This window comes from Apteryx mantelli, chromosome 1, assembly GCF_036417845.1.
Source record: "Apteryx mantelli isolate bAptMan1 chromosome 1, bAptMan1.hap1, whole genome shotgun sequence".
Taxonomy (NCBI): domain Eukaryota; kingdom Metazoa; phylum Chordata; class Aves; order Apterygiformes; family Apterygidae; genus Apteryx; species Apteryx mantelli.
The window spans coordinates 1,439,795-1,505,837 of NC_089978.1; the positions used below are offsets into that span (position 1 = coordinate 1,439,795).

The window sequence follows — 66,043 nt, forward strand, 5'->3', positions numbered from 1 at the left end:
AAGGCAATAGCATTGCTCCTGACCTGTCCAGACACCGAGATGGGAAACTGAGCCACTGTTTCATACCAGGATGTGCTCCTGGCTGAGACCGTCCCAAAAGCTGGCAGCGTAGGAAGAGGGGGAGGACAGAACAGTCCTGCAGAACATCACAGTGAGGAAGAGGCTTTCAGGCAGCCCAAGGCAGAGATGCCTGTCCAGGAACAAGAATGATGAGACCTACCTGGGAAGCTGTTGCCTGTGTCCTGGGAAGCAGCGGCTCCTGAGGGCAAATGGGAGAGCCTGCAAACACCTTGCTGGGTGCCATCAGCCAGGGGAGGGGGTGAAAGAAAGGGAGAAGGGAATCTCAGTCCATGGAGAGGGAGAGACACTTGAGATGGGGCAAACTTGTGTTTCATCCTAAAGCAGAACCAAATCAGACTTGACCCAAGGCAGCCCAGAGCTACTGCTCTCACGAATAAGCCCAAACAGGAGCGACCGCGGCTGGCGCAGCCCCAGATGGCACATCTGGCTCCCTGGGTCTGTAGTGACACAGCTCCCCAGAGCTATGAGAGACCCTGGCATCTTGCCTCTATGGAAACCTATGGGCATGAGATCATGGTCCAGCCCTCTCAGCCCCCAGCCGAGATGCACACTCACCACCACTGTGCAGGAGCAGGGCTCAGACCTGAGAGTCTCTGCCTGCTGGCTTTCCATGCCCACACAGGTGCCTCCCAGACTCACTCCGCCTCTGTGCTTATATGGGATCTTGGCAACGCTCTCCTGGGGTCCCCAAACAGTGGCGAAAAGCATCTGCCACCAAACACTTCTGCATTTTAACCCTGTGAGTGCTCAAAAGCAGCTGTGCCTCCATGGGCAGGGGAGGCCACTGCATGCTGCAGCAGAGCCTGTCCCACACATCTGCAACGCTCCTCCGGTGCACAGCAGTGAGGCCCCAGCTCCACAGCCTGACTCCCAAGCCCCGCAATGGCACCTTCTCCACTGTGGTGACCGCACACCTACCCCGGGCAGGTCTCGCTCCCCACAATTCCCCTCTTGAAGACCTCTGACTGGAAATGTTGGCGGCAGCAGGGAATTCTTCTAGGATGGGGATGGGGCTTCTTGGACAGCCTCTGCACTGCCCGTTGCCATTTAGGGAAGAAACCCTTAGGGGCATTGCAGGTGGGTCTCTGGAAAGGTCAGCCCAGAATGCACAACAGCACACAGCAGGAGGAACTGGTAAGGAAGGAGGAAAGAGCAAAATCATTTTGCCAACGTATGAATCTGGCATTAGAAATGCTATATGCATTTCTCATTCTCTCAGCTCAAGAAGAGATGTGGTAGGAAAGAAAGTAATAGAAAGAAAGACAGAAAATGATCCAAGTCATGGAACAGTTTCCATGCATAGAGAGAGTAAACAGATGAGAATTCATTGTCTTGCAAAAGGAACGGCTCAGGAGAGAAATAGCTGTGAGAAACAAATGCACAAGAAACTGTGGAACTCATTGCCATGGAATGCTGCAAATGCCAGGAGCATAAACAGGTTTAAAAAAGGATTAGAAAAGCTCACTGTGAGTGGAGCTGTTGGTGGCTATTAAACAAGATGGCCTGGATACCATCTGCCATTCAGTAGGTCCCTAAATGGGTTACAGGTTTGTTGATTTTATGGCTATCTTAATGTAAGCAGTTGTTGGGAAACTGTCTCTGCGCTGGTTGGCCAAAATTTTGGACCGGAAAAAAGCACCAAAGCACCGGGTGTTCTATGTGCTGTTCAGGCTCATTTTCTGGAGACCTTTATCTCACTTATCCTGAGTTAGGATATCTCATAGCGTAGCCCAGCCAGCAGTCTCTCCCGTTTTCTGAATGAAGATTTCTGTCAAGGGTGATTCATACACTGCAGATGCTGGACTTAGCGAAGCAGAGCACTTCAGCCCCTCTAAAGCTGGAATGATCCTGAGATGGCCCAATGAAAGAAAAATCAGGAAAATTAAACAGGTAGCAAGGGGGTTGGCATAAAAGTTATGGTGCCTATTAGCAGGCTTCATCTGCTGTGCCTTGGAAACGTGGGTTTCTGTTAGCAGGAGAGTGGAGCCAAAAGCAGCACCCCAGCAGGAGATTGGCATGAGTTAGGTGTCAAGCTGATGCTGGTGTCATTGCGTTACCCACTAGGTGCAGGCAAATCTAGCTTCCCAAATTCTCTTGAAAAATCTAAACCACATCACTGTTAGAAACAGGCTTTTAAAGCACTACAGTATCTTGCCTATGACACTGCTCACACCATACAGCTCAACAGACAGGGCTAATGGCTAACTGCTAAATTGGGAAGAGCACAAAACGTTTCAGTGAAAAAACAACCCCCAAATCTCAATGAAATTTTATTCAGAAATAGAGATATACTCAAATGTGATGATTCTGATGACTACATCTCCCTTTGGGAACTCACCATTTCAAGTAATCTGTAGTTGATGCCCCCAGCTAGACTTCTCCCATAATATAAAAACTCCTGTTAAAATCCCATCAAATATTTGGGTGTTCATCTTCATGGCTTTGAACCATGCTTATTTCCTGGTTCATAAAAATACAATAATATTTTGTTGCAGCGGAGGAAGGGGGATGGACTAGTGTGACTGTGCACCGCCCCACGTGCCATACCCTTCCCCAACAGCTCCGATCTCAGCCCTTCCTCCTTCATCTTGGCCAGCATCCCTGGGCTGGAGGCTGCCCACTTCTGGATGGGGGTCCCTCTGTGCTCTGTGCTCGCTGGCATCATGGAAGGAGAGGCTCAAGGCGTTCAGCACCCGTGTCGCCCATATCTGCGTGGTCCTGGCCTTCTAGGTGCTGCTGATTGGTCTCTCCGTGGTGCACAGGTTTGGGAGAGGCCTGGCTCTGCTGGCCTGTGTTGCCATGGGGAACATCTACATCCTGGTGCCCGCTGTGCTCAACCCCGTCATCTACAGGCTGAGGACCAAAGAGATACAGAGGAGGACCCTGAGTTTAATTCAGATTTCCAATGGTAGAAGTGCTTATTGAACTTCACCCACGTACTGACTTCTCTTGACTCAGATTGGGAGCTTAAGTGTTAGCACTGTATTAAAAGGCCACATGCATCAGACAGCTGGGTAGCTTTATGGATACTGTCAGAATCCTGTAAGAGTTAACATGTAGCTGTGGACTCGTTCGTTTCTATGCAGTGCATCTCAGGTAGTCGCAGGGACAAACAGATTGCGCAAAATACTTTCGTCTAATACGAATTTTTTCAGTGTGTCTTCTTTTTTGCATGTATTCACTGATTATAATTTAGAAAGTGATTTTGGAAGGAACCTTTTCAGAAGGGTGCACAAATTCTAGGTAAACATCACTGAATATTCATGGAAAGCCTATCTGTGGAAGCAGAAATTTGCAGCAGAAATCTGATGTTGTGTTTCCTAAATTAGGAACCAGTTAAGGAACAAGAGGGAGGAATTGCGAACTTCAGGAAATCCATCCTCTGACAGTGTAGAGAGAAGCAGAAGACATCTGTGGAATGATCCTGTTCTTCCTTAAGCATTCTCGTAGCTTGTCCTTTGCTCGCTGCATTGACTTCCCCTCTTATTCAGCATCATGACACACACCTGGGCCATCGCTTGCATTCTTCTTAGGCATTTCTGTGTGGCTACTACTGCCATTTGCAAGTAAGGCAGCACCGTGTGTGCCTCTTCCCACCGCGAGGAGGGGACATCCCCTTTTACAGCTGGTGTCACGCAAAGAAGAGAGGCTGACCTCAAGCGATGCTCACGTGGAGAGCTGCCAGCTGTTCTCAGCACGCACTCGATTTGGCCTTAGCGTCTGCCTCAGCCAGCGTTGAGAGCTTTGCTGAACACTGAGCCCAAGGCTGCTCTTCTTCCCCATTACTCCCAGCCCTCCAATCCCTCGCTCCAGGCTCCATCCACAGCTCAACAGGATGTTTGGGATGCATGTGCATGAGGGCTCTTGGTGCAGCTGGCAAGGGGATGCTGCAGCTGCAGATTAACTAGTGAAACAGGCCAGACTTTGTTCCTGTGCCACATCAATTTGTTAGACACTGTGAAGAGGAGTCTCCTTTTCAAGAGCCCAGATTTGTATGCATGTAAACTATGCAGAAGAAAACATTTCTGGCCTCAGCCAGAAGCTGCACAAGGCTTTGGGCATGCCGAGGTGCTCATTGCTATGTCCGTGCTGGAGAGCACGCAGGGGAAATAGCGCATGCCCTCCTCTGCTGGGGTGAAATGAAGCAGGCCACAGTGGCAGTGAAATGAAGCAGGCCACTATGGCAGTGGGGTCCACGGAGCAGAAGAGGAGGTGCATCCACACATGAGACCCCTTCAGCCTCAACCCCTGCTAGAGGAAAGGCTGTGCAGCTCAACGGGAAGGAGGCAATCTCTGCAGAGATCCTGCAGCCACAGAGATCCTGCAGCCACATAAACTTTTTTAGCAGATACGTACAATTATCTCACAGTCATGGGGTCATTAACTTGGAAAGTTTTGGGACAAGAGACAGGAGGCATGTAAAGTGGAGTGTGTGCTTGCTGCACAGTTGTGTGTCCCGGCTTAATTTTTGTGGCCCCTCAGGGGCTGCACATGGAGTTCACTGTGCAGAGATCTGTATGTGCTGGTGCGGATGGGCTGTGCGTGGCCCAGAAGAGTGCTTCATGAGCTGTGTGGTTGCTGCAAGGACAGTTTTCGCTAACCATTTCCAACAGCACAAGGCGCTCTATCTTCTTTCTCTCTGCTCCAGGATCTGCAGTCAGAGGCTTGCTGACAGCGCTGTCAGTGATAAAATGGTTGAGGCAGACGCGAGCACTGCACCCAAGTCCAGTTTCTGCTGATCACCACAGCACAGCTGGATCGTCTGCTCCCTGTGCTGCATCAGCCAAAGATGTGCCAGACTTCCCACTCTGCCGGTCCCAGAGTGGAGCAAGTAACTCACAACACGGTAGGGACCTTGTCCTTCCAAATATAGGCAGAATGTCCATAGTGTAGCAGGGATAACGGGGCCTGTTCAGGAGGGAAGTGTCTGGAGAAGCTTCCTGGGAGCCCTACATCATCCTGGGGGTCTAAGTGATAAGAAGGCGCAGCTGAACTTGGACCGGCAGCAGGTGACACCTGGAACTTAGAGCCTCTTGCGAGAAAATGCAGTGAGCACCCGCTCACGGATCTCCTTGGTTTTGACACCATACACTATAGGATTCATCATGGGAGGGAAGAGAAGGTACAAATTGGCCATCAAGATGTGCACATGAGGGGCAATGTGGTAACCGAACCTGTGGATTACCGACGACAAAACCACAGGGATGTAGAAGAACAGGATGGCGCAGATGTGGGCAAGGCAGGTACCAAGTGCCTTCAGTCTCTCCTCCTTGGTTGCCAGGCTCAACACAGTTCTCAGGATCATGAGGTAGGAGTGCCCAATGCACAGCATATCCAGCCCCACAATGAAGAAAAGCACGGAGATGCCGTAGATATTATTGAATCTGGTGTCAGCACAGGCCAGCTTCACCACCGCCATATGTTCGCAGTAGCAATGGGAGATGACATGGGAGCGGCAATACGGCAGGCGGCGGAGGAGGAAGGGCAGGGGCAATACAAGCCCTGATGCCCTGACCAGAGCCAGCAGCCCGATCTTGGCTATCAGGGAGTTGGTCAGGATGGAGCTGTATCGCAGGGGGTTGCACACAGCAACATACCTGTCAAAAGCCATGGCCAGCAGCACTGCCGACTCCATGATGGCAAAAGAGTGAAGGAAAAACATCTGCACAAGGCAGGCCTTGAAGGTGATCTCCCGCGCATTGAACCAGAAGATGCTCAGCATTTTGGGCACGGTGGTCAGGGACAGCACCAAGTCAGTGAGAGCCAGCATGGAAAGGAAATAGAACATGGGCTTGTGGAGAGATGGCTCTGTCTTTATCACATACAAGAGGGTGCTGTTCCCAAGAAGGGCTATGGCAAACACTGTGCTGAACGGGATGGAAATCCAGCGGTGCATAGCTTCCAGGCCAGGGATGCCAGTCAGGAAAAACACAAGTGCGGTGGTGTTGCTGGAAGCAGAGAAGTTGACATGGAGAAGCATCCTTTGTAAGCTTCACCTTGAAGTCTTTCTTTTCAGTAAAACATAATAGGATGAATCATTAGACTTTGCAAAACATACACAGTTTGTGCCACTTTCACTGTCAATCCCTCATAATGTGTGAAGTTGTTTTGTTACTCTGCCTGTAATTAAATCATGACAAGGCCAATCTGTGGAGTTTATCAAAAACAAAGTGAAGTGATATAAAATATAAAGTATGATCACCATTGCTGAGGTGTGAAATTCCTCAGTGCTTTCTAATTTGGGGGAAAAAAAATATTAGAATGATAAATTCTAATAACTGCAACGTGAAATCTCCAACCTTCAGACACAACTGGGCTATACAGCTGCAACTAAGATGCAACGAAGCATCAGAAAAATATTTCCCAGAGATGCCAGAAATGTTCCTTTAGTTTCACTCCTCTCATTAGAAGCTGGGCATGGTTCTAGACAAGACGGACTTGTTCAAGCCCATGTTTCTGAGGCTGACCCAGGAATTATCGACTGGATTCTCTAGCATGGCTAAGGCAGTAAGCGAGATGCCATGATGAGAAAAGAGCCTTCTATCCTTCAAGTCTGTGGATGTGTTACCGAGTCGGGATTTATGTCCATCGCTCTGCATGTGGCTCTCACAGCCTGGTCTGCATCGCATGCCCTTCCCTTCAGGAGACCTGTCAGTTTTAACTGGTCCTGCCTTGCAGCACAGGGCTTTGCATTGCCTTAGAGCTCATGCCCATGCCCACTGCTGTGGCAACTGAGCGTGTGTGTGAAGCAATGAACTAGGCAGCCCATTCCTGGCTGCAGCTCTGTCCATTTTAAGGAGCTCCACCTGGAGGTTTCTTTTCTGAGTATCAGCTGAGCCTGTACCTTGGCATGTGCTGCCCAAGATTATCGCCTGGTGCAGTGAGAGCCATGTTGTGCCCTCACGGCATCTCGGCAAGGAGCTGGAGGCAAGGGCTGGATCTTCTTTGTGGGAGGCCCACGCAGCCCTGACAGCCTCCTCCCGAGACATCTCCAACACTGGTCTTCCAGGACCCCTGCACCACACCTGGGCAGACTCTGCCAGCTACATACGGAGGTGCAGCCACAGCTGGAGACCAGTTCCCAGCCTAGGCAGGCTTCTGGTTTGACCCCGCACAAGCTTTTTATATCCTAGAAAGATAAGCTGCCTCTGAGTCCTACCCACAGCCAGCAACCAGCAGGCAAGGCTAAACGTTGCTCCTTTTATCCTGGCTTGAGCTTATAAGCTTCTGGGGGAAGAAGGGCACTTAACAAGAGCCTAGTGAAAACTGGGTCACTTGTTTAGCTGTCTAAGTGCAGACCCCTTTCTGTCAGTCTACATATACTATACAGTCCCTCGAGACTGACGTGCTAGAACCCAACACAGCTTCCCAGACTAAACTAAAAGTAAAGCCATACCTCGGAAGAATTCAAGTGTGATTTTTTTCATCCCACTACAGATGTGGACCTACCTCAGGGCTTGGTTCAAACTCTCTCTTTCCTCTGCTCTCGCTCGCTCCGGTGCCTGCCCCAAACAGCACAGCAATGCTCATGTGAACAGATTCCCGGAGAGGACTCACCAGCTTTCCGAACGAGCTGTCAGTATGTGACAGCTCTTCTCCTCCAAGGCCCTCAGTCCCTCCAGCCTGCTGAGCAGACTCCAAAGGGTGACCTGCAGCTGCAGAGTTTATAGCTCAGCTGTCTCCAGGGGGAAGATTCTCACAAACCAGCAGGGAATCTCCACGTAATTCTCACCCTCCCGTGTTCAGCTCCAGAAGACCAACATTAACTCTTGCCTTTCCGAAAAATGCTAACAGTACCTTGCAGCAGAAAATGGAGGTAGCACAGTGATTTACGTTCCCTCTAAGCTGTTTCCCTTGGCCAAGGAATGACTGATGCCTAATGCAGATTCCCAGATGACTTTCCCTGTCTCCTTTCACAAACCTCAAGCAGTTCATTACTGCCACCATGTCTGGGAGACCCCCGCAACCACCCCAGGTGCCCAGTACTCCCCAGAATTTCTTCTCTAGCTCTACAAGAGGTCTCCTCCTGGCTGGGTGGGCCACCGCCTGCCTCGCTAAGTGCTCTACAGTCACAGCACTGCAACCGCAGTGCAGAGACCCCGGGAATGGGAATGGGAAAGGCTGCAAGAATTGGGAAGTGGTGTGCAGTGGGCAAGATGCTTTGCTGTTTCATCTCTGCATTGTCCACAGTGAGCCTCCCCCCCCATCCAAGCCTTCCCTGGGAGGCTTCTCTGAAGAGGTCCCTTTCACATGAACGCTCTGTGCCCACCTCCACACGCTCCCCGGCTGCAGGGCCAGGCTCTGGCCTCTCGCCCCTTGCGGCAAAGTGTCCCCAGTGCAGCTAGCTTGTTGACCAGGTGAGACTTTGGAGTAGGAGAGAAGCTGCTGCTTGGCTGCAGGGACCTTGAGGCATGACCCCATGCACCATTTGTGAGACCAAGTGGGGCAGAACAGAGAGATGGATGCCACCACCTCAACATCGCTGTTCTCTGCTGCTCAAAAAGTCGCAGATGTCACGTATCCAGGCAGCCCCTTGTGCCGCAATAGAAACGTGTTAAAAATGGGCTGGATGTAGAAATCCGCTAATGAACCGTATTTTGGGAAACATGAACACAGAGAGCCTAGCTGGTGGAAATGCAATGCTGAAAGCATAGCGGGTCCGTGTGGAGGGCTGCCAGGAGCAGCACGTAAAAGGAGGGTGGACAAAGAATGTTACCAATTAACATAAGCTTTTATTTATTGATTCGAGTATTGAGGGAAAAAAAAGGGGGCAAAAAAATCCTCAGGGAAACACCTTTCTTCCCCCTTCCCCAGGGTCAAATTCAGTCCAACACCTCTCTCCCCATTCTTTCTAGTCTCATCTCCCCATGTTTTCACTGCACGTTTCCTTCCCAATCCCTACGGACAGGTGGTGGGTGCCACAGGAGGTTGGGGTCAAGGCATAAGGGTTTCTGTGTGCTGCTCCTTGCTTCTTACTCATTTTCCTCAGCTGCCCCGGCTTTCAGACTGCTCCTTCACCCCCACGTGGGTCACCTGCAGAAGCGATGAGGTGCAAGAGAAACAAAAAGAGCCCAGTAGGGGAAAAAGCCTTCACCCGCTCTCAACTTAAAATATTTCATTGATTTAAACTTGGCATCAGAAGTTAGGGGGCTATGAGGCTCCATAAACTTCTGGCTTTCTCCTCCTCTCCTCAGCTCCCAGGCTCTGCAGATTTCTACTAGTTTGCATTACTCTCTTTTGAAGGACCAATAGCCCAAGGACTGGCACACCCTCATGTCATTGCTCTTTGGGTCGGGTTTGTAGCTGCCCGATGGAACCAGCCAAAGAATTGTCAGCAGGTCTCACCCCAGGTAGGGGGATTATCTGAACGGCTTCCTGCCCTCCTGCTCTGCCATTCCTCTCCCCAAACTCCCTAATGATCATCTGTGCTTCCTGCGTGACCTCCACCCTCAGGCATTTCAAGGACAGAGAATAGCTAAGTAAGATCCAGAAGATTGCCACTAATTTGCAAAGCATTCACGAAAATTCACAAATGCTTTGAGATCCTCAGGTGAAAAAGGGGATTTATATACAGTCCTGTGAATCTATGCTGCTATTTCTTGCCCCAGAAAATGTACGATGATGCTGGCTTCAAACTCAGAGAGAGCTTTGTACGGACAGGATTAAGCCTTCTAGAGCACACGTGCGCCACTGCGTGCTCACCAGGAGAACTGGCAGCCGTGCCCAGTGGGGTATTTGTCCACGCTGAAAGAAATCTTCCCCCTTTGTGGACCCGCTCTCTCAAAGACCTAGGTGACACTGCTTAATGCTGAGACACGCACAACCCAAGCAGCAGGAAGAGGAGCGCTTTTGTTTACACACCGTTGCTATTCATGGCTATTCCCTGGGCCAGGCAGTAGTTTCTCCTCTGTGATGATGATTATCTCTGAAGCCTCAGCTGTGATCGATTAGGGTGAACAGGTTCCTTTTGGTGGGAGCAGGATCATGCTCCCTGACTTCCCTCATGGCTAAAAGCAGATGAGCATCTGGGTATTTGTGCTAGATGGTTCATGACAGACTACACTGATCAGGACCGCCAGGTGGCTCTTAGTGTGGCCAGATCCACATGTGATGGCAAAAGGGTTGGCTTCACACTTTTTGGTTCTTTATGGGTTCGGGCTGTGTGGCTGATAGGTTTAGCATGTCTAAGAATCATGAAGAATTCTAAATGCATCAAACGTGGTAAATTTAATGATCATTGCAGAGAAGCAGAGGAGCAGAGATGATAAAAAACGGTGAGGAAAGAGTTAAAACCTCAGCCTCAGGTGCCAGTAGCTTCCCTAGTGAGGGAAGCTTGTCCCAGCCTGCTCGCAATCAAACATTTCAACTCCTTTTGCACTGTGTTCACTACCGAGCATCTCTCATTCTCTGAGGGTAGTTCATGCTGTTTCACAGGTTTTTTTAATTACAGTAAGTTTGCAACAAAAGCTAATGGGCTACAGCACGTTAAGCAAGGGTGATGTTGACTACCACAGCTGAGCAAAACTCGTAACTGTACAAGTTACGGAACTACTTCATTGCACAAAATAACACCGCTGCGCCAAGGAAGTATGATGAAAGTGCTCAGAAGTGTATGAAGGGGTCTGGAAGTGTTGCTCCACTTGAGCAGCAACAAGGCAAAAGTGCTGCTCCCAGCCTCATCTGTGTTGCATGCCTAACTCAAAAGCGGCCAAGATCCCAACAGTCTTCCTGGCACGGCATTTCTATGTAGCTGAAGGTGAAGAGATGAAGAAACAGCACCCCTGTGTACGATGCTCTGTGCAGAGGTGGGCCGTGGCACTAGAGGCACGTCCTGGGGTGTGCGTTCGGGATCCTGGGGCGCTATGTTAGGTGCCGTGGTGGCAAAGCATGTGAAGAGGAGGAAGCATGAAATGTCGAGGAAAGGGGATGTAAAGTGGATGAAACTGGAAGTGCAGTGGGGACAGCTTCTTTGCACAACCCCAGTGGGGTTGGTCAGAGAGACTGAGCTAAAGGCAGCTGTTGGCCTCCTTGGTACTTCTTGTGCTTACGTGTACCCAAGAAATCAGACCCCACAAAGGCAACAGCACTGGAATCACACATAAAAAGAGCAAAGTAAGGCATCAGGTCCCGGGAAAAACTGAGTCCAATGTCTCTCGTACAGCAGTTTTTAATAACCTTCATTGATAGCTTTATTATGCAAGATGAGCTACAAGCAGCAGTGCCCAGAAGAGTACGCTAAGTTTGTAGACTAATTACTAGTGACAGAGAGGAGGGAGGGAGCGTGTGTTTTTTCCGAGCACAGGACTGTAGGATCTCAGATGAGCTTGCCCTTTCCAGATCAATAATTCTGGCAGGAGACTCAGCTGCTGCCGGACTGGCTTGTACCAGCTGTGGCTCTGCCTCCAGAATTTATAGCCAAGGGAGCTTACTACATTGCAGAGTCCTCGCTCTGCAATAAACGGCAACAGTATCTCGACAGCATTCTCATAACGCTGGCTTTCAGTAGTTGATCTTAGATTGCAAACAGCAATCCCTAGCAACAGATGTTGCAGTGCCTCTTGGTTTGGGTCCTGTGGAGGGCTCAAAGCAGTTTGGAGGAGAGACTAAATTCTTTTGGGGTCTAGAAGTCAAGTGTCCGGAAAGCCAAGGTGATGAAGTCTAGCCTTTTGGCCTGTTGGGGAAAACAGAAGGTACGAATACCTGAGAGACTTGCATCTAATGCCCATACTGCCAAGCGGCTGATTTAACCCTTCTGTGCCTCTGTTTTCCCCGTAAAAGAGAGGTGATTCCCAGCACTTCCCTCTTTCAGCAAGGGTTTGAGGTTAAGGAGTAAAAAGCACTGTGGGGAGGGGTGTAGTGCTGGAAAGGGACCAGCGCTGCAGCCTTATTCCGGTTTGCAACACACTGCCCTCTTTCCTTCTGGGGTGACGCTGCCTTTCCTTCCTAAGGCAGGAGACAGGGACCCTACAGGCGGGATGCCCATTCAGATAGGGCCTCCCTCAAAGTTGTTTGCACTCAGCTCCAGCTCCAGCTGTCCAGAGCTGACAGTGCCAGCCTGAAGAAGAGCGTGTAGCTGGGCAATGCACTGATTCAGTGTGCTCATTACACGGGCACCAGGTCTCATAGCAAAATTGCTTGGAGGGAACAAATGTTGACAGTGAAAATAAATATCTGCTGCAATTTCCCAAGGGCGGGACTCACATGGGACATGCTAGCTACAGAACAGGATGTGGTTTACAAACTGCATAAGTGTGTGGGTGGTTAGAGTCCCACTGAGCTGCCAGCCCCAACGTGTTCTGGATCTTCCCGTTAGGGGCAAAGAAATGGACTCCGACTCTGTTTCTAAATTGCAAATGATGGACTGGACAGGTGGGGACAACAGCCAGGGGCCAGTCCGGAATGAGAGGAGAGGCCAGACAACTCCCAAATATTCAGGCTAAGAACATGTGTGTTTGGATGCTGTGGATGATGGGGCTGAGTGAACCTGGACAAGGGGCGGGATGATATGATCGCAGGTCTGCGTGCTTGAGAAAACAGGAGGGGGTTTTCTGCATGCGGCAGGTCCATGGCCATGCCTTGCTGTGGTTTGGATGTGGCAGCACAGTGCTCCACTAGCTGAGATGCAGAGGAATAAATGTACCCACAGATCTCCTGGCACCAAAACTTACTGGGGGGTCAGCAGAGCATACCAGCGTATGGTAGTTACAGAGATGTGCCATAGGCTCTCCAGGTCTTCCTTTGTAAAACATATGGCCTACAGGTGCGCACCTTGAGATGCACAAAGCCATGTCCACAGGGTGGGAGAAGATCTTCATCAGAGTACATCAGGTAGCTGAGAGCAGGATGCACAAAGCAGCTTTCCACTTGAAAATGTCAGGTCTGGATCCTGCCTCAGGAATGGACTTTCCTAGTGGCCCTGTGCAATCCAGTGAGTTCATAGTAGAAGGGAATACAACAGCATTTGCACAATTTATGTATCTGCAGGGATCTTCAGCATGGTTACAGGCGTGAGTAGACATCCAGCCCACTCAGCATGCAATGACAGCCCTCTTTGGTCAGGGCCAAGGCCAGGAATGGCCTCAGTGCAAGAGCAATAAGCACACTGATATGCACAAGACAACAGGTCTCCAAGTGGGTGAGAAGCACAGGGGATTTCCCTTGGGAAGACAGTCTTGCCTTGGACATACCAAGACTTCCTGAGCTGCCACAGAGACATATCGACAACTCAAAGGAATGCCAAAGGAGCCTAAACAGTACAGAGTCTTTCTTAAGAGCACACTCCCTCCCTACAGTGTAAGGCTGCGTCCCTCCTGTGCCACCTGACCTGGCAGCCTAGAGACAGTCCCTCCATGCAGAAGGGGATGGGGCCATTTCCTGTGTCTGGCAAGGAGGCCTCAAAGGCATCCGCCACCCGGAGGTCTCTGCAGGATGGAGGGCTGGGTGCATTTTTGTCTGACTAGGCTTGTTCAGGTGTAAAGATATGGGCCCCTGGAGGGAGGAGCAGGCAGGAAGAAAGGACACGCGAGAGCATGGCACTAGGGCTAACAAGGCGACGCGCTGCTTGGAGTCCAGACGGACCTGAAGGACGGAGGGTAGAAAGGCCTGTCCAGAGCAGGAGTTCAGCTGTAGCTCCTAGGGGCTGCTTGGAAGTCGAAACTCTGGCAGAGTGAAGCTTTCCAAATTTCAGGGCTGAGGCACTCATCCTGCCTCGGCTCTGTGCCTCCCCTTTCTCACAAAACCCCTGCTGCTCTAGGAGCAGCTTTCCCCATACATCATAAACGACTAGGTCTTCATTTCCCCCCCATCCCACAATTTCCTCATTGCTGAAACCCTATGCTCAGCAGATCCTGCACTTGTGCTCTCCTACCCGCAATTTGGAGGGATCAACAAGCACTGAGCTTGCAGGCAGAAGAGAAAGGCCAAAGCAGAAGTGGATCTCAGCTGGACAGAGCATGGATGGAAGCTCTCTCGACCACCTCCCTCGGTACCATGTTTACATGGCCCTACGCAGCTCAAACGTGCAGTAAAATTAGTGTATCTGCTTCCCTTATACGGGGTGGGATGACTTCATATGGCTGGTAAGAGAAGGAAGCAGACCTCGACATTGTGGCATGATGATGGAGAGCTAATGACAGCTGCTGAGGTCGCCTTGAAAATTTCCATCTCCTCACAAAACAGACAACGCAGTCTCTGTGTCCTCCATGTGTTGTCTCCCTGGGGACTCCCAGAAGACAAATTAAATACTCCAACACTGCTGCACTTTGTGATACACAGGGATGCACTGCTGCAGCCTTCCAGGTGGCAGCCCTGCAGACAAGGCAGACACCTGTGCCAGCTTTCTCAGCTGCCTGGGATCAGAAGTCTTTCCTCTGGCTGTAAAGCCCTTCTGTGCTGTTTTCCCATCTCCCAGGCCAAGTCGTGGCCAGTGATCAGGCTTCCTCAGTACTGCCACAATGCTGATAATACTATGGAAACAATCTCCTGCTTGTGCCAGGCTTGTGGAGCAGAGCTTCTGGAAGCAGAAATACTCTTCACTTCAGTGTAGGCACCTGGGGACTCAGCTCCGGGTTCAGACCCTTACCTGTAGGTGCCTGCAGGTAGGTGTCCAGTGTGCTTGTGTGCATGAGTGGTAAGTGTCTAAGCAATGAGTGCAGTCAGTGGGGAACTAGCCCATATGGTCAGCGGCTCTTGCAGAGCAGCTCAGCTCACCCTAGGGCAGACCCCTACACCTGGGGAGCTGAGGTCCGCACTAAGCTCCGCTGGCAATGCTCCCTCTCTCCTCTGGCTGCAACCGGAGCTCGGACCCTTAGGGTGTAATTTCACTGCCCCTTATTTGGATGTCTAGAGCCATTGGGGATGCCCTCGGGCATCCATATGGCAGAGGCAGACTGTGAGCCTGGGTCTGCAGGGGACCTGCAGCCTGCTGGAGAGCGAGTAGGGGCCAAGAGGGACACACCGGGCATCTCCGAAGGCTCTAGGTACATGTGTTCAGGCAGCTGCACCATACCCCACGTTTGTGTGGAGACACCTTCACGTAGACACTCAGAGGTAGGTGAGTTGAAGTGCAGCTTGCAGCATCGCAGGGTTCACAGCTGTGTTTTGCAAGAGGGTCTGGTCTGCAAGGCTGGTCCCTGCCCCTGCCAGTGTGGGGTCTGCTCTGGAAGGTGTATCCGTGAAAGCAGCCACTGGTCAGCCTCACTGCCCTGTGCAAATTTGGAGTCACAGCTGACTCCTGCAGCTGCTGGTTACCAGGATGTGGAATGCAATAATTAAAAACGAGTTTTAGTTTTGCTCCAGTCTCCAGAATGTCCTGATTCATAGTCTTTTAGGCCCGAAGGTGAGCATTTCCATTCTGACTGGCCTTTCATCCAGCAGCTCCCGCAGGAACCCCACAGCCAGGGTGAAGGTGTAGTTCAGATGGGGGTATCCTACGAAAGTCCTCTCTCTATTTGAAAACTTCAAGTGCTGCTTTTCCTTAGTTAGTTGTCTCCCAAGATCTACTTTGTTAACTCTTCTGAATTTGTCTAGCTTCCGCTTCTCATCAGTATGATGCTGACCACGCCTAATGCTAATTTTTAGCCAAATGATCCTGGGGCTGGGCTGCGCCCAGAGGAATTTTACTCTGCCTTGTCACTAGCATTTTCACATGAGTATTTTCACTCATGGGCCACCCCACAGCTTGCTGCTTGCTCACAAGTTATTGGTGGGTGATCATGCAAGCCATTTCTCTTAACGCAGAGGGGTGTGGTGCTGTCAGCACTTGCCTGCTCTTTGCAGCTTTGTGGGGAGAAGCAGCAGAAGCAGTAGCAACGTTTAGTCACAAATGAATGTGTAGCTCCTGCGCACAGTACTCACTCTTCTCCTTCTTGTCCCTCCAGGGTTTTTCTCTGGCATTTTTGCGTTACCTTTGAGCTTCTGCAGCCACAATAAAATCTCAGAAAGGAATCTTTCCCTCTTGCTACTGCCTACTTTTGCAGGCTTTTCTCATGGGCGAATGACAGAATGAAGACAGCGTAGCAAAAGACGCTTTCACGGCCACGTTGATGTCCCAGGCCATGTTCTGAGAACACCTTTTGCCTTACAAGTTTGGAAGAACTTCCTATGTTGAGCCTATGTCTTTCATTGCAAGGAAGCCAAGACAGCTAAGACAAAAGCTCTGTCTGTGGGAAGTTTGACTGCAAACCACTGACCATTCACCCTCCTTTTACAGCTTATCCCAAGGTGTTAAGTGAGTGGTGGCAAGTAACTGATCAAGAAACAAGCGTTTCACAAGCAGTGTGCTGTCCAAGTACGTTGGTTATGCCAGGTGGCACACTCGGAAACATGACCTTCCTCTTTGCCTTGGAGTAACTCGCAAACCATAAAAGTACCATTGCTTCTGCATTTCTGATGCATTCCCCCCACCCAGCCATGTTATGCTGTAGAGCTCCCATCTCACACGTCATGATAACGTGGATTCCTGCTTTGGCTCATGGGTTGCTTCGCTGTCCCCACCTTATCATTCTTAGTTCTGCAAATCTGAAGGCTCCTGAACTGCTACATTTCCCCTTTTTCTAAGCACAAAGGCAAGATTCTCCTGCATGGCTTCAGACCGCTTCCACTGCCCCAACAGCAGCTCTTCCTCTTTCATCCTGGTGGGTGTTCCTGGCCTGGAAGCTTTCCACACCTGGCTGGGCATCCTTTTCTGTTCATGGTATATCGTGACCTTGGTAGGAAATGGTGTGGTTTTGCTTGCCATTGGGCTGGATAACTCCCTGCGTAGCCCCATGCATTGCTTCCTGGGCATGCTAGCAGTCATCGATTTGGTGATGGTGACGTCCACTGTCCCCAAGATGCTGAGCATATTCTGGCTGAACTCTACCGAGACTGGTTACGTGGCCTGTTTTGTTCAGATGTTCCTTGTTCACTCCACAACAGCGGAGGAGTCGGGAGTGCTCCTGGCCATGGCCTTTGACCGCTACGTTGCAATCTGTCACCCTCTCAAGTACGAAACTGTCTTGAATCGCCAGACAATGGTCCAAATAGGCCTGGCCATTTTGGGGAGAGCTCTCCTCTTCATGGCTCCCTTGACATGGATGGTGACACATTTGTCTTACTGCCGTTCCTGTGTGGTTCCCCATTCGTACTGCGAGCATGTGGCCGTGGCAAAGCTGGCATGTGGAGACCACAGGCCCAGCAGCCTTTATAGCATGGCTGGATCTTCTCTTGTAGTAGGGATGGACATGGCTTTCATTGCTGTGTCTTATGGGATGATCATTAAAGCTGCCGTGGAAAAGAAATCATGCAGGAAGGCCTTCAGCACCTGTGGGTGTCATATCTGCGTGATGCTGCTGTATTACATCCCTGGAATGGTCTCCATATATATACAGGCTTTTGACAGCAGTGTAGCTGCATGGGCACAGGTTCTCCTGGCCGATCTCTACCTGACCCTCCCCACCATGCTGAACCCCATCATTTACAGCATGAGAACCAAGCAGATCCGTCAGGCAGTGCTGAAAGTGGTGTTTTCCAGGAAGGTTCACGCCTGACAGAAGAATCCACTGCTTTCCAGGCGTATTTCCCAAGAAGAAGACACCGGTTTCATCCCCACTGAATGTACTCTGTGTACAGAGACCTGGGAGGGCAGAGGACTCGTTAGCTTTAATGACCACATCAGACCCTACTCTGTGACAAGAGGCATCTGGGATAGGGCAAATATCAGGGTCACGTTTCCCACTCTTTTTTCCAGGTGATACAGAAAAGTGAGCCACCACAGTTGAGTTTTGAGATGTTCCCAGTGCCATGAATGTTCCTGTGATAATTGAAAGCAGCAGTTTAGGGCTTCGTGTATTTTTATGTCAATACACACACTCTCTTTTGACTGGGCAATGTTCTTCTATGTTGTCTTTTTTATTTCCTGCTAGAAGCTATTTCAGCTTTTCCAGGTTTGTGGGTGATGATGGTAACTGAACATTCGATAAGTAATTTGGTCACCTAATAATGCATACAGGTGAGTCGCTCCAAGCAGAAAAATGGTCTCTCACCAGCTGTTTTGCAGAGTACTGGGAAGAGCTGGGCAGAGAAATGCCCACAGTCTGGAGGAAGAGCCATAAGCAGATGACGATGATGGGGAGAACACGTCCTGAACTCTTTAAAGGACTCTGTCAATCCAACAGATTGCACAAGCTGGGTGAGGAAAGCAAAGTGGGGAGGTGCATGATCCGGGTCTCCACACCACGTAGTGGCGAAAGTAAACACTGAGTGGTTTGGGAGTATTTACTACTCGCGTGTCTTCTTGTAATGACCACACTTTCCCAAACAGCTAAATCTAGCATGTCTTAGAGGCCTGCAAGACAGCATGCCGTAGGTATGAGTGTCCTGAGCGGGGCAAGGTCTTGCTGCCAGTAGATCAGCTGCTTCGCAGACTTCTCTGAGCCCTCTCTGAGCCAGCCAGCTGCTTCTAAGCAGGATTCACAGGCCCAGTCCGCACGTCACAGCATCCTGAGCAAGGTGGCACCCCTGGGTGCAAGAATCTTCCTCTCCTGCAATCCAGGATTCACCCGGAAAGGGCTCAGACAGGTCAGATCCCCCAGCAATGAGAGGTTTTATCTGGAAAGTGCAGGCACGAGCAACAAGTCTGCTGCTCTATAGCTCTGGGTCAGCGTATGAAAAGTGCATCTCTGGCCTTGCGTGATGAGATACTCTGCAGGCAGTATTCTGAACTGAGAGGAGCCAGGACCCTCCTTAGGTCTGAGGGCTGAGGAGGAGCAGCGGGATGAAGGTGGGGGACTGGCTCCATTAATGCAAGGATTCAGAAGGAAAGCATGCAGAGTTGCACGGCATGTTTTGTCTGACGGCAAGGAGCTGGGACACCTCTCATCCCCCACGGACACATTGAGGGCAGAGGTCCGCATGGTCACCACCATCTCCCTTACAACGAGCCCTGGGAGGGAGACTGGCAGATGCGGCATAATTCCTCTGACTATATCAGATATCAGCTTTAGGTTGGGATGAATACTGCCCTAAAAGCATAGTTTCTATCCAAAGATATTTGGGAAATCGGGAAGACTAGCTCCAGACGCAGACGGATACCATGTCTACAAATGTCACCTGCACTGGTTCAGATGAATCCCACCCAAAATGTTCTGTTTAGTCCCTGAAATTTTACATTATTTTTAAAATGAGCCTCAGTGAAATGCACTCCAATTCAAATCTAAAAGCAGTCCAAAGATCTCATTCCCCACATGTCAGAAATATCTTTTCCTGTCTTTGTGGTGTTTTTCTGGTGCACTCTTTCCTGGCAACTTGAGGAAACAGTTGTGCAAATGGTTCTGCTATCCTGCATTTGTATTTTTCAGAGCACCAGTCTGAAACTTTTCCCCTGGCTCTCAGAGAGTGCTGCCTGTGGTTTGGGGTAGGGGGAGGATGGGGAGGTAGCACAGCTCACAACACGGCACAGCCCTAGGAAGAGTCGGGAGAGACCTCCAGCTACTCCTCCAGCAGCAGCTGGAGGTGAAATTGCATTTGCATTTGCTCCAGATGGAAACGTGAAGAAGGCCTTTCTTCTGCAGACAATTTGCTCACTCAATTCCTTTCTCACTTGCTCACCTCCAAGCACAGGCCACTTGAGAAAGAAATGAGATGAGCGAGAAGTGACTTGGGGCTAAAGCCAGCCCCTTTGCTGAGATTATTGTAGGTGATGGCTGGAGAAGGCTTGTAGTCATGGGAATCGCTATCAGCAGGAAACTGCCGGCAGGGCTGACTGCGTGATTTATGTCCAGACCTGCAGCCTGGCCCTCGCACAGGGAGGCATTTCTCCTCGGCGTGAGCATCCCTGAGGGCGGCAGATGTCTACGAGCTGAGCAAGGTGGGCGGCTGTGAAGGAGGACTGACATCAGCCAGGCTTCTGTCGCCCACAGGGTGCGGCAAGCTGCTCCCAGTGCCCGGGGACTGGAGGCTGATGCGAGTTTAGCATTTGCTCTGTGTACGCGCACAGTTTGAGTCGGTTAGGAAAAAGACGACTGTGCTCTTGCCGGAAACCTCTTTCAAAGGTCAGTTCTCTGAAATTTATGCAGCAAAATTTTCTTATTAAAAGAAACTACAAACAAAAGGCTGTATAATTCTGACTTTTTTAAGTATTTTTAGGTAAAAATAGGCCTTGAGTTAAAAAAAAGTAAACAACTATATATCAGATTTCTAATCTAAACGCAGAAGTTGTTGAATGGTAAAGAGACAGTTTGTTTGTTGTTGTACAAACCAATTAATAGTTGGCTAAAACAAGTAAACCAAGTTAAATTTTCAATCAATGCTTGTGTGCCTTGATATGAATAAAAAGCAAGGGCACCTGGGCATCCTCACGGACAAGCAGAACATGATGAAATAGGCAGGATTATTTCACATGACCCGAAGTGTGCTCAGGACTGGGTGAAGATGGTGGAAGGGACAGGCAGCCCCTTGACAGACGATGACGACTCAGTTCCAGGTCATTACCAGCTCAGATCCGAAGGGCCCAGAAGGACTGAAGGGTTCTCCAACAAAAATCAGAAAGGAGGGCAGCTTGACTTTGCAGCCAGGAATTGGGCACAAAGCATTATTGCAGAAAGGCTCCTTGCGTCTGCGGTGCAATTTGTCCAAGGTTTTTCTGCTTCCACGTTTCATGGTGGCGTGTGGAGGATGGACAAAGATTTGACTGATTCTTCACTGCCTGTTCTGATATAGGAGCTATGGGGCAGCAGAGGAAACTAGCAAGCATCACGCTCAGAACAGAGGCAAGTGGTTATTTCATGAAAGGTGTCGTCAATTTGTGGAACTCCTTGCTACAGGACCCTGTGGATGCTGAAGTTTTACACAGAAGAGGCCCAATGGTCTTCTGAAAGAGAAAGTCCTGAGAGGAGGTTAATAAAAGCAGAGAAACTACATCCTGCTCAGGAAGTCCCTGAGCTTCACATTGCTGGAAGCAGAACAGGGAGTTACGGGGAGTATCATGAGATGTTTGATCAGTTGTCATATTCTTCCTGCTTTTGATGTTGGGCATAAAACAGGAGGCAAGAGGAACCTTTGCCGTGATCCAGTGTACATATGCCAGCCCTCAGGAACCCCAGACCCTGGAGGCGAGAGAGAAAGTCTGGAGAAAGGAAGACGTACGCTTGGTTGAGGAGGATGGGGTTAGAGACCATTTAAGCATACTTGACACCCACAGATCCATGGGCCACTAAGGGATGCACCCACGAGGGCTGAGGGAGCTGGTGCATGTTATTGCTAGGCCACTCTGCCTCATCTTGGAAAGGTCATGGAGAAGAGGAGAGGTGCCTGAAGACAGGAAGAAAGCCAATGTCACCCCAGTCTTCCAAAAGGGCAAGAAGGAGGACCCAGGAAACTACAGGCCAGTCAGCCTCACCTCCATCCTTGCGAAGGTGATGCAGCACCTCATCCTGGAGGCCATCTCTAAGCATGGGGAGGAAAAGAAGGTGATCAGGAATAGTCAGCATGACTTCACCAAGGGGAAATCATGCTGAACCAATCTGATTGATAGCCTTCTGGGATGGAATGCCTGGCTGGGTAGATGAGGGTAGAGCAGTGGATGTTGTGTGCCTTGACTTCAGCAAGGCTTTCGACACTGTCTCCCATAACATCCCTACAGACAAGCTCAGGAAGTGTGGGCTAGGTGAGTGGAGAGTGAGGTGGATTGAGAACTGGCTGAATGGCAGAGCTCAGAGGGTTGTGATCAGCAGTGCAGAGTCTAGTTGGGGGCCTGCAGCTAGCAGTGGCCCCCAGGGGTCAGTCCTGGGTCCAGTCCTGTCCAGCTTCTCCATCAATGACCTGGAGAAAGGGACAGAGTGCACCCTCAGCAAGTTTGCTGATGATACAAAACTGGGAGGAGTGGCTGATACCCCAGAGGGCTGTGCTGCCATTCAGAGAGACGTGGAGAGGCTGGAGAGGTGGGCGGAGAGGAACCTGCTGAAGTTCAACAAAGGCAAGTGCAGGGTCCTGCACCTGGGGAGGAATAACCCCGTGCAGCAGTACAGGTTGGAGGTTGACCTGCTGGGAAGCAGCTCTGCTGAGAAGGACCTGGGAGTGCTGGTGGACACCAAGTTAACCTTGAGGCAGCAATGTGGCCTTGTGGCCAAGAAGGCCAGTGGTATCCTGGGGTGCATGAGGAAGAGTGTTGCCAGCAGGTGGAGGGAGGTGATCCTGCCCCTCTCCTCAGCCCTGCTGAGGCCACATCTGGAGTACTGTGTGCAGTTCTGGGCTCCCCAGTGCAAGAGGGATGTGGCACTACTGGAGCAAGTGCAGCAAAGGGCTACAAAGATGATTAGGGGACTGGAGCATCTCTCTTATGAAGAAAGGCTGCGAGAGCTGGGCCTGTTTAGCCTGCAGAAGAGAAGGCTGAGAGGAGATCTTATCAATGTGTATAAGTATCTGAAAGGAGGGTGTCGAGAGGATGGAGCCAGACTCTTTTCAGTGGTGCCCAGTGACAGGATGCGAGGCAACAGGCACAAACTGAAACACAGGCGGTCCCATCTGAATATGAGAAAAAGCTTCTTCACTGTGAGGGTGCCAGAGCACTGGAACAGGTTGCCCAGAGAGGCTGTGGATTCTCCTTCTCTGGAGATATTCGAAACCTGCCTGGACGCGCTCCTCTGCAACGTGCTCTAAGTGACCCTGGTTGAGCAGGGGGGTTGGACTTAGATGATCTGCAGAGGTCCCTTCCAACCTCAGCCATTCTGTAATTCTGTCACCAGGATCCCGGGCCCTGTTTTGCTTTGGCTATGTAAAAGCCTCCAGGGCACAGCTTGAGAATGGCCCAAATGTCTCAGATGCGGGAGAAAACATTTTGTATGCTCTGCCTGGGCAACATGGGAACTGAGTTCACAACACCCAGACCCTAAGGTATGGGGTGTCTGGAAACCCCAAGCTGCCCCTTAGATGCGACTCAGCAGTGCTTCGCCAGCTCCTGCTTTCTGAAGGCGTCTGCTCCCTCAAGGATGTTCCTGCACATGCTCCACTCCCCATCTCCCTGCTCTGTATGGGATATGCAGGCAGGCTCTGGATCTCTTTGCACTCTTTGTACCGGAACGTGCAAAGACACTGAGACAGCTGCACGTGTAGAGAAACACGGCCTGCCTTAGAGGCCGGTCTCGCACGTCTTCTCCAAGAAGTCTTGGCCTTCTCAAAGGAGAGCATGGATGACCGTGCCTGCAGATGGCCTCATGCAGGACATTGCTGCTTGGCAGTGCAAGGTGACGGACTGATCATATCCATTTCACTGCAAAGCCAGTGATCTTCTCTCTCAAGTTGCTCCTTGATGCTGCTAGAAGGAAATGGGTCCACATTCTAAGCCCTGCCCTGTTCAATTGTATTCCCCCATAAACCCCAAATTCTAAGCAGCCACAGTCCCAACAACCAGACAGATAAAAGCCCAAGGGCAGGAAGAAAGTGGAACAGAAATCTTAGGCATGGAGGCAGGATACCCAACTTGTGCTACACAGCCCTGAGCAGTGCAGAGCTTTCTGAGCTGGCTCCTGCAAGAGCACCTGCTCCGTGGCAGGACAGACGCACCCTGGCAGCCAGGCTAGCAAGCCCAGCAAGCACATGCTCACAGCAGTGTGCTGTGCAGCGTGTGTTTACCAGTGCATGTCTGTGCTGCTGCAGGGACATCTGCCTGGTGCACCATTGCTGGCCATAACGTGGTACAGGCAAGACCCTACAGTCAAGGGCAAAGGTGGGGAGCACCACAGCTGCTTTTTGTTCCTTTGTATGCTTGGTGTACGGGCAGGGTCTGGCCATGAGAGCCTCAGGCGCAGCTGGAGTCAAGACAAGAGGTAATCTTACAAGCCCTGCCAAAACACTTGTCAAGCCCACCATCAGACCGTGCCTCCCGGGTTAAAGTGAGTGCCAAGCCCAGGCATGGAGGATGGAGCCTGTTTCCCTGGGGCTGGCACTAAGAGTCTGACCTGTGATTTACGGTGCTGCTTCAGTTCCCAAGGCACCCGCTGATCCCTGCAGAGCTGCACTATAAATCCTTTCCTGGTGGGGCGCTGCCAGTTGCTTTCTCCAAGAAGGCTGCTCTGCTTGCTCCCTGTGCCGTGCGGACACCTCTTCCTGCGGATGGATGCAGAGCACAGGTAAACTGCGTAATCGTGCCTGATTTCTAGCTGCATTTCAACCTCTGACCATCACGGTACGGTCATTTGAAGTGGTGTCTTCAGTAGGATCAGGTATTTCTCTGCAGTGTTTAATGAAAGTTAGGCGTAGCTTCCACAGTCACTTGCCTTGCCTTTGGCACCCCAGACATAACCACAGAGAGGCAGGGGAAGGCACGTAAGTGCGTTCCTGAAGCTAAGTCATTCGCTGATGAAAAAGGAGTTGGAGCAGAAGAGCAGAGGATCAGCACTGAGGACAACGAGACATACCCTAAAATTGCACCCTGGGGCTTGTGGACAACAGCTCTTGCCTGCAGAGACAGGGCAACAGAGGCAGGGTGCTGTGTTACGCGTTCTTTAGGTTGGCCACAGCTACGAGAACACACGATTGGATGACAGATAAAGTTTGGTGTCAACAAGTGCAAGGTGTGAGCTGTGGAAAGAAATCTTTGTGTCTATTTATATGCAGCACTAAGGGACTCTGGTGAGTCCAGAAGGCAACGGTGTGCCAAGAAGCATAGGTGGGAAAGCAACTAGAGGAAAACTTGCATGAGAAAAAAGTGGATTTTGAGCAGCAAGAGAAATTGCATGAGTGAGGGAAAGAGCATGTGCTGTCTCAGCAAGGGGACATTGCTGGCGCTCGAATGGGTGAGGGCAGCCCAGGCAGCAGCAAAGTCAAGTGGGAAATGTCATGCTTTCCAGAGCTCTGAATGAGGAGGTCTGGAAATGCCTGTCCTCAGAGTAGCGGGGGCTAAAATGCATTCTGGTTCTGATTTGGAGCTCAGCTAGTGGCTGAAGGGGGCTGGGTGCTAGCAGAAGACTCTCTGCAAGCTGTGAGAGCCAGGAGTGAGTCTCAGCTCACACAGATTTCCGTGTGCATGCTGGGCGCATCCTAAGCGCAGGCTGGAATGACACCAAGGGCACCGTCTTCCCTCCCCACCTCGGCCCCACACCCAGCCTTCAGATGAAGCCTCTGGGCAATGGAGAATACCTCACTCTCTTCAGAAGTCACCCCACTACTTTTTTTAACACGATTTCTCTCATTTATCCTCACCCGAAGGATGAGGCTTTGTTACAGCTGTGGCTGCCTACTCAGCCATCACTTGCTGCCTGTGTAATATGCGCAGACTGCAGAGGAGTCACCACTTGACCTATTCCCAGGTAAAATAGTCAGTTATTTTAGTCTTTCAACACAAACTGTATTCCAGCCCCCAAATTCTTTTGACCCCCCTCTCTAAGTGTTCTCCAACTTCCTACCGATTTCTAGGAAGTACAACCACTTGCATCTTACAGTGGTGAATTTCCCAGTTTCTCAGGGCCAAAGCGGTGTGTTTGCTGTTGCCCCCCCCCCACGCCCCCCATACCTGCACAATCTTTTGTCCTCCCTTTTTACCCTTCCACCAAAGTTTGTGCCATCTGTGGATTTTGTCAGCACTGATTTTATAATTTTCTTCCACAATGCTAACGGAAACCTTAGAAAGGATCAGAGTAAATTTGTCCCCTGGCAGAGAAAGCTGGAATCTTCTCCTCCCACACCTTTTCTCCTAACTAATCACTCCATTGTTTTCCCTGCAGGTTGGCAAGCAGTGACACAGGATAAGGAAAGGCCTCTCCAGCAATGGCCACTAATGGCAGCTCCAAGCCTTTGATGTTCCTACTGACTGGCTTCCCTGGCCTGGAAAATATTCACCCTTGGATTGCCATTTCTATAAGCCTGATGTATCTCGTTGCTATTTGTGGTAACTGCACTATCTTGGCCATCATCCAGGCAGAGGCGAGCCTGCACAAGCCCATGTACCTGTTCCTGGCTATGCTGGCTGTGACAGACCTGTGTCTGGTTGCCACCACCCTGCCAACCATGCTCCGCCTCTTCTGGTTCAACTCCCGAGCGGTCAGCTTTGATGCCTGTGCCACTCAGATGTTCTTCATTCACTCCCTGTCCTGTGTGGAGTCCGGTATCCTGGTGGCGATGGCTTTCGACCGCTTTGTTGCCATCTCCAACCCACTCCGATACTCCCTGATCCTGACTAATTCCAGGATAGCCAAGACAGGGTTGGCGATGGTTTTCAGGGGTGCCTTCTTTGTGCTCCCAACCCCGATTCTCCTCCGGCTGCTGCGGTACTGCAGAGTCAACACTCTCTCCCACTCGTTCTGTGTGCACCAGGACATGATGAAGCTTGCCTGCTCGGACAGGAGAGTCAACATCATCTACGGCCTCTTTGCAGTCCTGGCCACATTTGGCATTGACTCCCTGCTCATTCTCCTTTCCTATGTCATCATCGTGAAGACAGTCTTCAACATTGCCTCTGGGGAGGAGCGCCTCCGGGCTCTGGACACCTGCGTCTCCCACCTCTGTGCTGTCCTCATCTTCTACATCCCCCTCATAGGGCTGACCATTGTGCACCGGTTTGGCGAGCATGCTTCCCCGCTGGTGCACATCCTCATGGGCTTCATCTATGTCCTCATCCCCCCCATGCTGAATCCCATTGTGTACAGCATCAAAATAACCCAGATCCGGCAAAGGATCCTCAAGAGGCTGCAGAGCAGCCCGGCACTGTGCGCACGTTGACCTTCTGACCAAGGAAGAGCAGAAAGAAGGGGCCCTGCTCCGGGCCAAGCAGTGGGTGCAATTTGTGTTGTGACTTAACGAGCCATGAACGCTGGCAGCCGGCTTCTAGCCATCCTCGCTAGCTCTGTGACCCACGTGCCTGTGGGACTGCTGGCCTCCACCATACCCTGTGCACCATCTCCTCCAGAGATGTACCAGCAGAAAAATGTACAAGGGACATGCACGGCTATATAGCAGACTCATATTGCTATGGGCTTAGGACAAATGTTCTCCTGGGCGAACTGCCAGGCTGAGGAAGTGTGGTTGGTATACTTGTGTTATAAAGTCTCGTTCAGTGGGGACTTTCCTCTGCTCTGACAGCCTCGGTCTCCCCAGCTGCACTTTCAGCTCTGGATATTGGTACGAATAGGTATGGTATGGGTGCCTACATCTAAGAATAAAACAGCACAAAAAGCATCTCCCGTGTGGCTCTGGCTTTTTGCTTCTGTCCTCACCATCATCCACAGCATTCATTCTTTGCTCCAGATTATTAAGCAGAAAGGTTCATATCAAAATAAGAGAAGCTGAGCAGAAAGAGTTTCTCTTAAATTTCAGCTGCGCTGCGGGAGGAAGGTGCAATTGCTGACTGCACCTAGGGAAAGGTTGCCTGTGTGAGCAATGTGACCCCTCTACCAAAGCCTGAGCTGCAGCTCTGTGCACTGCTCCCCCTTCCCGTCCAGCCCCTCACACACTGCCTGAAGTCTTCTTCTGTGGCAGCATTAGGGTTTTGCTCCAGGAAGGACTGTTCAGCTGGGCTGCGGATGGATTTGGACCCTGTGTGAGGTTGGCAGGGGTGCAAAGCCCAGAGGGTGTGGTGGTGTCGTGTGTGTTGCTGAAGGCCTCTCTCTCTGGGCTCCACAGAGCCCCGGTAGTTCTTTCTAAGTCTGCATGGTACAAGCGGGTGCAGATGCTGGAGTGGGCAACTTGCCTCCAGGTGGAGACTTTGAGGCAGCTGTGGCTGCCGCAAGAGGCAGTGAGCACGTGGTAGCCACCCGATCATTGACATCTGAGCCTGTTTGCCCCTGAGATAGACACGTGGTTAATCGCTGGGAGCTGGAGCAAGGATAAAAGCTAGGTGTCCAGGAATGGCTTCACTCAACAGCACCAGTGGGGACTCTACATTGCCCAAGACCCCTTGGCCCATCTGCAGGTGTTCACCTTGGTGCATTCAGCAAAGGGACCAGTTGCACCATTAGCAAAAGTCACTTCAAGTAAACAAAGCATCTCAGCGTCCGCATTTGCAATGCCCTTCCGTGGCTGGGTTAGCTCCTTTCCCTTCTCCTGCAAGCAGTGCCGAAGCAGGGGGAGGTTGAGAACCCCTCTGCAGGCCAGCTGCCCTGCTTGCCTCGGGCACCCACTCGGACATTTGCCACAGCTCAGTGTACGGCAGAGCACAAGGCACAGCCCCTTTGCAGGATGTCAGCGTGACCCACAGGTACACTGACCTGCACCAACCCGTGCTGCTGCTCCATGCTGCATGCACATGCTGAGCACATCCACTCCTTGACAGCTGGATTCACCAGTGCCATGGGTTGCTCCTCCATGAATGCTTCCCGTACCACATCAGGTGACATTTGCAGGCATAAAGCTTGAAGTGCGTGAGAAAATGCAGGTGTGTTTAACTGCAGCCGGTGCAGGTCCTTCCCTAGCTCCCCATGTGCTCCTGCAAGCAAACAGCAGTCAACACCAAAGGGAAGTCGCCCAGGTCCAGCGTCTCATCTGTGTGGATTGATTCTCTGACCTCTAATCAACCACAGCTTGTTAGCTCTTCCCTCAGTAAAGGAAAACAAATAGGGAGTTTCCCTTTCCCTCGCTGCTGCTTGCTATGAAACTTGTAGAAACAGAACGTCTTAAAAGCTCTGTCCTGCAGCCAAACTCAGCTGAATTTGGCCACGAGTTCAAAAGTCATGCGAAGCAAGGAAGGACAGGCAGACAGACACAGCCATAATGACATGAGTGCAGCCACTTAGAGCAACTCCTTATCACTCTCGTGCTGATGAGCAGAAAGGAGCAGACATTTATATTATTCCCAAATGAATATTTGGGATTTGAATATTGGCTTGGTCCCAAACCGGGAAATGCTGGAGTTGTTCAATGCTCCAGCAGCCGGCACATTCCCTGCAGCCAGTGCATGATTTCGCCAAATAACTGTGGTAACTGATAGCTCCCTTCAGTCACTTTCCCCCCCCGCGTTGACAATTAGACATACATACTCAGACTTCTCTTTCAGTCACCTTGTATTTGTCTTACTTGCAGAGCAAACCAGATAGGAGGGCTCCTAAACGGTCAGAATAAAGAAAGCCCGTAAAAGAATCACAAAGCATTAATTTTCTCTTAAGCTCCAAAGTAGCAATTTCCCAATTTCTAGGGCAGCTGCGTGATTTTAAATACCCACTTCATAATTTCTTACTTTTAGGACCACTGAAACTGCACAGCCCCTTCTTTTGACTAATTCTTTAAGGAATATCAGCCGACTACGCCTGCCAATTAACAAAGTGACAAAGGAGTGACAAGCAGAACCAGACACCAGCTTCACGTGCTATCAAGCAGAGATCCCTGCAATGGGTGTCTCCTTAAAGTCTTTCACTAACAACCCCAAGTGTCATCCTTTCTCCTGGCCCTCTCTGCCGCCTGAGAGGCAAACGCTGCGGGAACACCATTTCTTTGCTGGTGGAGCTTAGTGCATCTGGCCAATGTTGGCACCGTGATGCTAAGCACCCGGCACACACATCTCAGGGGCAACTCCCGCAAGGTCATCGAGAGCAGGGTGGGCACTGCCGGTGTGTCTGTTACAGTGGGAGCAGGAGGGCGAGCTCAGACCTCTTGGAGAAGCTCTGAAGGGAATACCTGCTTGACTACTGGTGCAGTAAGATGCATGACATTTCATCCCTTCTTTGCGCAGACTTACAGACAGAATTGCTGTGTGCTGGATAGACAGACGCACCACTGCACTCTAGAGGGGACTATTTACGCTCCCACAGAAAACAAAGCTTTAAGAGACTTTGAGAGGTCACACAATCCTTGTTTTCACAATACCATGTATGTGATTGCTAACGTTGCAATAACCCATGACAGCAGTTGGGACAGGCAGAGACATGTGCTTCGTAGCAGTAAAAGATTTGGACATCTTCCTTACCACTGTCTTATGGCTAATTTACAGGAGGCAGAGCCAGACTGCAACCCTGGACAACATCCAAGGAGGAGAAAACTGTGCTCACATCTCATCCCCGACTCCACAGCTCAGAGGCAAGCCTCACCGACACGCACAAAGCGGACGCAAACTAGAGGTGTCTGGCCCAGTACCCTGAGCCCAGATCTTCTCTAAATCAAACAAGCCCGCTCATTCCTTCCCTGCTAGAAGGAGCTGGATCAAGAAGCATCTGTGCACAGGCCAGGCTTCTGTGCCAGGCAGGAGGAGAGCCTGCATGCAAGCACACGTGCTCTTTCTCCTCTCTGCAACACCTTCTTGCAGGACTATCTGCTGAAGCATCAGGCCAGAGTTTGCCCTCGGTGAAGCAGTGAAGCAAGGATAAGTGCTTACGTGAGCATGCAGAGGGGCCAGTGCCTCCCAGGGAGGTCACGGCACGGCCAGAAATAGGCCAACCACCCTGAGTCTCTTGACTGCTTTAGCACAGAGATCACCAGTCTACGGGTCTGCACACCAAGCACAGCGGTGCTGTGATTCAGCTCCATCACACACTAGACATCACCCAACACTCAGAGCTTTCAGCTGCCCACCACGTGTGCTGCAGCAGAGCCCAGAAGTCTCACAGGGCTCCTTCCCCCTTGTGGGAACACTGTACATTTCTATGTTTTGGGATCATCAGAGTACCACCCCAGCGATGCTAGACTACGGCATGAAGCACATCCACGTGCCTCCAAGCATGAAATGGTCCATAACCTTCCGCCACAAACTTCTGTTCCAGTGCACACCTCAAAATTGCTCGGTGCATTGCAATGTGCATTGTATCGCGTGCAAAAATAAATCCGAGAGGAATGACCACAGCTCAGAGGGGAAGGAGGCTTCAACTGCCTCTACTGACTGTGGCTCTGGCAATTGGAGGTGGATCTGGGGCCCACAGGAAATTCTGCTTGAACACAGGAAAACACTTCTTTCCTGCGAGGCTGACTGAACACTGGAACAGGTTGCCCAGAGAGGCCAGCGTGTCTCCATCCTTGGAGATATGCAAAACACAACTGGACATGGTCCTGGGCGTCCTGCTCAAGCTGAGCCTGCTTTGAGCAGGGTGTTGCACCAGGTGATCTCCAGAGGTACCTCCCGACCTCAACCGCTCTGTGCTTTTGTGGCCCTGTGTGTACAGCCCTGAGACCAAAACAGGGGGATTTGTGCTTTGTGGAAAGGGCTGGTTGCTTTTTGTGGTTTTGGCAGGCAGGATGTTATCATTTGGGTTCAGATTGTGAAGACAGGGCTGCTGCTTGTGATCCGGGGGAGTTTATAAGCTTCAGCTGCTGTGAAAGCTTGTCTCTGCAGATTTCCCCAGTGTTGTAAGCTATAAATCCTGGTGCTAGCAGAGAAGAGAACAGTTGGGGCAATAAAAACAAGAGGCAGGGGGACCTTGCAGCTCCCACCTCGGGTACCTCCCACCTCCTGGGGATCTCTGCGTGTGGGACCCTCTGATCTCCCTCCCTGGCCCTGGCCATGGTTCTGGCCATGGCCCTGTGCTGGGGACTGCGCATACCTCTTCCTTCATTAGGTTTTCCTGGTGTCTTCCTGGTACCCCAAGGCTTGGCAGGCTGAGCACTGGCAGAGGCTGGCATCTATCTAAGGAGAGGCAGCCTGTTGCCCATGCCTTGCAGAAGGGGAAACACTCAGATGCATCTGCTGTGCTCCAGCAGCTGTGCCAGCCCACATGCTGTCACCAGCACAGTGAATTTGGGAGGAGGCTGCTCCGACAGTGCTTCTTGCATTGAAAGGTATGGGACACAGAAACTGTTGGATCCTGCTGGATGAGGGGAAGGGGCTCCATGGGTAAGATAGGCTGTGTGACTGCCTGCATGGTGTTCCTGACTCTGAGTTGGGGAGGAGGGCCAGGATCCCTGGCCCTGTTTTGCTTTGGCTCTGCAAAAGCCTCCAGGGCACAGCTTGAGAATGGCCCAAATGTCTCAGATGTGGGAGAAACCATTTTGTATGATCTGCCTGGGCAACATGGGAACTGAGCTCACAACACCCAGACCCTAAGGTATGGGGTGTCTGGAAACCCCAAGCTGCCCCTTAGATGCGACTCAGCAGTGCTTCGCCAGCTCCTGCTTTCTGAAGGCGTCTGCTCCCTCAAGGATGTTCCTGCACATGCTCCACTCCCCATCTCCCTGCTCTGTATGGGACACCAGGCAGGCTCTGGATCTCTTTGCGCTCTTCGTACAGGAATGTGGCCATGGAGGCAGGATACGCAAGTTGTGCTGCACAGCCCTGAGCAGTGCAGAGCTTTCTGAGCTGGCTCCTGCAAGAGCACCTGCTCCGTGGCAGGACAGACGCACCCTGGCAGCCAGGCCCAGCAAGGACACGCTCACAGCAGTGTGCTGTACAGCGCGTGTTTACCAGTGCATGTCTGTGCTGCTGCAGGGACATCTGCCTGGTGCACCATTGCTGGCCATAACGTGGTACAGGCAAGACCCTACAGTCAAGGGCAAAGGTGGGGAGCACCACAGCTGCTTTTTGTTCCTTTGTATGCTTGGTGTACGGGCAGGGTCTGGCCATGAGAGCCTCAGGCGCAGCTGGAGTCAAGACAAGAGGTAATCTTACAAGCCCTGCCAAAACACTTGTCAAGCCCACCATCAGACCGTGCCTCCCGGGTTAAAGTGAGTGCCAAGCCCAGGCATGGAGGATGGAGCCTGTTTCCCTGGGGCTGGCACTAAGAGTCTGACCTGTGATTTACGGTGCTGCTTCAGTTCCCAAGGCGCCCGCTGATCCCTGCAGAGCTGCACTATAAATCCTTTCCTGGTGGGGCGCTGCCAATTGCTTTCTCCAAGAAGGCTGCTCTGCTTGCTCCCTGTGCCGTGCGGACACCTCTTCCTGCGAATGGATGCAGAGCACAGGTAAACTGCGTAATCGTGCCTGATTTCTAGCTGCATTTCAACCTCTGACTATCACGGTACGGTCATTTGAAGTGGTGTCTTCAGTAGGATCAGGTATTTCTCTGCAGTGTTTAATGAAAGTTAGGCGTAGCTTCCACAGTCACTTGCCTTGCCTTTGGCACCCCAGACATAACCACAGAGAGGCAGGGGAAGGCACGTAAGTGCGTTCCTGAAGCTAAGTCATTCGCTGATGAAAAAGGAGTTGGGGCAGAAGAGCAGAGGATCAGCACTGAGGACAACGAGACATACCCTAAAATTGCACCCTGGGGCTTGTGGACAACAGCTCTTGCCTGCAGAGACAGGGCAACAGAGGCAGGGTGCTGTGTTACGCATTCTTTAGGTTGGCCACAGCTACGAGAACACACGATTGGATGACAGATAAAGTTTGGTGTCAACAAGCGCAAGGTGTGAGCTGTGGAAAGAAATCTTTGTGTCTATTTATATGCAGCACTAAGGGACTCTGGTGAGTCTAGCAGGCAACGGTGTGCCAAGAAGCATAGGTGGGAAAGCAACTAGAGGAAAACTTGCATGAGAAAAAAGTGGATTTTGAGCAGCAAGAGAAATTGCATGAGTGAGGGAAAGAGCATGTGCTGTCTCAGCAAGGGAACATTGCTGGCACCCGAATGGGTGAGGGCAGCCCAGGCAGCAGCAAAGTCAAGTGGGAAATGTCATGCTTTCCAGAGCTCTGAATGAGGAGGTCTGGAAATGCCTGTCCTCAGAGTAGCGGGGGCTAAAATGCATTCTGGTTCTGATTTGGAGCTCAGCTAGTGGCTGAAGGGGGCTGGGTGCTAGCAGAAGACTCTCTGCAAGCTGTGAGAGCCAGGAGTGAGTCTCAGCTCACACAGATTTCCGTGTGCATGCTGGGCGCATCCTAAGCGCAGGCTGGAATGACACCAAGGGCACCGTCTTCCCTCCCCACCTCGGCCCCACACCCAGCCTTCAGATGAAGCCTCTGGGCAATGGAGAATACCTCACTCTCTTCAGAAGTCACCCCACTACTTTTTTTAACACGATTTCTCTCATTTATCCTCACCCGAAGGATGAGGCTTTGTTACAGCTGTGGCTGCCTACTCAGCCATCACTTGCTGCCTGTGTAATATGCACAGACTGCAGAGGAGTCACCACTTGACCTATTCCCAGGTAAAATAGTCAGTTATTTTTCAACACAAACTGTTTTCCAGCCCCCAAATTCTTTTGACCCCCCTCTCTAAGTGTTCTCCAGCTTCCTGCCAATTTCTAGGAAGTACAACCACTTGCATCTTACAGTGGTGAATTTCCCAGTTTCTCAGGGCCAAAGCGGTGTGTTTGCTGTTGCCCCCCCCATACCTGCGCAATCTTTTGTCCTCCCTGTTTACCCTTCCACCAAAGTTTGTGCCATCTGTGGATTTTATCAGCAGTGATTTTATAATTTTCTTCCACAATGCTAACGGAAACCTTAGAATGGATCAGAGTAAATCCCTGCAAAGCCCCACTGGAAGCATTCCCACCTGGCAATAATTCTTCCATCCAGAGTCAATTCTTGAGACCTCACATGTTGAAGAGCTCCACAGGATCATCTCATGCTGCCTGAGCAATAGTGTGTCTCATCACTGTCATCTGAAAATGTAGAAGCAATGCTCTACTGTTGTGCCAGCTCAATGCAATGCATGGGAAAAGGAGTGATCATTGGCTAGCCATCCTGAAAAGATGCTAATGGGTGCAGGAAGGGATCGGGCACCTCTGTGGGCAGTGAAAAGAGTATCGAAGTGACGTGGGATGGAGAAGTCCGTGCAATCATCTGCAAAGCAGTGAGCTCCAGCAACTCTGTTCCGGCTGGACCATGAGCCTGAGCCCACTGCTCTTGTCTCCTGTTACAATATTGGCGGGGTCAAAAGAGGGTGGTGGAAGTTGTGGTCTCAGGCAGGAAGACACAGTGGTACTGTCACCGGGTGTCCCTGGCTCTGCCAGGGCAGGAGCTCCTTCGGAGTGAGGACGCTAAGGACCCAGAGACACCATGGCGTCCTGGAAGGGGTCAGGACAGCAGGTGTGTCCACCATTACCGAGCCCTGAGAGTCTTCCCCAGATACTATTTTTCAGGTCTCACCCTGAGAAAGGACTGCCTTTGCTACCTCACTTAAACTAGTGACTCTCTTAACCACAAGGCTTTGCTTGCTTGCACCTAAAATAGGTTATACATGGGAGCTGCCATAGGAACCACTCATTTCTCAGTGCACAGTAACCCTGAGTAAGGAAAAAATGAAGTGGGCAGGGGAGTGTTTGTCTGTTCTGAGTTAGATGTTGGGGGGGTTAGCATTACAGGTGTCTGGGAAGGCTGAGAGGGGATTTGAAAAGCAGCTGGTGACTTAGATTGGTCAAGTGACTCGTGTTCTTAATTGCCTGAAAGAAGTGACCGAGTTTAGCCATGTGTCCCCCAGCAGAGAAAGCTGGAATCTTCTCCTCCCACACCTTTTCTCCTAACTAATCACTCCATTGTTTTCCCTGCAGGTTGGCAAGCAGTGACACAGGATAAGGAAAGGCCTCTCCAGCAATGGCCACTAATGGCAGCTCCAAGCCTTTGATGTTCCTACTGACTGGCTTCCCTGGCCTGGAAAATATTCACCCTTGGATTGCCATTTCTATAAGCCTGATGTATCTCGTTGCTATTTGTGGTAACTGCACTATCTTGGCCATCATTCAGGCAGAGGTGAGCCTGCACAAGCCCATGTACCTGTTCTTGGCTATGCTGGCTGTGACAGACCTGTGTCTGGCCGCCACCACCCTGCCAACCATGCTCCGCCTCTTCTGGTTCAACTCCCGAGCGGTCAGCTTTGATGCCTGTGCCACTCAGATGTTCTTCATTCACTCCCTGTCCTGTGTGGAGTCCGGTATCCTGGTGGCGATGGCTTTCGACCGCTTTGTTGCCATCTCCAACCCACTCCGATACTCCCTGATCCTGACTAATTCCAGGATAGCCAAGACAGGGTTGGCGATGGTTTTCAGGGCTGTCCTCTTTACACTCCCAACCCCAATCCTCCTCCGGCTGCTGCGGTACTGCAGAGTCAACACTCTCTCCCACTCGTTCTGTGTGCACCAGGACATGATGAAGCTTGCCTGCTCGGACAGGAGAGTCAACATCATCTACGGCCTCTTTGCAGTCCTGGCCACATTTGGCATTGACTCCCTGCTCATTCTCCTTTCCTATGTCATCATCGTGAAGACAGTCTTCAACATTGCCTCTGGGGAGGAGCGCCTCCGGGCTCTGGACACCTGCGTCTCCCACCTCTGTGCTGTCCTCATCTTCTACATCCCCCTCATAGGGCTGACCATTGTGCACCGGTTTGGCGAGCATGCTTCCCCGCTGGTGCACATCCTCATGGGCTTCATCTATGTCCTCATCCCCCCCATGCTGAATCCCATTGTGTACAGCATCAAAATAACCCAGATCCGGCAAAGGATCCTCAAGAGGCTGCAGAGCAGCCCGGCGCTGTGCGCACGTTGACCTTCTGACCAAGGAAGAGCAGAAAGAAGGGGCCCTGCTCCGGGCCAAGCAGTGGGTGCAATTTGTGTTGTGACTTAACGAGCCATGAACGCTGGCAGCCGGCTTCTAGCCATCCTCGCTAGCTCTGTGACCCACGTGCCTGTGGGACTGCTGGCCTCCACCATACCCTGTGCACCATCTCCTCCAGAGATGTACCAGCAGAAAAATGTACAAGGGACATGCACGGCTATATAGCAGACTCATATTGCTATGGGCTTAGGACAAATGTTCTCCTGGGCGAACTGCCAGGCTGAGGAAGTGTGGTTGGTATACTTGTGTTATAAAGTCTCGTTCAGTGGGGACTTTCCTCTGCTCTGACAGCCTCGGTCTCCCCAGCTGCACTTTCAGCTCTGGATATTGGTACGAATAGGTATGGTATGGGTGCCTACATCTAAGAATAAAACAGCACAAAAAGCATCTCCCGTGTGGCTCTGGCTTTTTGCTTCTGTCCTCACCATCATCCACAGCATTCATTCTTTGCTCCAGATTATTAAGCAGAAAGGTTCATATCAAAATAAGAGAAGCTGAGCAGAAAGAGTTTCTCTTAAATTTCAGCTGCGCTGCGGGAGGAAGGTGCAATTGCTGACTGCACCTAGGGAAAGGTTGCCTGTGTGAGCAATGTGACCCCTCTACCAAAGCCTGAGCTGCAGCTCTGTGCACTGCTCCCCCTTCCCGTCCAGCCCCTCACACACTGCCTGAAGTCTTCTTCTGTGGCAGCATTAGGGTTTTGCTCCAGGAAGGACTGTTCAGCTGGGCTGCGGATGGATTTGGACCCTGTGTGAGGTTGGCAGGGGTGCAAAGCCCAGAGGGTGTGGTGGTGTCGTGTGTGTTGCTGAAGGCCTCTCTCTCTGGGCTCCACAGAGCCCCGGTAGTTCTTTCTAAGTCTGCATGGTACAAGCGGGTGCAGATGCTGGAGTGGGCAACTTGCCTCCAGGTGGAGACTTTGAGGCAGCTGTGGCTGCCGCAAGAGGCAGTGAGCATGTGGTAGCCACCCGATCATTGACATCTGAGCCTGTTTGCCCCTGAGATAGACACGTGGTTAATCGCTGGGAGCTGGAGCAAGGATAAAAGCTAGGTGTCCAGGAATGGCTTCACTCAGCAGCAGTCCCAGCCAGGCTGTTTGGTGTCATCACCTTTCCTCTGGCTCCCAGCAATCACCACAGGCAGTGAGGAGGGTTGAAACAGATTCACACAGAAGCAATCAGCTGAGCATCTCAGGTGGATGAATGGCCTTAATGGAAATGTGCGACACTGCTTCGTAGACACTGCTACGCGCTCCCCTCAATGGACCCTGCCTGCAGCCAGGACGAGCTCTGCAACAGCTCCTAGTCCTCCGGGTTGCCAGTCACTGCTCCCTTCCAGCAGAATTAGGTATGTTAGCAGATTCCTCTACCTTTATCTTTCAAAAGCAAAGCAAAGGCTAGTAACCAGATCATGTTAACAGGCCAGGAGAGAGCAGTGGGTCTAAATCCTATCAGAATGCTCCCTTGGGCAAGCGCAAGCATTCAGAACTGCCCGGCTCTGTTAATGCCTCCATGACTTGTGAACCTGGTCAACCCATGCCATGTGGTGCCCCCACTCTCCTGTGTCTGTGTGCTGCAAGGAGGGCACATCCTTGGCCGAGTAAGAAAAGGCTCAGCTGCACGCCAGTGGACAGAACCCATTGCTTTTTGACTTTGGTCCATCCATGGACTCTCTTCTCATGTCTGACTGTAGCCAAGGACTGCTGCTGGCAGAGTCACCAATCTCTTTTCTGATGGAAAGAGTTCATGCAGTCTCTGAGAACTGCCTTTTTTATCAATCTATCTTGCACTAAATTTGAGGTCACTTTTCAATCAAGAAAAAGGTCTCCTAAAGAAGATCAGAGAACAAAGAAAATATTTCCATTTTTGTGCAAAACGTTATCCTATGACTTTTCATTGTAATAACGGTGTCCCAGACAAAACTTTCAAAGCATTATGGGTATGCTAATCCAGGCACTGGTTTCAGCATTGCACTCTGTAAGACCCAATAGGGCACAAGTATTCCTGTTTTTCATCTTCATCAAGACTGTACATTTGGCCTCGAGTTCATCTTGTTTAAATTAGAGAGAACAAAACCCTCCAAATAAATGGCACAGAACAAACGAGCCTTCACCCAATTCCTTCTCCAATAGTCATTAAAAAAAAATCACCAGGGATGGTGAATCCGGTACAGCCTTAATGGAACTGTTGCAATTTTATATTTATAATTGAAGCGTTGTCTTGTATCTAATTTGAATTTGTCTACCTTCAAACTTCCACCATTGCATCTTATTATATCTTGGGAGCTAGGCTGAAGAGGACTGAGCTAAAATCTTGTCTCTTGAGTTTGTGACTTCTGGTTTGTGATTTTTCAGACTTTCAAATTCACTTTGATAAACCCAGTAGACCGAGCTCCTTAGAGTTTTTCACAATAAGGCATCTTTTTCACGATTTTAATCATTCTCACAGCTCTCCAATGTGTCAGAGAAAGAGAAAAGAAGTGTATGGGAAAGACAAGATACGGAGAGAATACTAGTAGCTTCACTTTCTAACGTCTTTGGAAAGGATAGTAAATAAACATGCCGGAAGCATTTTTTTATGCAAGTAGAGCTTTTGAAATATCTGTTCACAAAGTAATTGCATAGTTTTGTCTCTTGGAATCGGACTAGAGCTGTTTGAAATTTCATATACAAGTCTGAGGCATTATTCTGTGCGGTATTTGCTAAAAACTCATGGGCAAGCAAAACTACTGACTTAAGTTCTGGCCAAAAGGGGTGCTGAGGTGCAGCAAAGGGAACTTGTTCGTTGTGCACAATGACACGTGCCATCGATAAATATCAGTCCTCCAAGGTTGCCTGAGGAATTCATGCACCGGCGATGTTGCCCACCAGTCAAAGCAGCTCTCCTTACTGACTTGTAACAGACAGGTACTTGTACAACCACTACGTGGCCGGAGGAGGTAGGCTCCTGTTTGGATTTACACCCTAATAAGTGCCTTGCTGGCATGGACTGGTTCGGATTTGTTCTATAAACCTAGAGGAAGTCTACCAGAACCAAGGAATCTGGAAAGATATTCTTCAGGTCAGCTTCTAGCCCCTGGAGAGCCAGAACCTTCACCTTTTCCTGACAGATCATCAAGAGGAAATGATAGAACTGGGTACCGCAAGTTTAGAGAAGGTTTTACAAAAGAAGAAAAGAAAACCCTATTTGTAATGCATAGCCATGCTGCAGAAGCAACAATCAATATTCACCCACCCAGGAGGCACTGGAACACATGGGTAAATAAGGTTAAGGCAGGATGAAGACGTGCAATAAACACCTTGTTTTCATTGTGCATTTGTAATGAACATATGTACAGAAAAGGAACTATTTTTGTAAAGGTTCTGCAGACCTTCCTGCTTTTGCACATAACCCCCAGAGTTGAGCAGGGACTCCTCTCCCTGAGGGGATTGTTTTTTGTTTTATTTTATTGTGGGATCTTTAGCAAACTCCCCGGACAGTCACTAGCATCAGGTGTTTCAGAAACAAAGGGATCTCAGGCCGGGGTTCATTCCAGATCTTTTATCGACAGCATAAGCCCAAGATTTTGCTTTTGCCTACTTCCTTTCCCTTGAGCCCTCTGGAATGCCTCAATTCAAATTGGCAGTGGGATAGCACAACTAAATGTCATCTCATCTCTTGTGATCCTTTGCAGGAAGCACACTTTGAGGGGTTCAGCTCCATCCCATGTGCCATGTTCGTGTTCAATGACACGCAGATGAAGCCCACAGTATTCCTGCTCACAGGTATCCCTGGCCAGGAGGCCATGAACCTCTGGATCTCCCTCCTGTTCTTCTCCATGTATGCTATTTCCATGCTGGGCAACTCTGTCATCCTGTTTATTATAAAAACAGACCTGAATCTCCATGAGCCCATGTACATCTTTCTTTCCATGCTGGCTCTCACAGACCTCTGCTTATCCATCTCCACCATGCCTACTATCCTGGGTATATTCTGGTTTGACTCCAGAGAGATCAGCATCGATGCCTGCTTCGTCCAGCTGTTCTTCATCCACTCGCTTTCTTTCATTGAATCCTCTGTGCTTTTGTCAATGGCCTTTGACCGCTACATCGCCATCTGTAACCCACTGCGGTATGCATCTATCTTAACTACCCCTAGAATAGTAAGAATGGGACTAGCATTCATGGTGTGAGGTGTGGCTCTAATATTTCCACTCCCCTTCCTCCTGAAAAGGTTTCAGTATTGCCGGCACAATGTCCTCTCCCATTCCTACTGCCTGCACCAGGAGGTCATGAAGCTGGCCTGTTCCGATATCACAGTCAACAGCATCTACGGCTTCTTTGTCATCATCTCTACCGTTGGTGTGGACTCGCTTCTCATCCTGTTATCGTACATAATGATCCTCAGAGCTGTGCTGAGCATTGCCTCCCAGGAGGAGCGTTTCAAGGCCCTTAACACCTGTGTGTCCCATGTCTGTGCCGTTTTGCTGTTCTACACGCCCATGATCAGCTTGTCCGTAATACACCGATTTGGGGGCAGCTCTTCTCCCCTGGTGCAGATTCTCATGGGTTATGTCTACCTGTTGCTCTCACCCCTGATGAACCCCATCGTCTACAGTGTGAAAACCAAGCAGATACGAGCCCGCATTGCCAGGGTATTCTTCAGGTGACAAGGTCCTATCCCCGCTCTGCCCCACCCCTGTCCCTAATGCAGCTGGGAAATACCAGTTGGTTTAATTCCAAGACAAGACAGCTTGTAAGGGTAACTTTGTGTGGGCTCACTCAGATCTCACAGCACATCTCTACATGCAATAAAGAGAAAGGCTGAAGAAGTTTTTTTCCTTTCTCCATGCAATCATGCACATGCTGAAAGTGACAGCAGGAACAGTCTTCTCAAGTTTTGTCTGGTATTCGTTGTGCTGGCTGAGCAAAAGACCTGCACCAGGTGTGCCCAGTGCCTGGGTATCCAGCTGTTTTCACACACCTTCCCCACACTCTGCATCTGGTGCTTGGGGGTGAGGTGTGTGACAGGCATGCTGGAAGCACAAAACACGCACTTGTCTGTTGGACTGGTGCAGGCATGACTGCACACTGCCAGGGGGTCTTCCTGCAGAACTGCTACCCTACATGAGAGACAGAGGAGGGAGCTTGGGGGCAGGAAGTAGGTGCTGACATTTAGGAGTCCCAGCAGGACGCTGACACTCTGCACCTGTCTTTGCAGCACTTGTAGCACCCCACGCTTACAGACTGGGAGGATCCACCTCCAGTCCTTGGAGGATCAGGCCCAGCTGTTGAGCTGGGGACCTCTGCCCCAGCCAGGTGTTGGATGATTGCTTAAGAAAAGCTGCCAACCAGTTGAATTGAGAGTAGCTCCAAGCTGCTCTGAAACTCCTGCAGCTAATGAGGCCCTGGCCAGGATGGCCAGAGGTGCTACCAGCTCTCCAGCTCCCTCCCATCCTCCTAGTGGCTGCCTCATGAGACTGCGGTTAAATTCCTTGCCTGGTCAGCCCACCTTTGGCAAGTCAACCACTTGTTTAAAGCCAGTAGAGGCCGGATATCTACCTGCACTTCCATGCCCCCACCTCAGCCCTCACCTTAGCTTGGGTACTTGCAGTCCCCTCGGCAGTGTGTGCCCAGAGCTTGTGCTTTCTTGGCAGGTGGAGCAGTAAAAGCCCATGCCAAGCCTTAGTCCATATGGGGCTGACACCCAGGTAGCTCCTGTGTCTGCATTGCCCCGGGCGCTTGGTCCTGCAGCCACGCCAGCAGCACATCCAAGACACCCCAGCAGCACTGAGCGCAGCACAATCCCAGCAGTCGCTAGCACAGGCATTGCTGCTGGGGCAGAGTGCAGGGTTGGGACTGAGGAGGGAGCGGGATGTGTGTAATGCTCTCCGCCGTCGGCACTGGCAAATGTGTGTCAGTGCTGAAAACTGGATGGATAGTCAGTGCACAGCAAAGAAGCTACAAATGTAAGAGGAAGACCTTAAAAGAGGGAAAGAGAGTGATGTGCGTGTACCATGCCCTCTGATGCTGGGGTACGCTTGATGTGAGGTGACCAGGAGGTTTTGTGGGAAGACTCCAGTGTTGACACATGGCAGCACAAGCCCTGGAGGCAGATACCTTTGCACTTGCCACAAGTACTGTCCTAGGGAGCTGAAGCCCCTCTGGGGCCTCCCCACCCTCAGAGGTCCGTTCACTTGGTGGCTTTCCAGGCTTGTGCTCTCACCACCTGCCTAGCTGGTGGGCATGTCTACCCTTCTCGTGGTACTACCCCAATGCACAGACAGAGAGGGCTGGGGGAAAGGAGGGGAGAAAAACAGGACTCTGTAGCCCAGCCATGGGAGTAAGCCTTGCTCCAAGACTGTTTATGCATTTTGATGAATGACTCTTTAATGCAGCTTGTTTCACTGACTCCGGAGGGTGGAAATCACACCTCCTCCTGCCCAGGAGGCCATGGAAACCCTGTCTCCCATCAGCAGGAAGTGCTCTAAGCACCTTGCCGTGGTTTGCCAGGTTTAACCTACTGGAGAGAGTGACAGCAGCACATACCACGTACTGGACCCAGTCTTGACCCCTGGGGGACACCACTAGCGACCGGCCTCCAGCTGCGCTTGGTACTGCCCATCACAGCTCTTTGAGCCCAGCAGTTCAGCTAGTTTTCACTCCTCTGCCTCAAGAGGCCTGTGCAAGAGGTGACTATTTTGGTGTGCTGGGTGGCTGGCATGGTGAGGAGATTGAGAATTGTGTCACAGTGTAGAGCTGTGCATGCAGGAGGCCACGTTTAAATGAAGATGCACAGGCAAAATTATCAGGAGCAGCTGAGTTATTTCAGCACAGTGCTGTGCCCCAAGTGACAGGTAAGGGTGTGCCATAACACAGGGCAGCCTGAAGTTTGTCTAGTCTCTGCAGCACCGGAATTGGCCCGGACACCTTTCTCTTCCTACTGTTCTGTCTGTGAGGTGCAGGTCTATCAGCAGCTTGGGAAGCTGTTTTTTCCAGAATTCTGGAAAGTCTCCAGAATTTCCTCCATTGTCAATGGTGCTCCCACAGAGGGACGGGGAAGCACAGTGAAGTGGCTCGATGCACGTGCTGCAATGCTGGGTGCAGAGCATGGTGCTCAGCCCGCCAAAGAGCTGAGCAGCCCTTTGATGCATGGCGCTAGGCTCCTGGAGACACGTCTGGAGGCAGAGCCCATTTCCAAATGTTCAGCCTCATGCCCAGGGCTAGCTCCCACCACGGGCTGTACCCACAGTGTCCCAGGTGCTGTACAGATGCAAAAGAAGAGCTCACAGTCAAAATCAGCTCTTCTCCTATGGTGCTCCCAGCATATCCCCCTCACGTGCACCCTGAATTTACTGTTCGTAAAGCAGGGCCTTCAGCAGGACTGTGCGATGAAAAAAGCTGTTCCAAGACAGTGGTTTGTGACTATATTTTTCCTTCTGAGGTTTGCTTATTTGTGGCAGAGCATGGCTTGTGTACTAGCTGTAGAACACAGGGATGGGAGACATCTGAATTGACAAGCTCTACTATGAACACAAAAATGCAGAATTTAACCTCAGCAGGAAGATGCTCGCTTTGGACTTGGCAAGGCCATTTTTGACTCTTACCTTCAAAATGCCCTGGAAACTAAAAATGCAGACCTTACCCTTTCCTGAGATGTCTGTTCCGTGTAAGATAACATGACTCCTTGTGATGAGACAAAGGCATTTCCCACCACCGCCTTCCTCCACGAACACTACCTGTTTATGTCTGTGACAGACAAGATCAGGAAGCCTTCAGGAGTGCAGATGCTTTTGGTCATGGCAACTGTTCAGGGCCTAGCATGACGGGGTATGAGTCTGTGAATACTGTTGCAAGTGGTAATAGTGCAAGTGGTTCAAGGGGAATTTGAAAGATAGGAGTCTCTTTTCTTTACTACTAGAGTCAGCGCAAATATTTCCCCTGGCTTCAGTGAGGTAGGGCTGAGTCTCAGCCAGACAGGGTCTGAATCCAGGAAATCAAAGCAGAACATACTGTTCCTTCTCCGTGCTTCATTCTTGCCTCTAAATTCGTTTTGCTAGCTACAATAGCGTAGTTGATAAGCATTGTTCCTCACTTTACAGCTTAGGAGCTTAAGCAAATCTGCACGGCGCTCATGTCAGCATTCAAGAACACCGTATCAGACCTACATTGTTCCCCCTGACAAGTTTCCCAGGTCGGAAGATTTCTCACCTCTGGGTTGCTCTCCTTTTCTGCTCTATATATTTCTATATAAATCTTGGCAGCAGCAGCATCTTTTATGCAAAAAGACAGAACTGAAGTCCACGTTCTCTTTCTTGGCCATGTTGTCCCTCAGTAACATCAGTCCGTATTTGTCCTCAGTACATATTGTGCTGGGTTTATGCTGGTTTAACTGCAGGGAAATCAGATGCAATGGTTCCCTCCTATCTTCTTCATCCACTCACCACTGTTCATGGAGCCATCTGTGCTCCTGTTGATGGCCTTTGGTAGCTTTGCGGTAAACCGTGACCTCCTGCAGTACAGGTCAATTTCAACCACTTGCAGGATGACCACAATGGGGGCTGGTGTTCATGTCCTCAGTGTCTCGGGAGGGAAAGTGCCTGCAAGTTTTGGGCTGGATACATAAAAGAGGGTGCTGGAAAAGCAGAAGAGGCAAAATCACAAAAACTGGAAAGCGGAATTTTATTTTTAAAATTAACCTACAACCGTTTCAGCCCCTTCTTGTCATCCTGCTCCAATGTGCATTGGTAAAGAAGAGAGCACTTCTGTGGGGATCTTTCCTTACCCTGAGTCGTAAACCCAGCTTGGCAGGACACAAGGTGGGAGGTGAATGTGGAGGACGCTCTGCGCACGGTGGGCAGGGTGGACTGGCAGACAAGTGCTCTGGGCTGAGAGAGGCACTGCGAGACCACGGGAGAGCAGCGGAGGGGCGGCAGGGCGAGGGCTGGCCGAATTGTGGGATCCCACTGATGAGGGAGAAACTGGGAGCCGATGCACTACATGAAGGGGATGATGGGGCAATAACATCTTCGGAGAGCTCAGAGCTGTGACTGAGAGCACAGCCTGCACATGCTATCTGCACACAAAAATGTGCACATGGCAATAGATTTGTGATCTTCAGCCTAAAGAAAGTTTCTAGGGGGAAGTCTGGATGAATCACCACCTCGTCATTGCAGGGTAAAGACACGGAGCAGAAAAGCAGAAGGAAGAATTTTGTCAAACACAGGAAATGCTCAGGTGGGTCACAGGGAGTTGTACATCTACTCTGGTAGCAGGTGACCTTTAGCATCAACAAGGCGAGGTCTCAGTAAGGTCAATTATCTTCAAAAATGGCCAGGTTGGAATTTCTTCTGAAATCCGCCTTGCTGTCCCCACTCCTGTTATCTCAGTGCTCTGAGCAGACACTGCTTTACACTTTCAACAATCCCATGTGTTGTATCTCCAGCCATTTTGCATTTAAATTGGTTCTGCATCTCAGAATCACAGAATCACAGAATGGTCAAGGTTGGAAGGGACCTTTGGAGATCATCTAGTCCAACTCCCCTGCTCAAGCAGGCTCACCTAGAGCATGTTCCAAGGATTGTGTCCAGACAGCTTTTGAATATCTCCAGGCAAGGAGACTCCACAACCTCTCTGGGCAACCTGGCCCAGTGCTCTGTCACCCTCACAGTGAAGAAGTTTCTCATGTTCAGATGGAACTGTCCTTGTTTCAGTTTGCACCCATTACCTCTTGTGCTGTTGTTGGGCTCCACTGAAAAGAGTCTGGCTCCATCCTCTTGACACCCTCCCTTAACATGCTTGTACATGTTAATAAGATCCCCTCTCAGTCTTCTCCAGGCTGAACAGGCCCAGCTCTCTCAGCCTCTCCTCATAAGAGAGATGCTCCAGTCCCCTAATCATCTTAGCAGCCCTTCGCTGGACTTGCTCCAGTAGCTCCATGTCTCTCTTGTATTGAGGAGCCTAGCATTGGCCCCAGTGTTCCAGATGGGGCCTCAGCAGGGCTGAGGAGAGGGGAAGGATTACCTCCCAGCAGAGGGGGAGGATTACCTCCCAAACTCCAGCTTGCCGAAGCAACAGTCACTGCTTTCAAGCCTCACAGTCCTCCTTGCCCTTCCCAGCTGCATAGTTTGAAGCACAAAGAGATGGTGGCTCTTACTTTTCACCCTCAAATTTCATACAGACATGCACATTCTTCTTGCAGAAAACTTTTTGCTTTCTAAGCAAGGTGCTTCATTAGTGTCTTGCAACAGTGACCTGAAGGGGTTTAAATGCGTGTAGTTTAAATAAAGTTCTAAACCTTGGAAATTTCTCAGTTTTCCCCAATTCCGTGTCACATCTGTATTACTATTTAGTAGCCACCCAGAAATAAACCTCTTTGGGAGCTCTTATGCCTTCCTGACAAGCATTGCTATAACCCCTCTTTTGTTTTTAAATGGGATCTCAAGAGAGCGTGAGCCTGCTCTTTGCCAGCCTTGCCTGTGGCCATGACGTGGCACCTGTGAGCTCGCAGGGTGCATCAACAGGCAGCGAATAGTGTGGTACTTGTGTGCCCCCTTCACCATACCTTAGAGGGCAGCAGGAGTGAGGAGAGCCATTACCCGCAGGGTCCAAGAAGAGATCTCCTCCTCCAGGCCAAGCTGGTGAAAGGATGGTCCGGCAGTACGTTCCCATGGGCATGTTCCCATGATGCCTTTAACAGAGGTGTGGGGCAGTAAACTCGAGCAAGAGAACAGAAACAAATAGTTGGGACAAAAATATCTTCTTACCAGCAAGGCTGTTGGAATAATGGGCGTCTAACAGAAACTTAGTGTTCCTCCCGTGGTCTTTGCCTGTGAAATCTCAGGAGTATGCGGCGCCGAATTTGCTTAGTTTTCACACTGTATACAATGGGGTTCATCACTGGGGGCACCAGCACATAGACATCAGCCATGAGGACATGCACCAGGGGAGAGGCATGTTTCCCAAACCGGTGGATCATGGAAATGCCAATCATGGGGACGTAGAAGATCAGGACAGCACAGATGTGGGAGACACAGGTGTTGAGGGCCTTGAGGCGTTCCTCTCGGGATGCAATGCCCAGCACCGTGCTGATGATCAGGATGTAGGAGAGGACAATGAGCACAGAGTCCAGGCCCATGGTGGAGACAACGACAAACAGCCCAAGGATGCTGTTGATTCTTCTGTCAGAGCAGGACAGCTTCATGACGTCCTGGTGCAGGCAAAAGGAGTGGGAGAGGACATTGGGAAGGCAGAACTGCAGCCGGCGGAGAAGAATGGGGGTAGGCATTACCATAAAAGCACTCCTTACAGCAAATGCCAGCCCAATCCTGAGGACAGTCGAGTCTGTCAGGATGGAGGTGTACCTGAGGGGCTGCTGGATGGCCACAAAGCGATCCAAGGCCATGGCCAGCAGCACGGCTGACTCCATGAGGGAGAACGTGTGGATGAAGTACAGTTGGGCAATGCAGGAGTTGACATTCACCTCCCGGGAGTTGAGGAGGAAGATGCTCAGCATTGTGGGCATGGTGGACACCGAGAGGCCCAGGTCAGAGAGGGCCAACATGCTCAGGAAATAGTACATGGGCTGGTGGAGGCTCGGCTCCGTGTGGATGATGAAGAGGATGGTGCAGTTGCCCAGAACTGCAACCATGTACATGGTACACAGTGGAATGGTGAGCCAGGACTGGACATTTTCTAGCCCGGGGATGCCCGTCAGGAGGAATACGGCTGGGCTGTCCACGGTGAGATTGGAAAGCATTATGATACTACGCTGATACTGTCAGTTCTGTGCCCTAGGGCTAAAAGCAGTGGTGTTAGTTGAAAGCAGCATGAATGTCAAAGACCCTGTCTGTGCACAAGCAAAAAGCCCTCCTGAAATGACAAAGGCGCTGTAGAGAAGTGGACATATGGGTATCCGTTGCCAGCATGGAGAACAACCTCGCACATGCCAAATTTTGCAAACTGTGCATTTTCATCTTCACTGCTGGCTCACAGCCTTGCTGAGACTCCACTTCAAAGTCGTCTTGGCCTTACCAAGGGCTGTGCTTGGCTGTACCAGCAGGCAGTGGATTTTGCCCGTGCCCAGTGCACAGTCACAAAACTGGCACTTGGACTTCAACAAAGGCCATGAGCACACTTGCAGTGTCAGTGCCCAGAGATGAGGAGTACAGGCTAGGACACTTCCTATGGTGGGTGCATGGGATTAGGGCATGGCTGGTGGCCAGCTGTGGATTTCAGAGATGTCTCAGGAAAACTTGGTCTAAAGGAAAAGAGACTTGGGGAATCTGAAATGAACAACCGGAAAGGCAGACAGGGGGATTTTTTTATGACGTTCACAGAATCACAGAATGATTGAGGTTAGAAGGGACCTCTGGAAATCACCTGGTTGCCTTCGGGGAACTGCTGCCTGCTGCGTTGCCTGCCCCATCCCAGGCACTTTGGTGCCCGGGTTCCAAGAGACTCCACTGAGGATGGGACTGTGACAGCATTGGCCAGGTCTGGATGTAACTAACCTGTATTCAAAGATCATGTGGGGCCTTCTGGAGATGGCAGTAGCAGATATAAATACTGGGAGCTTGCACCAAAGCCATACCAGCACCTTATCACTAAACTAACCCCGGGTTTAGCCTAGACAAACAAGTCAAATGTCAAGCCTTCTGGTTGTAACTCACAGCCCCTCCATGATCTTCCCATGGACACACTTTATGGGGAGTCAGGAAATAGACAAGAGCATGAAGCTCATCTCCTCGCCCTCCTTGTCTTCATCTGCTTGCCTTCAGCTTTTACCACCAGCTTTTACCACCACTGTTTTCTCCCCTTGATTCCCCCACACACACACGCACACACACAATACACACAAACTCTCGTCCTGAGAGACCTTCCTCTCCCAGGTCTCCTGTTTGAAGGAGCAAAGAAGAGAGGCAGAAAGGCAGAGAAATGTCAGATGTGAGGTAGGCTTCAGAGTGCAGGTACATGGCAGCACTCTTCCCACGCTTCTCAATTTCACAATCAGACCTGGAGGCAAACCAGTCAAGGCAATAGCATTGCTCCTGACCTGTCCAGACACCGAGATGGGAAACTGAGCCACTGTTTCATATCAGGATGTGCTCCCGGCTGAGACCGTCCCAAAAGCTGGCAGCGTAGGAAGAGGGGGAGGACAGAACAGTCCTGCAGAACATCACAGTGAGGAAGAGGCTTTCAGGCAGCCCAAGGCAGAGATGCCTGTCCAGGAACAAGAATGATGAGACCTACCTGGGAAGCTGTTGCCTGTGTCCTGGGAAGCAGCGGCTCCTGAGGGCAAATGGGAGAGCCTGCAAACACCTTGCTGGGTGCCATCAGCCAGGGGAGGGGGTGAAAGAAAGGGAGAAGGGAATCTCAGTCCATGGAGAGGGAGAGACACTTGAGATGGGGCAAACTTGTGTTTCATCCTAAAGCAGAACCAAATCAGACTTGACCCAAGGCAGTCCAGAGCTACTGCTCTCACGAATAAGCCCAAACAGGAGCGACCGCGGCTGGCGCAGCCCCGGATGGCACATCTGGCTCCCTGGGTCTGTAGTGACACAGCTCTCCAGAGCTATGAGAGACCCCGGCATCTTGCCTCTATGGAAACCTATGGGCATGAGATCATGGTCCAGCCCTCTCAGCCCCCCAGCCGAGATGCACACTCGCCACCACTATGCAGGAGCAGGGCTCAGACCTGAGAGTCTCTGCCTGCTGGCTTTCCATGCCCACACAGGTGCCTCCCAGACTCACTCCACCTCTGTGCTTATATGGGATCTTGGCAACGCTCTCCTGGGGTCCCCAAACAGTGGCGAAAAGCATCTGCCACCAAACACTTCTGCATTTTAACCCTGTGAGTGCTCAAAAGCAGCTGTGCCTCCATGGGCAGGGGAGGCCACTGCATGCTGCAGCAGAGCCTGTCCCACACATCTGCAACGCTCCTCCGGTGCACAGCAGTGAGGCCCCAGCTCCACAGCCTGACTCCCAAGCCCCGCAATGGCACCTTCTCCACTGTGGTGACCGCACACCTACCCCGGGCAGGCCTCACTCCCCACAATTCCCCTCTTGAAGACCTCTGACTGGAAATGTTGGCGGCAGCAGGGAATTCTTCTAGGATGGGGATGGGGCTTCTTGGACAGCCTCTGCACTGCCCATTGCCATTTAGGGAAGAAACGCTTAGGGGCATTGCAGGTGGGTCTCTGGAAAGGTCAGCCCAGAATGCACAACAGCACACAGCAGGAGGAACTGTTAAGGAAGGAGGAAAGAGCAAAATCATTTTGCCAATGTATGAATCTGGCATTAGAAATGCTATATGCATTTCTCATTCTCTCAGCTCAAGAAGAGATGTGGTAGGAAAGAAAGTAGTAGAAAGAAAGACAGAAAATGATCCAAGTCATGGAACAGTTTCCATGCATAGAGAGAGTAAACAGATGAGAATTCATTGTCTTGCAAAAGGAACGGCTCAGGAGAGAAATAGCTGTGAGAAACAAATGCACAAGAAACTGTGGAACTCATTGCCATGGAATGCTGCAAATGCCAGGAGCATAAACAGGTTTAAAAAAGGATTAGAAAAGCTCACTGTGAGTGGAGCTGTTGGTGGCTATTAAACAAGATGGCCTGGATACCATCTGCCATTCAGTAGGTCCCTAAATGGGTTACAGGTTTGTTGATTTTATGGCTATCTTAATGTAAGCAGTTGTTGGGAAACTGTCTCTGCGCTGGTTGGCCAAAATTTTGGACCGGAAAAAAGCACCAAAGCACCGGGTGTTCTATGTGCTGTTCAGGCTCATTTTCTGGAGACCTTTATCTCACTTATCCTGAGTTAGGATATCTCATAGCGTAGCCCAGCCAGCAGTCTCTCCCGTTTTCTGAATGAAGATTTCTGTCAAGGGTGATTCATACACTGCAGATGCTGGACTTAGCGAAGCAGAGCACTTCAGCCCCTCTAAAGCTGGAATGATCCTGAGATGGCCCAATGAAAGAAAAATCAGGAAAATTAAACAGGTAGCAAGGGGGTTGGCATAAAAGTTATGGTGCCTATTAGCAGGCTTCATCTGCTGTGCCTTGGAAACGTGGGTTTCTGTTAGCAGGAGAGTGGAGCCAAAAGCAGCACCCCAGCAGGAGATTGGCATGAGTTAGGTGTCAAGCTGATGCTGGTGTCATTGCGTTACCCACTAGGTGCAGGCAAATCTAGCTTCCCAAATTCTCTTGAAAAATCTAAACCACATCACTGTTAGAAACAGGCTTTTAAAGCACTACAGTATCTTGCCTATGACACTGCTCACACCATACAGCTCAACAGACAGGGCTAATGGCTAACTGCTAAATTGGGAAGAGCACAAAACGTTTCAGTGAAAAAACAACCCCCAAATCTCAATGAAATTTTATTCAGAAATAGAGATATACTCAAATGTGATGATTCTGATGACTACATCTCCCTTTGGGAACTCACCATTTCAAGTAATCTGTAGTTGATGCCCCCAGCTAGACTTCTCCCATAATATAAAAACTCCTGTTAAAATCCCATCAAATATTTGGGTGTTCATCTTCATGGCTTTGAACCATGCTTATTTCCTGGTTCATAAAAATACAATAATATTTTGTTGCAGCGGAGGAAGGGGGATGGACTAGTGTGACTGTGCACCGCCCCACGTGCCATACCCTTCCCCAACAGCTCCGATCTCAGCCCTTCCTCCTTCATCTTGGCCAGCATCCCTGGGCTGGAGGCTGCCCACTTCTGGATGGGGGTCCCTCTGTGCTCTGTGCTCGCTGGCATCATGGAAGGAGAGGCTCAAGGCGTTCAGCACCCGTGTCGCCCATATCTGCGTGGTCCTGGCCTTCTAGGTGCTGCTGATTGGTCTCTCCGTGGTGCACAGGTTTGGGAGAGGCCTGGCTCTGCTGGCCTGTGTTGCCATGGGGAACATCTACATCCTGGTGCCCGCTGTGCTCAACCCCGTCATCTACAGGCTGAGGACCAAAGAGATACAGAGGAGGACCCTGAGTTTAATTCAGATTTCCAATGGTAGAAGTGCTTATTGAACTTCACCCACGTACTGACTTCTCTTGACTCAGATTGGGAGCTTAAGTGTTAGCACTGTATTAAAAGGCCACATGCATCAGACAGCTGGGTAGCTTTATGGATACTGTCAGAATCCTGTAAGAGTTAACATGTAGCTGTGGACTCGTTCGTTTCTATGCAGTGCATCTCAGGTAGTCGCAGGGACAAACAGATTGCGCAAAATACTTTCGTCTAATACGAATTTTTTCAGTGTGTCTTCTTTTTTGCATGTATTCACTGATTATAATTTAGAAAGTGATTTTGGAAGGAACCTTTTCAGAAGGGTGCACAAATTCTAGGTAAACATCACTGAATATTCATGGAAAGCCTATCTGTGGAAGCAGAAATTTGCAGCAGAAATCTGATGTTGTGTTTCCTAAATTAGGAACCAGTTAAGGAACAAGAGGGAGGAATTGCGAACTTCAGGAAATCCATCCTCTGACAGTGTAGAGAGAAGCAGAAGACATCTGTGGAATGATCCTGTTCTTCCTTAAGCATTCTCGTAGCTTGTCCTTTGCTCGCTGCATTGACTTCCCCTCTTATTCAGCATCATGACACACACCTGGGCCATCGCTTGCATTCTTCTTAGGCATTTCTGTGTGGCTACTACTGCCATTTGCAAGTAAGGCAGCACCGTGTGTGCCTCTTCCCACCGCGAGGAGGGGACATCCCCTTTTACAGCTGGTGTCACGCAAAGAAGAGAGGCTGACCTCAAGCGATGCTCACGTGGAGAGCTGCCAGCTGTTCTCAGCACGCACTCGATTTGGCCTTAGCGTCTGCCTCAGCCAGCGTTGAGAGCTTTGCTGAACACTGAGCCCAAGGCTGCTCTTCTTCCCCATTACTCCCAGCCCTCCAATCCCTCGCTCCAGGCTCCATCCACAGCTCAACAGGATGTTTGGGATGCATGTGCATGAGGGCTCTTGGTGCAGCTGGCAAGGGGATGCTGCAGCTGCAGATTAACTAGTGAAACAGGCCAGACTTTGTTCCTGTGCCACATCAATTTGTTAGACACTGTGAAGAGGAGTCTCCTTTTCAAGAGCCCAGATTTGTATGCATGTAAACTATGCAGAAGAAAACATTTCTGGCCTCAGCCAGAAGCTGCACAAGGCTTTGGGCATGCCGAGGTGCTCATTGCTATGTCCGTGCTGGAGAGCACGCAGGGGAAATAGCGCATGCCCTCCTCTGCTGGGGTGAAATGAAGCAGGCCACAGTGGCAGTGAAATGAAGCAGGCCACTATGGCAGTGGGGTCCACGGAGCAGAAGAGGAGGTGCATCCACACATGAGACCCCTTCAGCCTCAACCCCTGCTAGAGGAAAGGCTGTGCAGCTCAACGGGAAGGAGGCAATCTCTGCAGAGATCCTGCAGCCACAGAGATCCTGCAGCCACATAAACTTTTTTAGCAGATACGTACAATTATCTCACAGTCATGGGGTCATTAACTTGGAAAGTTTTGGGACAAGAGACAGGAGGCATGTAAAGTGGAGTGTGTGCTTGCTGCACAGTTGTGTGTCCCGGCTTAATTTTTGTGGCCCCTCAGGGGCTGCACATGGAGTTCACTGTGCAGAGATCTGTATGTGCTGGTGCGGATGGGCTGTGCGTGGCCCAGAAGAGTGCTTCATGAGCTGTGTGGTTGCTGCAAGGACAGTTTTCGCTAACCATTTCCAACAGCACAAGGCGCTCTATCTTCTTTCTCTCTGCTCCAGGATCTGCAGTCAGAGGCTTGCTGACAGCGCTGTCAGTGATAAAATGGTTGAGGCAGACGCGAGCACTGCACCCAAGTCCAGTTTCTGCTGATCACCACAGCACAGCTGGATCGTCTGCTCCCTGTGCTGCATCAGCCAAAGATGTGCCAGACTTCCCACTCTGCCGGTCCCAGAGTGGAGCAAGTAACTCACAACACGGTAGGGACCTTGTCCTTCCAAATATAGGCAGAATGTCCATAGTGTAGCAGGGATAACGGGGCCTGTTCAGGAGGGAAGTGTCTGGAGAAGCTTCCTGGGAGCCCTACATCATCCTGGGGGTCTAAGTGATAAGAAGGCGCAGCTGAACTTGGACCGGCAGCAGGTGACACCTGGAACTTAGAGCCTCTTGCGAGAAAATGCAGTGAGCACCCGCTCACGGATCTCCTTGGTTTTGACACCATACACTATAGGATTCATCATGGGAGGGAAGAGAAGGTACAAATTGGCCATCAAGATGTGCACATGAGGGGCAATGTGGTAACCGAACCTGTGGATTACCGACGACAAAACCACAGGGATGTAGAAGAACAGGATGGCGCAGATGTGGGCAAGGCAGGTACCAAGTGCCTTCAGTCTCTCCTCCTTGGTTGCCAGGCTCAACACAGTTCTCAGGATCATGAGGTAGGAGTGCCCAATGCACAGCATATCCAGCCCCACAATGAAGAAAAGCACGGAGATGCCGTAGATATTATTGAATCTGGTGTCAGCACAGGCCAGCTTCACCACCGCCATATGTTCGCAGTAGCAATGGGAGATGACATGGGAGCGGCAATACGGCAGGCGGCGGAGGAGGAAGGGCAGGGGCAATACAAGCCCTGATGCCCTGACCAGAGCCAGCAGCCCGATCTTGGCTATCAGGGAGTTGGTCAGGATGGAGCTGTATCGCAGGGGGTTGCACACAGCAACATACCTGTCAAAAGCCATGGCCAGCAGCACTGCCGACTCCATGATGGCAAAAGAGTGAAGGAAAAACATCTGCACAAGGCAGGCCTTGAAGGTGATCTCCCGCGCATTGAACCAGAAGATGCTCAGCATTTTGGGCACGGTGGTCAGGGACAGCACCAAGTCAGTGAGAGCCAGCATGGAAAGGAAATAGAACATGGGCTTGTGGAGAGATGGCTCTGTCTTTATCACATACAAGAGGGTGCTGTTCCCAAGAAGGGCTATGGCAAACACTGTGCTGAACGGGATGGAAATCCAGCGGTGCATAGCTTCCAGGCCAGGGATGCCAGTCAGGAAAAACACAAGTGCGGTGGTGTTGCTGGAAGCAGAGAAGTTGACATGGAGAAGCATCCTTTGTAAGCTTCACCTTGAAGTCTTTCTTTTCAGTAAAACATAATAGGATGAATCATTAGACTTTGCAAAACATACACAGTTTGTGCCACTTTCACTGTCAATCCCTCATAATGTGTGAAGTTGTTTTGTTACTCTGCCTGTAATTAAATCATGACAAGGCCAATCTGTGGAGTTTATCAAAAACAAAGTGAAGTGATATAAAATATAAAGTATGATCACCATTGCTGAGGTGTGAAATTCCTCAGTGCTTTCTAATTTGGGGGAAAAAAAATATTAGAATGATAAATTCTAATAACTGCAACGTGAAATCTCCAACCTTCAGACACAACTGGGCTATACAGCTGCAACTAAGATGCAACGAAGCATCAGAAAAATATTTCCCAGAGATGCCAGAAATGTTCCTTTAGTTTCACTCCTCTCATTAGAAGCTGGGCATGGTTCTAGACAAGACGGACTTGTTCAAGCCCATGTTTCTGAGGCTGACCCAGGAATTATCGACTGGATTCTCTAGCATGGCTAAGGCAGTAAGCGAGATGCCATGATGAGAAAAGAGCCTTCTATCCTTCAAGTCTGTGGATGTGTTACCGAGTCGGGATTTATGTCCATCGCTCTGCATGTGGCTCTCACAGCCTGGTCTGCATCGCATGCCCTTCCCTTCAGGAGACCTGTCAGTTTTAACTGGTCCTGCCTTGCAGCACAGGGCTTTGCATTGCCTTAGAGCTCATGCCCATGCCCACTGCTGTGGCAACTGAGCGTGTGTGTGAAGCAATGAACTAGGCAGCCCATTCCTGGCTGCAGCTCTGTCCATTTTAAGGAGCTCCACCTGGAGGTTTCTTTTCTGAGTATCAGCTGAGCCTGTACCTTGGCATGTGCTGCCCAAGATTATCGCCTGGTGCAGTGAGAGCCATGTTGTGCCCTCACGGCATCTCGGCAAGGAGCTGGAGGCAAGGGCTGGATCTTCTTTGTGGGAGGCCCACGCAGCCCTGACAGCCTCCTCCCGAGACATCTCCAACACTGGTCTTCCAGGACCCCTGCACCACACCTGGGCAGACTCTGCCAGCTACATACGGAGGTGCAGCCACAGCTGGAGACCAGTTCCCAGCCTAGGCAGGCTTCTGGTTTGACCCCGCACAAGCTTTTTATATCCTAGAAAGATAAGCTGCCTCTGAGTCCTACCCACAGCCAGCAACCAGCAGGCAAGGCTAAACGTTGCTCCTTTTATCCTGGCTTGAGCTTATAAGCTTCTGGGGGAAGAAGGGCACTTAACAAGAGCCTAGTGAAAACTGGGTCACTTGTTTAGCTGTCTAAGTGCAGACCCCTTTCTGTCAGTCTACATATACTATACAGTCCCTCGAGACTGACGTGCTAGAACCCAACACAGCTTCCCAGACTAAACTAAAAGTAAAGCCATACCTCGGAAGAATTCAAGTGTGATTTTTTTCATCCCACTACAGATGTGGACCTACCTCAGGGCTTGGTTCAAACTCTCTCTTTCCTCTGCTCTCGCTCGCTCCGGTGCCTGCCCCAAACAGCACAGCAATGCTCATGTGAACAGATTCCCGGAGAGGACTCACCAGCTTTCCGAACGAGCTGTCAGTATGTGACAGCTCTTCTCCTCCAAGGCCCTCAGTCCCTCCAGCCTGCTGAGCAGACTCCAAAGGGTGACCTGCAGCTGCAGAGTTTATAGCTCAGCTGTCTCCAGGGGGAAGATTCTCACAAACCAGCAGGGAATCTCCACGTAATTCTCACCCTCCCGTGTTCAGCTCCAGAAGACCAACATTAACTCTTGCCTTTCCGAAAAATGCTAACAGTACCTTGCAGCAGAAAATGGAGGTAGCACAGTGATTTACGTTCCCTCTAAGCTGTTTCCCTTGGCCAAGGAATGACTGATGCCTAATGCAGATTCCCAGATGACTTTCCCTGTCTCCTTTCACAAACCTCAAGCAGTTCATTACTGCCACCATGTCTGGGAGACCCCCGCAACCACCCCAGGTGCCCAGTACTCCCCAGAATTTCTTCTCTAGCTCTACAAGAGGTCTCCTCCTGGCTGGGTGGGCCACCGCCTGCCTTGCTAAGTGCTCTACAGTCACAGCACTGCAACCGCAGTGCAGAGACCCCGGGAATGGGAATGGGAAAGGCTGCAAGAATTGGGAAGTGGTGTGCAGTAGGCAAGATGCTTTGCTGTTTCATCTCTGCATTGTCCACAGTGAGCCTCCCCCCCATCCATGCCTTCCCATTCCTCAGTGAACTCTGAACACGACGAGAGGCCTCACAGGGGAAAGGAGACCACATTTCAGACAGACAAATCAGGTGCCTTAGCTTGCAACGAATGGGAACCCATCCGTTGGACTATACGGTCGGCTCACATCTGGAGCACCAGGCTGCCCAGCAGGCTCACATCTGGCTTGCTGGGCCACGTGCTGGGGGGGGTCGTGGTGTGAGACTGCAGCTGGGAGGCTTTTCTGAAGAGGTCCCTTTGAACATGAATGCTCTGTGCCCACCTCCACGCGCTCCCCGGCTGCAGGGCCAGGCTCTGGCCTCTCGCCCCTTGCGGCAAAGTGTCCCCGGTGCAGCTAGCTTGTTGACCAGGTGAGACTTTGGAGTAGGAGAGAAGCTGCTGCTTGGCTGCAGGGACCTTGAGGCATGACCCCATGCACCATTTGTGAGACCAGGTGGGGCAGAACAGAGAGATGGATGCCACCACCTCAACATCGCTGTTCTCTGCTGCTCAAAGAGTCGCAGATGTCACGTATCCAGGCAGCCCCTTGTGCCGCAATAGAAGTGTGTTAAAAATGGGCTGGATGTCTAAAAATGCCAATGAACCATATGTTGGGAAGCATGAACACAGAGAGCCTAGCTGGTGGAAATGCAATGCTGAAAGCATAGCGGGTCCGTGTGGAGGGCTGCCAGGAGCAGCACGTAAAAGGAGGGTGGACAAAGAATGTTACCAATTAACATAAACTTTTAATTATTGATTCGAGTATTGAGAAAAAAAAAAAAGGACAAAAAACAACTCAGGGAAACACCTTTCCTCCCCCTTTCCCAGGGTCAAATTCAGTCCAACACCTCTCTCCCCATTCTTTCTAGTCTCATCTCCCCATGTTTTCACTGCACGTTTCCTTCCCAATCCCTACGGACAGGTGGTGGGCGCCACAGGAGGTTGGGGTCAAGGCATAAGGGTTTCTGTGTGCTGCTCCTTGCTTCTTACTCATTTTCCTCGGCTGCCCAAGCTTTCAGACTGCTCCTTCACCCTCACGTGGGTCACCTGCGGAAGCGATGAGGTGCAAGAGAAACAAAAAGAGCCCAGTAGGGGAAAAAGCCTTCACCCGCTCTCAACTTAAAATATTTCATTGATTTAAACTTGGCATCAGAAGTTAGGGGGCTATGAGGCTCCATAAACTTCTGGCTTTCTCCTCCTCTCCTCAGCTCCCAGGCTCTGCAGATTTCTACTAGTTTGCGTTACTCTCTTTTGAAGGACCAATAGCCCAAGGACCGGCACACCCTCATGTCATTGCTCTTTGGGTCGGGTTTGTAGCTGCCCGATGGAACCAGCCAAAGAATTGTCAGCAGGTCTCACCCCAGGTAGGGGGATTATCTGAACGGCTTCCTGCCCTCCTGCTCTGCCATTCCTCTCCCCAAACTCCCTAATGATCATCTGTGCTTCCTGCGTGACCTCCACCCTCAGGCATTTCAAGGACAGAGAATAGCTAAGTAAGATCCAGAAGATTGCCACTAATTTGCAAAGCATTCACGAAAATTCACAAATGCTTTGAGATCCTCAGGTGAAAAAGGGGATTTATATACAGTCCTGTGAATCTATGCTGCTATTTCTTGCCCCAGAAAATGTACGATGATGCTGGCTTCAAACTCAGAGAGAGTTTTGTACGGACAGGATTAAGCCTTCCAGAGCACACGTGCGCCACTGCGTGCTCACCAGGAGAACTGGCAGCCGTGCCCAGTGGGGTATTTGTCCACGCTGAAAGAAATCTTCCCCCTTTGTGGACCCGCTCTCTCAAAGACCTAGGTGACACTGCTTAATGCTGAGACACGCACAACCCAAGCAGCAGGAAGAGGAGCGCGTTTGTTTACACACCGTTGCTATTCATGGCTATTCCCTGGGCCAGGCAGTAGTTTCTCCTCTGTGATGATGATTATCTCTGAAGCCTCAGCTGTGATCGATTAGGGTGAACAGGTTCCTTTTGGTGGGAGCAGGATCGTGCTCCCTGACTTCCCTCATGGCTAAAAAGCAGATGAGCATCTGGGTATTTGTGCTAGATGGTTCATGACAGACTACACTGATCAGGACCACCAGGTGGCTCTTAGTGTGGCCAGATCCACATGTGATGGCAAAAGGGGTTGGCTTCACACTTTTTGGTTCTTTATGGGTTCGGGCTGTGTGGCTGATAGGTTTAGCATGTCTAAGAACCGTGAAGACTTCTAAGTGCATCAAACGTGGTAAATTTAATGATCATTGCAGAGAAGCAGAGGAGCAGAGATGATAAAAAACGGTGAGGAAAGAGTTAAAACCTCAGCCTCAGGTGCCAGTAGCTTCCCTAGTGAGGGAAGCTTGTCCCAGCCTGCTCGCAATCAAACATTTCAACTCCTTTTGCACTGTGTTCACTACCGAGCATCTCTCATTCTCTGAGGGTAGTTCATGCTGTTTCACAGGTTTTTTTAATTACAGTAAGTTTGCAACAAAAGCTAATGGGCTACAGCACGTTAAGCAAGGGTGATGTTGACTACCACAGCTGAGCAAAACTCGTAACTGTACAAGTTACGGAACTACTTCATTGCACAAAATAACACCGCTGCGCCAAGGTAGTATGATGAAAGTGCTCAGAAGTGTATGAAGGGGTCTGGAAGTGTTGCTCCACTTGAGCAGCAACAAGGCAAAAGTGCTGCTCCCAGCCTCATCTGTGTTGCATGCCTAACTCAAAAGCGGCCAAGATCCCAACAGTCTTCCTGGCACGGCATTTCTATGTAGCTGAAGGTGAAGAGATGAAGAAACAGCACCCCTGTGTACGATGCTCTGTGCAGAGGTGGGCCGTGGCACTAGAGGCACGTCCTGGGGTGTGCGTTCGGGGTCCTGGGGCGCTATGTTAGGTGCCGTGGTGGCAAAGCACGTGAAGAGGAGGAAGCATGAAATGTCGAGGAAAGGGGATGTAAAGTGGACGAAACTGGAAGTGCAGTGGGTACAGCTTCTTTGCACAACCCCAGTGGGGTTGGTCAGAGAGACTGAGCTAAAGGCAGCTGTTGGCCTCCTTGGTACTTCTTGTGCTTACGTGTACCCAAGAAATCAGACCCCACAAAGGGAACAGCACTGGAATCACACATAAAAAGAGCAAAGTAAGGCATCAGGTCCCAGGAAAAAATGAGTCCAATGCCTCTCGTACAGCAGTTTTTAATAACCTTCATTGATAGCTTTATTATGCAAGATGAGCTACAAGCAGCAGTGCCCAGAAGAGTACGCTAAGTTTGTAGACTAATCACTAGTGACAGAGAGGAGGGAGGGAGCGTGTGTTTTTTCTGAGCACAGGACTGTAGGATCTCAGATGAGCTTGCCCTTTCCAGATCAATAATTCTGGCAGGAGACTCAGCTGCTGCCGGACTGGCTTGTACCAGCTGTGGCTCTGCCTCCAGAATTTATAGCCAAGGGAGCTTACTACATTGCAGAGTCCTCACTCTGCAATAAACGGCAACAGTATCTCGACAGCATTCTCATAACGTTGGCTTTCAGTAGTTGATCTTAGATTGCAAACAGCAATCCCTAGCAACAGATGTTGCAGTGCCTCTTGGTTTGGGTCCTGTGGAGGGCTCAAAGCAGTTTGGAGGAGAGACTAAATTCTTTTGGGGTCTAGAAAGTCAAGTGTCCGGAAAGCCAAGGCGATGAAGTCTAGCCTTTTGGCCTGTTGGGGAAAACAGAAGGTACGAATACCTGAGAGACTTGCATCTAATGCCCATACTGCCAAGCGGCTGATTTAACCCTTCTGTGCCTCTGTTTTCCCCGTAAAAGAGAGGTGATTCCCAGCACTTCCCTCTTTCAGCAAGGGTTTGAGGTTAAGGAGTAAAAAGCACTGTGGGGAGGGGTGTAGTGCTGGAAAGGGACCAGCGCTGCAGCCTTATTCCGGTTTGCAACACACTGCCCTCTTTCCTTCTGGGGTGACGCTGCCTTTCCTTCCTAAGGCAGGAGACAGGGACCCTACAGGCGGGATGCCCATTCAGATAGGGCCTCCCTCAAAGTTGTTTGCACTCAGCTCCAGCTCCAGCTGTCCAGAGCTGACAGTGCCAGCCTGAAGAAGAGCGTGTAGCTGGGCAATGCACTGATTCAGTGTGCTCATTACACGGGCACCAGGTCTCATAGCAAAATTGCTTGGAGGGAACAAATGTTGACAGTGAAAATAAATATCTGCTGCAATTTCCCAAGGGCGGGACTCACATGGGACATGCTAGCTACAGAACAGGATGTGGTTTACAAACTGCATAAGTGTGTGGGTGGTTAGAGTCCCACTGAGCTGCCAGCCCCAACGTGTTCTGGATCTTCCCGTTAGGGGCAAAGAAATGGACTCCGACTCTGTTTCTAAATTGCAAATGATGGACTGGACAGGTGGGGACAACAGCCAGGGGCCAGTCCGGAATGAGAGGAGAGGCCAGACAACTCCCAAATATTCAGGCTAAGAACATGTGTGTTTGGATGCTGTGGATGATGGGGCTGAGTGAACCTGGACAAGGGGCGGGATGATATGATCGCAGGTCTGCGTGCTTGAGAAAACAGGAGGGGGTTTTCTGCATGCGGCTGGTCCATCGCCGTGCCTTGCTGTGGTTTGGATGTGGCAGCACAGTGCTCCACTAGCTGAGATGCAGAGGAATAAATGTACCCACAGATCTCCTGGCACCAAAACTTACTGGGGGGTCAGCAGAACATACCAGCGTATGGTGGTTACAGAGATGTGCCATAGGCTCTCCAGGTCTTCCTTTGTAAAACATATGGCCTACAGGTGCGCACCTTGAGATGCACAAAGCCATGTCCACAGGGTGGGAGAAGATCTTCATCAGAGTACATCAGGTAGCTGAGAGCAGGATGCACAAAGCAGCTTTCCACTTGAAAATGTCAGGTCTGGATCCTGCCTCAGGAATGGACTTTCCTAGTGGCCCTGTGCAATCCAGTGAGTTCATAGTAGAAGGGAATACAACAGCATTTGCACAATTTATGTATCTGCAGGGATCTTCAGCATGGTTACAGGCGTGAGTAGACATCCAGCCCACTCAGCATGCAATGACAGCCCTCTTTGGTCAGGGCCAAGGCCAGGAATGGCCTCAGTGCAAGAGCAATAAGCACACTGATATGCACAAGACAACAGGTCTCCAAGTGGGTGAGAAGCACAGGGGATTTCCCTTGGGAAGACAGTCTTGCCTTGGACATACCAAGACTTCCTGAGCTGCCACAGAGACATATCGACAACTCAAAGGAATGCCAAAGGAGCCTAAACAGTACAGAGTCTTTCTTAAGAGCACACTCCCTCCCTACAGTGTAAGGCTGCGTCCCTCCTGTGCCACCTGACCTGGCAGCCTAGAGACAGTCCCTCCATGCAGAAGGGGATGGGGCCATTTCCTGTGTCTGGCAAGGAGGCCTCAAAGGCATCCGCCACCCGGAGGTCTCTGCAGGATGGAGGGCTGGGTGCATTTTTGTCTGACTAGGCTTGTTCAGGTGTAAAGATATGGGCCCCTGGAGGGAGGAGCAGGCAGGAAGAAAGGACACGCGAGAGCATGGCACTAGGGCTAACAAGGCGACGCGCTGCTTGGAGTCCAGACGGACCTGAAGGACGGAGGGTAGAAAGGCCTGTCCAGAGCAGGAGTTCAGCTGTAGCTCCTAGGGGCTGCTTGGAGGTCGAAACTCTGGCAGAGTGAAGCTTTCCAAATTTCAGGGCTGAGGCACTCGTCCTGCCTCGGCTCTGTGCCTCCCCTTTCTCACAAAACCCCTGCTGCTCTAGGAGCAGCTTTCCCCATACATCATAAACGACTAGGTCTTCATTTCCCCCCCATCCCACAATTTCCTCATTGCTGAAACCCTATGCTCAGCAGATCCTGCATTTGTGCTCTCCTACCCGCAATTTGGAGGGATCAACAAGCACTGAGCTTGCAGGCAGAAGAGAAAGGCCAAAGCAGAAGTGGATCTCAGCTGGACAGAGCATGGATGGAAGCTCTCTCGACCGCCTGCCTCGGTACCATGTTTACATGGCCCTACGCAGCTCAAACGTGCAGTAAAATTACTGTATCTGCTTCCCTTATACGGGGTGGGATGACTTCATATGGCTGGTAAGAGAAGGAAGCAGACCTCGACATTGTGGCATGATGATGGAGAGCTAATGACAGCTGCTGAGGTCGCCTTGAAAATTTCCATCTCCTCACAAAACAGACAACGCAGTCTCTGTGTCCTCCATGTGTCGTCTCCCTGGGGACTCCCAGAAGACAAATTAAATACTCCAACACTGCTGCACTTTGTGATACACAGGGATGCACTGCTGCAGCCTTCCAGGTGGCAGCCCTGCAGACAAGGCAGACACCTGTGCCAGCTTTCTCAGCTGCCTGGGATCAGAAGTCTTTCCTCTGGCTGTAAAGCCCTTCTGTGCTGTTTTCCCATCTCCCAGGCCAAGTCGTGGCCAGTGATCAGGCTTCCTCAGTACTGCCACAATGCTGATAATACTATGGAAACAATCTCCTGCTTGTGCCAGGCTTGTGGAGCAGAGCTTCTGGAAGCAGAAATACTCTTCACTTCAGTGTAGGCACCTGGGGACTCAGCTCCGGGTTCAGACCCTTACCTGTAGGTGCCTGCAGGTAGGTGTCCAGTGTGCTTGTGTGCATGAGTGGTAAGTGTCTAAGCAATGAGTGCAGTCAGTGGGGAACTAGCCCATATGGTCAGCGGCTCTTGCAGAGCAGCTCAGCTCACCCTAGGGCAGACCCCTACACCTGGGGAGCTGAGGTCCACACTAAGCTCCACCGGCAATGCTCCCTCTCTCCTCTGGCTGCAACCGGAGCTCGGACCCTTAGGGTGTAATTTCACTGCCCCTTATTTGGATGTCTAGAGCCATTGGAGATGCCCTCGGGCATCCATATGGCAGAGGCAGACTGTGAGCCTGGGTCTGCAGGGGACCTGCAGCCTGCTGGAGAGCGAGTAGGGGCCAAGAGGGACACACCGGGCATCTCCGATGGCTCTAGGTACATGTGTTCAGGCAGCTGCACCATACCCTGCGTTTGTGTGGAGGCACCTTCACGTAGACACTCAGAGGTAGGTGAGTTGAAGTGCAGCTTGCAGCATCGCAGGGTTCACAGCTGTGTTTTGCAAGAGGGTCTGGTCTGCAAGGCTGGTCCCTGCCCCTGCCAGTGTGGGGTCTGCTCTGGAAGGTGTATCCGTGAAAGCAGCCACTGGTCAGCCTCACTGACCTGTGCAAATTTGGAGTCACAGCTGACTCCTGCAGCTGCTGGTTACCAGGATGTGGAATGCAATAATTAAAAACGAGTTTTAGTTTTGCTCCAGTCTCCAGAATGTCCTGATTCACAGTCTTTTAGGCCCGAAGGTGAGCATTTCCATTCTGACTGGCCTTTCATCCAGCAGCTCCCGCAGGAACCCCACAGCCAGGGTGAAGGTGTAGTTCAGATGGGGGTATCCTACGAAAGTCCTCTCTCTATTTGAAAACTTCAAGTGCTGCTTTTCCTTAGTTAGTTGTCTCCCAAGATCTACTTTGTTAACTCTTCTGAATTTGTCTAGCTTCTGCTTCTCATCAGTATGATGCTGACCACGCCTAATGCTAATTTTTAGCCAAATGATCCTGGGGCTGGGCTGCGCCCAGAGGAATTTTACTCTGCCTTGTCACTAGCATGAGTATTTTCACTCATGGGCCACCCCACAGCTTGCTGCTTGCTCACAAGTTATTGGTGGGTGATCATGCAAGCCATTTCTCTTAACGCAGAGGGGTGTGGTGCTGTCAGCACTTGCCTGCTCTTTGCAGCTTTGTGGGGAGAAGCAGCAGAAGCAGTAGCAACGTTTAGTCACAAATGAATGTGTAGCTCCTGCGCACAGTACTCACTCTTCTCCTTCTTGTCCCTCCAGGGTTTTTCTCTGGCATTTTTGCGTTACCTTTGAGCTTCTGCAGCCACAATAAAATCTCAGAAAGGAATCTTTCCCTCTTGCTACTGCCTACTTTTGCAGGCTTTTCTCATGGGCGAATGACAGAATGAAGACAGCGTAGCAAAAGACGCTTTCATGGCCACGTTGATGTCCCAGGCCATGTTCTGAGAACACCTTTTGCCTTACAAGTTTGGAAGAACTTCCTATGTTGAGCCTATGTCTTTCATTGCAAGGAAGCCAAGACAGCTAAGACAAAAGCTCTGTCTGTGGGAAGTTTGACTGCAAACCACTGACCATTCACCCTCCTTTTACAGCTTATCCCAAGGTGTTAAGTGAGTGGTGGCAAGTAACTGATCAAGAAACAAGCGTTTCACAAGCAGTGTGCTGTCCAAGTACGTTGGT

General features: G+C 50.7%; 6 protein-coding genes and 1 pseudogene across 6 annotated transcripts; 4 read left to right on the forward strand and 3 right to left on the reverse strand.

The window, feature by feature from the left end:
- Positions 1-5,104: 5,104 nt before the first annotated feature.
- LOC106495177 (olfactory receptor 52K1-like) lies at positions 5,105-6,061 on the reverse strand. The gene has a single exon (XM_013955594.2). The coding sequence runs from the start codon at positions 6,059-6,061 to the stop codon at positions 5,105-5,107; it is 957 nt and encodes a 318-aa protein (XP_013811048.2).
- A 10,600-nt stretch (positions 6,062-16,661) lies between these two features.
- On the forward strand, positions 16,662-17,609 carry LOC136991022 (olfactory receptor 52I2-like). The gene has a single exon (XM_067289500.1). The coding sequence runs from the start codon at positions 16,662-16,664 to the stop codon at positions 17,607-17,609; it is 948 nt and encodes a 315-aa protein (XP_067145601.1).
- Positions 17,610-25,821: 8,212 nt separating this feature from the next.
- LOC136991023 (olfactory receptor 51G1-like) lies at positions 25,822-26,772 on the forward strand. The gene has a single exon (XM_067289501.1). It carries the CDS (start codon positions 25,822-25,824, stop codon positions 26,770-26,772), a length of 951 nt encoding a protein of 316 aa, XP_067145602.1.
- Positions 26,773-35,431: 8,659 nt separating this feature from the next.
- On the forward strand, positions 35,432-36,389 carry LOC136991084 (olfactory receptor 51G1-like). Its single transcript, XM_067289573.1, has one exon. It carries the CDS (start codon positions 35,432-35,434, stop codon positions 36,380-36,382), a length of 951 nt encoding a protein of 316 aa, XP_067145674.1. The 3' UTR covers positions 36,383-36,389.
- Positions 36,390-40,156: 3,767 nt separating this feature from the next.
- Positions 40,157-41,092, forward strand: LOC136991024 (olfactory receptor 51G2-like; annotated as a pseudogene).
- A 6,134-nt stretch (positions 41,093-47,226) lies between these two features.
- On the reverse strand, positions 47,227-48,180 carry LOC136991025 (olfactory receptor 51L1-like). Its single transcript, XM_067289502.1, has one exon. It carries the CDS (start codon positions 48,178-48,180, stop codon positions 47,227-47,229), a length of 954 nt encoding a protein of 317 aa, XP_067145603.1.
- Positions 48,181-54,558: 6,378 nt separating this feature from the next.
- Positions 54,559-55,515, reverse strand: LOC136991085 (olfactory receptor 52K1-like). Its single transcript, XM_067289574.1, has one exon. The coding sequence runs from the start codon at positions 55,513-55,515 to the stop codon at positions 54,559-54,561; it is 957 nt and encodes a 318-aa protein (XP_067145675.1).
- Between the last annotated feature and the right edge of the window lie 10,528 nt (positions 55,516-66,043).

Bases quoted from the DNA above. Each gene is read 5' to 3' on its own strand.
- LOC106495177 (XM_013955594.2), bottom strand. From the start codon at position 6,061: ATGCTTCTCCATGTCAACTTCTCTGCTTCCAGCAACACCACCGCACTT.
- LOC136991022 (XM_067289500.1), top strand. From the start codon at position 16,662: ATGGCTTCAGACCGCTTCCACTGCCCCAACAGCAGCTCTTCCTCTTTC.
- LOC136991023 (XM_067289501.1), top strand. From the start codon at position 25,822: ATGGCCACTAATGGCAGCTCCAAGCCTTTGATGTTCCTACTGACTGGC.
- LOC136991084 (XM_067289573.1), top strand. From the start codon at position 35,432: ATGGCCACTAATGGCAGCTCCAAGCCTTTGATGTTCCTACTGACTGGC.
- LOC136991025 (XM_067289502.1), bottom strand. From the start codon at position 48,180: ATGCTTTCCAATCTCACCGTGGACAGCCCAGCCGTATTCCTCCTGACG.
- LOC136991085 (XM_067289574.1), bottom strand. From the start codon at position 55,515: ATGCTTCTCCATGTCAACTTCTCTGCTTCCAGCAACACCACCGCACTT.